The sequence below is a fragment of the Sminthopsis crassicaudata genome, chromosome 4 (assembly GCF_048593235.1).
Source record: "Sminthopsis crassicaudata isolate SCR6 chromosome 4, ASM4859323v1, whole genome shotgun sequence".
Classification (NCBI taxonomy): domain Eukaryota; kingdom Metazoa; phylum Chordata; class Mammalia; order Dasyuromorphia; family Dasyuridae; genus Sminthopsis; species Sminthopsis crassicaudata.
Genome location: NC_133620.1, coordinates 439,873,728 through 439,945,816, shown reverse-complemented (window position 1 = coordinate 439,945,816; position 72,089 = coordinate 439,873,728). Strand labels below are relative to the sequence as shown.

Here is a 72,089-nt window from a genome sequence, read left to right as displayed (position 1 = left end):
TGTTCCAGGCTCTCTCCAAAGAGAGCTTCCTGCTGGTGCAGTTTTCATCCTTCTAATGCATCGATCTAGTGATACCATCACTCTGCTCTGCCATCTACAATAGCAATACATCAGTATTTTGTTGAATTGACTGATATTTTTTTCAATTAAATTAACCAGATGTTTTTACCTTACATAATCCCTGCTGAAAATAAATTTCATGGCCTCATTACTCTTGAGTTTAGCCTATGGTGAGAATATTCTTTTTTAATCAAATTCTTTAGGATAAAGAATTAAATTATTTAGAAAACTCAGAAAAATTAAGAAGTTTCATGAGAAGATGACTTACCTATTTTGCTTTGGAATTTTCTCCTTCAAAAAAAATTGGAAGAAAATAGATGAATGAAATTAGATGTAAAACACAAAGGAGAGACTGGGGTTTCTTGAATGGGGAAGAAAATTAATTTCATGAGCACAACACTGAAAGGCTTCTGTTTTAATCTTGAAAACAGAGATGGAATCAGCACTTGGCAGTGAACTTTGATTGGATTTGGAGGCCCTCTGTTAACTGCTCTAACTTCATCTCCAGGATTGTATGTATGTGAGATGAGGGACATGAGCTTAAAGAGTTCCAAGTTATAAACCAGGTTATTTCCTATTAACCTGGTCAATCCCTAGAGTCCAGAACAGGCTTTAGTCCCTAAGGTTATTTTCCTGAGGCTCTGAACTAGCTCCTCTTGAGTGCCTCAAGAAACAAGGCTTTACTTTTTCCCAGAGGGTTATAGGTTCATAGAATGTTTGAGCACAATGGGACCCTGAAAATTATGTCTTTGAAGCATTTCTGGACTTATCTCCTTATCAACATTTCTGATCTATCCTTACTTTGTTATCCAGCATATTGCTGGACTTCAATTCACTAAATATTTATTAAGTGTTTACTATCTACATCATACTGTATTAAGACACTGACAGAGGTCCCTGCCTTCATGGAGCTTAGTCTAATCAGTATATATACATATAGCACCTTGGGCTCTCCTTTGCCTATGAACACCCAAGACTCTCAGGTTGGAGCCATAGCATGAGTGTGAGCCAACATTCACTCGAAATCGAGTTCATGATCTTTTACTGATATGTTTGTTTTTTGAGCCAATCAGAGGAAATACTAGTTCAAAGCAAATTCAACAGCACAGCAAAATCTCTCTCATAGGTGAGAAAGAAGATGTGAATGGAAGGGCATATAGGTGAAGCACATGCATAGGCAGAGAAGACAAGAGGGGAGTATTCATGGGTGGAAAAGACATGGCAAGGACAAATGGAGCAACTGAAGCTGCTGTTTGCCCTTGTGAAATGTCCCTGATATCCTGTGATGATGTCTCTGGAAAGGATGCTTTATTCTCTGAACTCATCTGCTTGGTTTTAGGAGGCTTCTGCTGCTCTCTGTTAGTTTTCTGGCCTTTTGGAGGGACTATGCTACCCCTTCCTGCTGGGAGAAAGTTCTATTCTTGGAGCCATAGCTCCATAGGCTACAGTCAACAAGGAGCCAGCAGACACCCTCAGGCTGAGATTGTTGGTCTTTTAACTTCGTTGTTTCTGCCTCAGGCAACCTCTCTGTGGGTTCAGTCTACTTTCTGACTTGGAATGAGAAAGTTCCTTTCAACACCTTTCCATTTTTATGATAGCAATTATGCTCCAAGCATATCACATGAAGACAAAGCTGAAAAAGTCTGGATGGAACTGATTTGTTTTATGTCTCCCCTCCCCTAACCAAATTACCACACTCTACACAGATGAATATACATAGAACAACAAATGTTAAGTATATCAGGGAGGTGTAAAATAAAGTGCTATCTGAGGACTAAGGAGGAAAGGTTATCAGTTACTAGAGAGATGAGAGAAGGCTTCCTAGGGGAGATGGTATTTGGATTGAGTTTAAAGTTTGGATAAGAATTGAAATAATTAATGAGATGGAGAAAAAGACAATCTAGTCATGGGGGACAATGTAAACTACTTTTGAGTGATTAGGAACAATCAGAACATTCAGAGTAGTCCTATGAATACAGATGATAATAATGACTAGGATTTCTATAGGACTTTTAAGTTCTATAAAGTGTTTTACAAATATTGTCTCATTTTATCTACAAACAAGTCTGAAGGGCAGATGTTATTACTATCCCTATTTTGCAAACAAGAATAAATGATTTGGCTAATTTTATGCCTTATTGAAGGGACTGTGCTATCTTTTTTTCTTGCAGGGAAAAATCTAGGAAGTGTCTAGTCTCAATTTGAACTCAGGTCTTCTTAATTCAGGTCAACTTTATCTATTGAGCCACTACTTACCTACCTGAGCCACTATCTTCCTTGAAGATAAATAATAAATGGAAGGAAAAATCCAAGGGAGAGGAAAACTTCATTTTCTTTTGTCAGAGAAATTTCTTGTAACTGAACTGAAAAAAAATGAACAGTGGGGAGCTACCAAAAATTGTGTATTGGGAATGTCTGTTTCATAGATAGAGAGATCCAGTAGACTAAATTTCCTTTTGATTAGGAGAATATGATCTTTAAAAAAAAAAAAAAAAAGAAAGAAAGAAAGAAAGAAAAAGTTATAGACATGCACAAGGAAAACTACTTGTTAAAAATAGCTATATAGCAGTACAGTTGGCTGGATAAGAACTTATTGAATGAACAGTTCTTGTGTCTCTTCAAAAGCTTCCTAAAATTTTTTATGATGTGCTCTGGGTGTCCCCTTTAGTCTCATTTGTGAAAACAAGGTCAGGATAGCTTTTAACACTGTCATTCCCCATTTGTGAATTTTACTTTCTTTCCTTCCTACTTTTGGGAAACTATATAAGTTTCAATTGCTTTATCTCTCTTGATTGTGTTTATGTGTATTTATTTTTTCATCTCTTATTCTTTGAATCAATATTCTAGTTTTGAGGCATCCTTATCAAATATGATGTAAGACAGAATGTAGTCCTATATAATACCACACAAATCTACAAAAAAATTCTTTGTGGGGTTCATTGATGAATTTTTCAAAAGCTTTTTTGGGGGAATTATCTGTCTGATCTTTGCAGCACCATATGGGGCAAAACTAACTTATATCCCTTCTTGAAAATTATAAAGCTATGATAAACTGAAAGGGGATTCTGGGAAGAGGATGAATAGGTCAGAAAACTTTCAGTTCTACAAATTTCCTCCACTAAGAAGAAGGAGAAGGAGGAAGAAAAGGAGGAGGAAGAAGAAGAGGAGAAAAGAAAACAAAAAGAAAAAAAATAGAATAATCAAAGCCTTAAGGAAGAAAAATAATTTCTTGGAAATTAGAATTGGAAAAGGGGAAGTTAATAGCACTCTAAATCTTCAAGAAATCATAAAACAAAGTCAAAAAGATGAAAAAAATAGAAGAGAAAGTGAAGCATCTCAAAAACAAAATTTTTGGAGAACAGATTGAAAAGAAATAACATATAGCTTGGACTATCTGAAAATTATGATAAAAATAATTTTTAGATAATAATATAAGAAATTATCAAAGAAAATTGCCTTGGAGTTCTAGAACAAGAAGGCCAAGCAGAAACAGAGAAAATCCACACAACACTATCTGAAAGAGATCTTAGGAGGAAAACTTATAGGAGTATCATAAGCCAAGTTTCAAAGCTTCTAAATTAATGAGAAAATATTAGAAGCAACAAAAAATATCAATTATAAATATCACAGAACTACAATAAGGATTACATATGATTTAGCTACTAAATTGAAGGACTGTTAACATAACAAAGAATATGTTAATTCAATGTCTTGGATTAACATATTCCATAGAGCAAAAGAGCTGGAGTTATAACTAAGTGTAATTTACCCCCCAAAATTAAATATAATCCTGAATGGAAAAAAATAAATAAAAATTTGACAAACTAAAAAGACTTTCAGGATTTTGTGACAAAACTCCCAGAACTTAAGGGAAAATTTGACATGTGACAACCAGGGAAAATTTAAACTAAACATTAAAAATTAATTATAAGGGGCTCAATAAAGTCAAATTATTTACTTCTCATATGTGAAAATAGTAGTAGTACTTTTATGATAATCAGCATTATTTTGATAGTTTTAAAGAAAGGCTTGGGCTGAGCTGTAAGTGTGATGGAGTTATTTTGTTAAAAAAAAACTGTAAAAAGAAGTAATTATCTCATAAATGAGGCATATAAGAAAAAATTGATACAGAAGAAACTAGTGGGTAGAGGTAGTTAATGCTGGAACTTTACTATTATCAGGAATGGATTAAAGAGGGAAAATATATATATATATATATATATGTATGTGTGTATATATGTGTGCATGTACATATATGTGTATCTATATATCTATATCTAGAAGGATATAAAAGTCTTCTAAATTCAGAAAGAAATAAGAGGACAAACAGGTAGAATAGGGGAAGAAGATAAGGAAGGAATTTTTGAGGAATGGTTTAGATGAGGAATGGGAGGATAAAGAAGTAGAAGTAAAGAAGAGGAGTGAGGAGGGATAGGCTAACTAGTAGGATAGTGAGGAAAACTAGAAAGGGGGAAAACACAAGTAATTATAGCTTAGAATGTGAATGGGATGAATAAAACTACAAAGTGGAAATGGAGAATGGATTAAAAATTTGAATTAAGCAACATGTTGCTTTCAGGAACCATAGAAATGAGAGAGATACAAGTCAAGGATAGAATTTATTATATAAAAAATCAGGGATACTAATTATGATCTCAGACAAAGTTAAAGTTAAAATAAATTTAATCAAAAATGAAAAATAAAGAAACTATACTATGTGTCAGCAACATTATTCAATATTGTTTTTAGGCAATTTAAAATAACTAGATAGTATAAAATACTTGTATATCTGTCAAAACCGACACAGATATTATATGAGCATAAACATAAGCCACTTTTTATAAAATAAACTCAGATCTAAATGATTGAAGTAATATTTATTGTTCATGGGTAGGTAAAATTAATATAATTTTTAAATGACAATTTCACCCAATTAATCTATTAATTCAAAGTCATCACAATTAAATTACTAAGAAATTATTTTACTGAGTCAGAGAAAATAACCACAAAGTTAATTTAGAACAACAAAAATTATGGACTTCAAAGAAACCAGGGCAAAAAGATGTAAATAAAGTAGATTTAGCAGTAGCATATCTTAAGCTATATTATGAGATGAGAACATTATTAAATTGTAAAAGGATAATTTTAATTATTTCAAGTTAATATTTTCTTGTATAAATATAACATATGCAGCCAAGAAGAGAAGGAATTCAGGGAAAAAAAGTGTGTGTGGGGGGGTGGAATTTATATACACAGTCTCTCAGTTAGGATGTCATTAGTTTGGAATATTGCTATATTGTGTAAGAAATGATAAGGTAGTTGATTTAGAAAAACAAGGAAATACTTGGATTTATGAAGGAATATGCTATCCATCTTCAGAGAAACATAATAGGAGGAAACCACTCACTCATATATATATATATATATATATATATATATATATATATATATATATATATGTATGAGTGCATCTGTGTGTGTGTATATATATATGTATATATATGTTTATAAATATCTATGTCTATTTGTCTATCTATCTCAATGTTTAATTGTAGCCTTCTTTTGTTTGGGGAGAAGGAGAGAGTAAAATAAAGTAAAAAGTACACAGCAAAGAACAAAAGAAGCAAAGAAAAGCTGCGTAGCTTTGAAAACAATGTAATATTTATTATATGTTTTCTTGAATTAGATATTTATTATTTTATATTGAATTTTCTCTTATACTCTGCATTATATATGGCATTTTTTCTTTTCTCATTTTCTATTTAATTTTAAAATGTACTCCCCAAACTTATGATAACCCTTTGGGTGAGAGGACATCCCATTTGTTGTGCAAGTGTTAACCCAATTTTTCTTTCCATATGCAGACCCTATGGACTATAATAACATCATTGTAACAAATTTTATGGTATTTCCCCCACATATTAAAATCCTGTTTTTTCTCTTTCCAATCTTTTTACATTTTACATACTTCAACACACTTTAGGATCTAGTAACTTTATCCCCTAGAATACACCATCTCCTGTCTCCATGACTTTTCAATGGCTACTCCCTTCATGCCTTCATCTCCACCTTCTGGCTTCCCTGGCTTCTTCAAGATTCACTTCAATTTCTGTCTTCCATATGGCGCTAGATGGATGTTAGATTCTTAGGCAGAAATGGATGCTTAGAGATTAAGATATCTGATGGAATTTTTAAAAATAATAATCTTTGATTTTCAAAACACATGCAAAGATAATTTTCAACATTCACCCTTGCAAAACCCTGTGTTCCAAATCCTTCTCCCACCCCTCCCCCACCCCTAGTGTGCAAGTAATTCAATATATGTTAAACATGTACAATGCTTCTACACATTTATTGCGCTGCACAAGAAAAATCAGCTGAAAAAAAGAAAAAAGTGAGAGAAAAAAAGAAGCAAACACAAACAAAAAGGTGAAAATACTATGTTGTGATCCACATTCAGTTCCAATATTCCTCTTTCTGGATGCAGCTCTCTCTATCACATGGACATGAGAATTAGCATTTGCTTGTAAATTTGGTTATTGCAATGCGATATCCTCTTAGGGAAGGGGACAGAACTGAGATGTTATGACATCTATGGAAATGCTGTAGAAGTAAAAGATAATATGGGGAACATTGGTTGATATAAGCAGTGGCCTTTCCTCCCTTTGTTCCTTTCTTCCTTCCTTCCTCACTCACAAGCCCCTGGTGCAGGACAAGATTACAGCAGGACTCGGCACTCTCACTTGTGGCTTCCACAAATCACAGAGGAGCACATTGAGGTTGGGGGCAAGGCCGGCATCCAGACCTAAGGGAGACCCTTTGAGTGGTACGTCACCTCAAGGAGAGCACAGGTTCCCCATAGCTAACTGGGGTCCAGAATCCCAGTCCCAAAGTCCAAGAACACAATTGAAAAACCCAGATCAAAACATTAGAAGGAGGGGAAAGGAGAGAAGAGGAAGAAGGATAAATTATGGTTAGGATATTAGGATAGAGATGGAAAAGCAGGAGGTACCTTCCTCCTTCTCCTCTTCTTCCTCCTTTCCCTCTTCTTTTTCCCTGAGACTCCAAAACAAAAAGTATAAACAAGCCCTTGACTATTGGGAAGTACACCTGGGTAGGCCTGAAGATGGACTATCTGGTTCAGTGCTGAGAGGAGGCTCCATCCTTCCTGGATCACCTTTGTCCCTGGTAGGTCAAGGCAATTCTTCCCAAAGGCATCCAAAGAGGAACCAAGCCAGCCATTGATCAGAGGTCGAGCAGCAGCAGCAGCAGGAAAGAGCAAGGAGAAGAGAATGATCTGGAATGGGAGAGAAATGTAAGCTCAGAAACTCATTTGAAGGGAGAACAGGTTGGTAGTAGAAGCAGAGGTACTGTTAAGGTTTGAGAGGAATCCCAAAAATGTTGGGCTTCCAACCTTGTGTTTTGAAGTGTCTCAAAAGACTTTACAGGTAATAAATGTGGAAATACATATAGAACTGCACATGTTTAACATATATGCTTACTCTCCAGAGGAGGGGAATGAGGAAAGGGATGGAGAAAACTTGAATTACAGGGTTTTGTAAGAGAATGTTGAAAGCTATCTTTGCATGCTTTTTTGAAAATTAAAAGCTATTATTAAAAATAAAATTTTTTTTAAATAGAAAGAGAATTTGTAGACTTAGATCCATCTCCAATGTCAAGGGGTAAAGTTTATTAAAATTGTAAAGTCAGCTAAAGTGGCTAAATTCAAAGAGAAGTTAGCAAGGAGCAAAGCATCTGGTAAATTTATAGGGAAAAATGAGAGAATCCAGATGCTTCATGTCACTGATATGCTTAATTTTATGACTTTGAGGTAGAGCTGAGGAGTGGTCAATTTACTTGGTTGATAGGCGCCCTAACCATAATTCCCTGGGCAGAGCTCTAGAAGCGTGTTTTTAGGCCTAAAACATCACTAGGTCAAGTGGAGAACATCCAATTTTGCACTGCTCCTTAACTTTAGGCACCTCATTACTGATGCTCACTAGTTTCAGAAGTCCCTTTAGCACTGATGAGCAAATTGTTATCAGACAACCAGCAATCTTTTGGACTCAGTATCCTGGTTATTCAAGGTAAATTAAGTCAAGATAGCCTAAGGGAAGAAATAGAACCTCCCTAACTACTTCATTCCCAAGGCTAGGTAGCCTTGGGATTTTTACTACAGAAGCCACAGACCACATGAGATATTGGCACTCCTGGAATGGGAACCATCCAATTAGGGTGGACCTAGGTCCACTTGACTATGGGGCTTAGCAAGATCTCCTGGCCACCTTGTAAATGAAGATAAAAGAAAAAAAAACCCTTCTCAAGTGAGCTACAATATATTATTCTATAAATAGTTTCTCTGCTACTTGGGGAAAAAGTCTTTTATTATCATATAAATATAGAAAGAGAGAGAGAAAGAAAAGCAAATAGCTTGTTCAGATAACTTCATTTCCTTTTACAGATTCATTATTATCTTTAATTTTGGTAAATTGATTTTTAAAAAAAAAATCATCTTGACTAAAAGTTTATTAATTTTGTGGTCTTCTCAAAGAATCAATCTTCAGTTTTTTTTATCATTTCTATAGCATTTTATTTTCCATTTTATCCCTTTTTTCTCTATGATTTCTCAAAGAATCAGTCTTCAGTTTTTTATCATTTCTACACCATTTTATTTTCCATTTTATCTCTTTTTTCTCTGTGATTTCTTTTGTATTTAGAGTTTATTAATGTCCTAGATGATATATATATATGTGCGTGTATATATATATATACATATATATTTTTTTACATGTTCCCATTTGTTAATTCTCTCCTTTTAAAGTTTCTTGATTTTAGTATATCCTAAAACTTAATGTTATATTGTATAATTGTTACTGTTTTCTTTAATACAATTGTTAATTGTTTCTATGATTTGTGTGTTGTTCTATTCATTTAGGATATCACATTAAATCTGTATTTAGCTTTTGTTCTCTGTATTAAGTATCACTTTTTATTGCATTGTGGTCTAAAAGTATGTGCATGATATTTCTGCTTTTTAATGTTTATTTATAATTTTTCTGTGTCCATTGCCTACTTCTGTAAAGATATCGAGAAATGTTGAGAATATCTATTTTCTTTAGTCTTCTATTTTAAAAAATGACATTCATCTTTCTTTTTAAAAAAAATTTAATTGGTTTTTTATTACATTTTTAATTTAGAGCTGTCTTCCTCCCTTGTTTTCAACCCTGAAGTCTATAAGGCCAACATTTGACACCAATATATATATATATATGAAACTACACAATATATACTTTCATATATTCATTCTTTTTCTCGAGGTGGATAGCATCTTCCTTTAGAGTTGATGTGAATATTCATATAGCTCAGAATAGCTTAATCATTCAGTTACTCTTCGAAAAGGTATTGCTATTTTTAAATACATCAGTCTCTTGGTTTTGCTTGTTTTACTCTTTATTATTTTATCAGTCGTTCCATGTTTTTCTAAAAATCAGTTTATCATTTTTTTTACAGTACAGTAAGTAGTATTTCATCATGATCTCATGCCAAAATTTATCTAGCCATTCAGCAATTGATGGACCTTTTGTGAATTTCAACTTAATATATAAGTTCTTTTCTTTCCCCGCCCCCAATCACCTTAGGAAACAGATCTAATAGTGGTATTATAGATCAAAGGGCATATACAGTTTTATAATTCTTTGGGCATAATTCCAGAATGCTCTGCAAAATGGAGAGCAATACACCAATAGTATTTTTCACAGTTTACTCACACCCCTTCCAATATTTGTCATTTTCCCTTTCATTTTAGCTAATCTGTTAGGTTTGAAATAATATCTCAAAGTTGTTTAAATTTGCATTTCTCTAATCAAAAATGATTTAGAGCATTTTTATATAGTTTTCACTTCTTCTTTCAAAAACTGCCTATTCATATTCTTTGACCATTTATTGGGGAATGACTCATATTCTTATAAATTTGGCAAAGTTCTCCACTTATTTGATATGAGGCCTTTGTCTGAGAAATTATCTATAAATTTTTTCTACTTTTCTGCTTTCTTTCTAAATCTTGGTTACCATTTTAATTTAATGTAATCAAAATTAATCATTTTGCATCTCACAAAGCTCTCCATTGTTTATTCATAAATTGTTGTTCTATCCATTAGTCAGATAGGCAATATATTCCATGGGCAGCTAAATGGCAAAGTGGATAGAGTCCTGGTCTTGGAATTGGGAAGATTCATCTTTTCGAGCTCGAATTCATTTTCAGATATTCACTAACTGTGTGAACTTAGGCAAGTCTCTGCTTCAGTTCCCTCATCTATAAAAAATGAGCTGGAGAAGGAAATGATAGACCACTCCAGTATTTGCCAAGAAACCCCAAAATGTGGAATCAAAGAGTCAGGCATAACTGAAATGACTGAACAACAAGAAATATATTTTATATTCTTTCAAATTTATTTATGATATCTCTTTTTATCTCTAAGCCATGAATATAGTTTGACCTTGTATTTTAAGATATTAATCTATATATTGTTTCTGCCAGATTGCTTTCCAGGTTTCCCAACAAGTTTAACCAAATAGTAAATTGTTATTTCAAAAGCTTAAATTTTTACATTCATCAAATATAAAGTTACTATAATCAGCATTATCTTTCAAATTTATCAGTTTTACATTTTCCTTTTAATTTCTTTTTTCTGCTAGATTTCTGTTGCTCTGTGAGACATATTCATCTTCTGTAACTGTTAAATTACTTTTTTATTTGTTTTCTATTCTGTTCATTTTTATGGCATTATACCATTTTACCATCTACCATTTTGTGCAAAACAATCATGGGTTACAATAGTTTTATCAGAGCATATTAAATTTTGTTCTAGTCTCCCATTTTCATTCAGTGAATGGCTTTATTTTTTAGGTGTGTTATTTATATGCAACAAATTGTTGGCTCTTATTTTCTTATTCATTCTCTCCTTCCTTTCTTTTTATTGGATTTTAAAGTCCAGGTACATTTGTGATTATAACTGTTGCATTTATATCTCCTTCCATTTATTTATTTATTTTGTCTTGATTTTTATATCTTTTCAAATTAATATTTGTCCTGAGATTAATTTTGCTTATAGCAATTTGGTGCTTACCAATTTTCACAAACTTTTCCTCTCACTCCTGATTACCATCTCCTCAAAGTTCTTCGAATTCACTTAAATTGTTTATTTCTCTTTCTTAGTCTATAACTTCACAGATCTTTGACCTTGAAATCTTGCCTTCCCACTTCATCACATCCCAGCTAACATTTTAACTTAAGTGATATTCGTGGTGGTGCTTTGTTCTAAGAAGTTTTTATTATATCTTCTTCAATACTCCTATCCTTTGCTAAATTGTATTATGTCAAATATGGGACATGAATATACACAAAGGCAAGGCTTTAAGGATACAAGGTTTAATGGATATAAAACACTTTGTGAATTTTAAAGTGCTGGCACTAGCTCTCTGCAAATTTATGTGTATGTATGTGTAAGTGTGTATACTTATATACTAGTAAATGTCATCATTATTTTTATTAGCCTATTATTATTATCATTATTATTGCCAGGGTTAAATCTGGTGATGATTTTATTCTTTGAGCCTTCTTCTATTGGAATCCCCCTGAGCTTAAGCAATGTTTAAAGGAGTTTGCCAGTAAATAGTCACAATTGGATTCTCCAGGGGGAAAACTGTGTGCACATACACTTTAAAGTTTAATCTTGCTTGTTTTAACTTTTGACAGCAATGGAAATGTATAAAGCAATTAGACATTGCTTGTGATTCAAACAGTGCTACTTGTCACCAAACACACTTTACTACAGTATAAATTTTTATAAATGATTGCTGTTTTTTTCTTGTAGTTTTATGTTTAATTCATTGTTATTCAGTCATTGCAATTGACATTGATTCTTCATGACCCATTTAGGGTTGTTCTAGCAAAGATACTGGAGCAGTTTGCAATTTTCTTTTCTAGTTCCTTTGACAAATGAGGAAACTGAGGCAAACAGGGTTAAGTGCCTTTCCCAAGTTTACATAAATAGATATTGAGTGTCTAAGACCATATTTGAACACTGAGCCACCTAGCTGCACATGAATGCATTAAGAAACATCAACTGCACAGCAGTTTTTTCAAAACAGAATTTTCAAAACAATTCATTGTTTGATAATAATAGTTGAGGGAAGTTCTGATTCAGAAAATTTTCATTCTTAGCCCTTAGCTCAAAAAAAAATCATAATTTTTTCTTTCTCTTTTTGTTTTGTCATGATGGGTATGGACTAGTTATTTAGCCATTCAATTACCTACTCCAGATCATCTTATCTGCCTGCTGTATGCTTATCTACTAATTTCCCACCTCAATCTCTTTTCATCTCTTCCAAGCTATCACTTGCCCATAAATGTTATCTTCCCTTGTAACAATGTGAACTCCTTGAGAGCTGAAACTGTTTCCCTTTTATATTTGTTTCCAGAACTAAGCAAAATATGGGACACATAGTAAATCTTTGCTAAATGGTTTTTCTGTCATTCCTTCCTTCCTTCTTTCTTTCTTTTCTTCTTTTGTTCCTTCCCTCCTTACTTCCTTTCCATCTTTTCTGCCTCATTCAATTGGTCCAATCATGTTTACCTGGGCCCTTTTGCTGACTTCTCCTATTTAGACCTTTTACATTGTTACAAGTCTTCATCCATCACGGGTACCGGTATATGGTTGATGGAGAGAACTTAGTTGGATAGATGACGTGGATAGATGACGTATTGTCAGCCAAGTGGTAGGAAGGCAATTGTATGGCTTATTTTCTTGCAAATATACTAGGATAAAAAATCATCTAAAAGTGTCATGTAAGAAGTCAAAAGCTTGCAAGCATATTAATAACTTATGTTAATTTCACAGATGAAAGAGGACAGAAATGGTACTTATTAGAAGACATCAATATAAATATTGTAGAAATGTAACAGAGTAAAATGTGTAATGTTTTAAACATATAATCCCCCCAAATGTAAATATTACAGGACAGTGTGTTAGGTATCTATAAGCCCTCAGATAAGGGCTTATAGTAAGAATTTTCCTCCCTCAACCTCAGTACTTTTAAAAATTGAATTTATCTTATGTTTTCTGTGTTATAATTATTTAGTCCATTCTACTTTTAGAAAGTTCAAATTATCAAAAAGCTTCTCTACTCCCCCTCCCAATATATCAATATTTCTATATACCAGGAACTAAGCTAGGGGCTGGAAATATCAAGACAGGCAAAGCAAAATAAATCAAAATCCTTGCTCTCAAGAAGCTTCTAATTGAAGTTCACAGTCATATGTACTATTGCATTACCTTTTAGGTTTGAACTCCTTAAAAGCTTTTCTACTTTTTCCACCACAGAAATCATTTATATAAGAAGAGTCTATATAGTTATATAGTCTAGGTGTTCTTAACCTTTTTATGTCACATGGACTGCTTTGGCAATCTAATGAAGCTCATAGATCCTCTTTTTCTCCAATTTTAGTATATGGACTGCTGAAGTAAGTACCCCATTTATTTCTCAATAAACATTTGATTAAGTACTTAGAATGTGCGCTCTGCTAGGTGTTGAGAATATAAAGAAAGTTTTATCAAGGATACAAAGAAGGACAGTATCTGCTCTCAGGAACCTTCTCATCTGATGAGGGACACAACATGAGAACAACTATGCAGTAAGAAGCTATAAAACAGGATAAATTGCTAATAAAAAATAACAGGAGAAGCACTAGAGTTAAGGAAAATTGGGGAAGGATTCTGGCAGAATGTTAGATTTAAGGTGACCCATGAAAAGATATAGAGAAACCAGGGAGTGGAAACAAAGTGGGAAAGGATTCCAGGTATGAGGTATTTCTGATAAATGAAAATTTCTGGGGTTCCGAGATAGTCTTTCTCAAGGAACAATAAGAAATTCCAAGAAACTGGATCACAGAGTAAATAATATAGTATAAGAAGTCTACTTTAATAGTCTAATTTTTGAAGACTACAGGGGAGAAGAAGCAGGTTATAAAGGGCTTTGAATAACAGAGCATTTTATATGTGAAACTTGAGATGATATAGAGCCATAAGAATATATTGAAAGCAGGATGAGATGGTCAGGACTTGGGCTTTAGGAAGATCACTTGACATTTGAGTGAAGGTTAAACTGGAGTAGGGAAAGACCAATCAGCAGTCTATGTCCAGACAAAAAATTGTGATGATCTGGTGTCAATATGGTGGCAATGTCAGGGGAGAACATATAGAAAAGGTGTTATGCTGAGAACATCTGCAGATTTGGCAACAGATCGAGTATAGAGGGTAAGAGTGAGAAGTCATAGATAACATCTAGAGTATGATCCCAGGTAATGATGAGGATGGGGAGTGCCCTCAATAGAAAAGAGAAATTAGGGAGAAGGGAGCATATAGGACGATAGCTTCTTCAGCCTTGGACAAGTTGAGTTTAAGATGTCTATGAGGCATCCAGTTCACGATATTCTACAAGTATTTGGAGATATGAGACTGGAGGTCAGCAGAGAGGTGTAGTATGAGAAAAATAGATTTGACAATTATCAGCAGAGAGAGAATAATCGAATCCATGGAAGCTGGTGAAATCACCAAGTGAAATAGTGTAAAGAGGAAAGGGAACAGGATCCAAACCCTGTGGTTCTATGGGGCACCCCAGGTATGAGCTAAATAACTATCGGGCTAAGGAGATTGAGAAAGAATGATTACATAGGTGGGAGAAATACTAGGAGAGCATAGTGTTAGGAAAAGATAGTGTCAGAAAAGCTGAAAAGAAGTCTTAAGAAGAGGGTAATCAACAGTGGCAAGGGCTGTAGATGAAGGTTAAGAAAAGGCCATTAGATTCAGCAATTAGGGAATAATGGATAGCTTTGGAGAGAGCAGTTTCAGGTGAATGATGAGATCACAAAGCAGATTATAGAGAATTTAAAGAGAGTGAAAGGAAATAAAATGACTTCTGAAGTAGTTTAACAACAAAGGAGGAAACATGAGATACAGCTATTGGGTGATAGAGGTTGTTTTTTTTTTTTTTTTTTTTTGCAGATGAGCAGAGATGGGGAGTAAAGGCAAGTAAAGAAGTAACCATTAGATAGTTATAGTTTAAAGGTAAAATGAGAGAATGGAGAGAATAGAATGGACAGTATGATAGGGGAGTGAAGGCATAAAATACAATGATTACAGAAGAAATCAATTCCACTGAAAATATAGTTAACAAATAAATATTTTAAAACAAAATTCATGCACCCCACCTAAAGATCTGATTTAAACACTGGAATCGCTGGGTAAAATATGCCCTTCACATAGTTTCTGCAAGGCAAATTTAACTTTCTTGTTTCTCAGGCTGTAGATGGTGGGTTTTAATATGGAAGTAACAATACAGAAGAGCACAGAGACCAGTATATCTATATCCAAAGAGGAGCCTGAGCTGGGCTGATCATAGTTGAAGTTTCCAGTTCCATAGTAGATGACCACCACAGTGAGGTGAGAAGCACAGGTGGAGAAGGCTTTGTGCTGCCCTTGAGCAGACTGGATTTTTAAGACAGCAGAGATGAGGATATAAGAGACAGCAGTGAAGAGGCAGGGGCTCAGACAGATGATGGCACTGGATATATAGAGCGCTATCTCATTAATTGAAGTGTCTGAGCAGGAGAGCTTCAGGAGTAGGGGGATGTCACAGAGAAAATGGTTGATCTGGTTTGGACCACACAAAGTGAGAGTTGCTGTCAGCCCTGTGTGGGTCAGAGAGTTCACTAACCCACACAACCAGGACCCAGCTGCTAAGTAGCCACAGACACTCTTGCTCATGAGAACCGAGTAGCGTAATGGATGGCAAATGGCTATAAATCTGTCATAAGCCATAGCAGCCAACAGGACACACTCAGAGCCTGCAAAAGCAACAAGGAAGAAGATCTGGGACAGGCAGCCGTCATAGGTAATGGTCTTCTCTTGGAGAAAAATTTCACTAACATGATGGGGACAGTGATGGAGATATAGCAGATGTCCAAGAAGGACAAGTTGCTGAGGAAATAGTACATAGGGGTGTGGAGAACAGGATTGATTCTAATTGCTGTTAATATGAGAAGGGTACTCAGAAGAGTTACCAGGTACACAACTAAAAATATCAGGAAGAACAATCCCTGCAGTTCTGGGTGGTTGGAAAACCCCAGGAGGATGAATTCAGTGACAACTGTTTGGTTTCCCCTTTCCTTAATGTCCTTCAGAGATGAAATGAAAATAGAAGATATCATTGTTTGTAGAAGGAGAGAGTTAACCTCTTCCTCTATCTCATCTATCCTCACTACAGTATTGGCTACAGGAATCAATGGGAAGTCCTGAGCCCAGAACACATCACAGGAAGGACAAAAATGGATAAACATGTACTCATATGAATGGTTGTTGTCATAAGATCAAAAATACCCTACCATGTTAGATCCAAGTTACAGTGCATCTGACTCTGCCCAGTCAGACCAAGATGAGCTTAGAATGCTCTTCCACAGGTCAAGCACAAAAATATGGTGTGAAAATTTGGATTCTCTAAGTGTTTGCATCTTATGTTTCTTTTGAACTGCTACCATTCTGCTTTGCTTAGAGAGCATAGTTATAGGCAGTCCTTACCAGCATCTACTATGTCAAGCAATGGATTGCAAAGTTCTTCAGAGAGACCTTGAGAGTGAACAAACTCTCAGGTGAATATCTAAGGACAGCCACAAAAAGGAGGAACCTCAATTTCAACTAAAATCTTCACTCAACTCCTGGATTTGGAGTTCTCTCTTCCTCAATTACTCCTTTGATGTTCACCAGCTTCTCTTCAGTAATGGGCTGACTATTTATTATTTTATACAAAGGCTCTGTGGGTGGGACATCCAGTCATTCAATCAATATACATTTATTAAGTGTCTACTATGTGCCAAGCACTGTGCTAAGCACTGAGGGTATAAATACTAAAAAAGACAGTCCAATCATGCTCCTTTCTTTGTTGATCCCTTTTAGAGAACCCCAGGTCACACAGCTAGTAAGTATCTGAGCTCAGATTCCAGGTAGACTAAATCAGCCTGACTCCGGGCCAGCACTAGACCACCTGAGACAGATCACAAATTCCCAAGCATCACTGGATAAGGCTCCAATGTGACATAGATATTTGGGGAAATATTATGAGGGTATGTAACATATTTGTCATTACATTATCTTGTCCCCCAAAAAATCTCTTCTCAAGATGAAACAATTGCAATCTCTTGAAAACTCCTTTTCATAGTGTGAAGTGTGATAAACACCCTAAGAGATGGGGAAAGGGGAGGCAAAAGTCTGAGGAAAGGTAATCTAGGGTGCAAGAGTCACCAGAGCAGAAAATTGAAGTAGAAAGCAAAGAGTGAATTACAAACTTTGCCTCCTTGTCAAGTTTTGCCTAGAATTGGCTCTTTCATCATGTATAAGGTCATACTTTATAAAGTTCTGATCGTCTCTCAGTTGTAATCCTTCTCTGGGAGGAGGTTTCTTTTCTGTATAATCTTTTCCTCTATGAGCAGGTTTCTTGGGAGGCTTCTGGAGCCTCCAGCCAGCCTCTCTTCTTCCTGAATCCTGGCTCTGAATCTTCTCCAGCTCTTGTCCTTCCCCAATCCAGACTGCTCTCCAGGCTCAATGTTGCCTCTTTTTATCCTCCCAGAGAATGGGTGTGGGATAATGGAAGGGCTTCTGGGAAGAACCACTTCAACCAATGAGCTTGCTCCTCCTAGAATTACTAAGGTGTAAACTCCCTTTAAAGGCCCGAGCCAAAGGTCTGAACCAGAGAATTGTTAAGTCAACCTCAGTTCTCACCTTGTAATTGTCCAGACAACCTGAGTTCTCACCTGGTAATCCTAACAATACTTCATTGGGGCTGGTTTTTCAACAACCATATAAAATGAAGTTCATCTCTTCAAATTATTCACATTGAGAATCATAGGATTATACTTTTTATATAATTCATATTTCAAGGCATTTAGATGGTACAATGAGTAGAATGCTGGGGCTGATATTAGGCAAACCTGAATTCCAACTGGGGTTCAAAAAATTTCTAACTATGTGATACAGGGCAAGTCACTTAAACTTTCTTTAAATCAGTTTGTTCAGCTACCAAAATGGGAATAATAATAGTACTCATTTGGCAGGGTTGTTGTGAAGATCCAATGCAATAAAATTTGTAAAGCCCTTAGTCCCATGGCTGGCACAAAGTAGGCAATAAAAACTCATTCAAAAAAAAACACATTAAAAACTCCCTTCTTTATTCCAAGGATACAACCATTATTTAAAATTTTTAGGAAACTTCTCTTTAGGAATTTCCTCCTGAATCTGAGGGGTACTTTGAAACCTCTTTGATGTAATCATATCTTTATTCTTTGACAGTGAGTTTAGTTTGGGGAAACAACCAAAGATCATTCATAACTTGTAGGTGATTTTGTTGGGTCATCAAAGAATGAGATTGATTTTCTTGTGTAGCTCATGAACTGGTCTTGAAGAGAGAAGACACCAGATATCTTTTTGAACCAAAGGGCCAAATATCCCTCAGATCTCCCTGACTACAGATGTGGATACATTCCTGTGTCCTTCTACTGGTCCAAAGTTCTATCTCCATGATCTCCCTTCACTGGAGTGAATAACTGAATATCAGGAAATTGTACTTACTTTTTAAAAAGAATGTAATTAGATGATATCCTGGAGGATATGGAAAATAAAATGTAAATACTAGCTCACTGCTTATCTCATTCACACCATTTGAGAGGAACCCAGATTTTAGGCAGATCTATCAAAATTGTTAGAGAGGGCTGATCTTTGTCCATTGTTCAGAGTGGATCATCCACTGCTGGAAACAAATTTGTCTTCATCCCACCTGGATCTGAAATGACAGGCAAAGATCAAGCAAAGATGCTTGGGAGGGCAGGTTAGCTCACAGATGAGGCAGGACAGAAGCTGTGCTGTGATTATAAAGTTGGTTCTAATGCATTTTAAGCCACTGACCTTTTTGTACTTCAAGAGAATCTAAGAACATAAGGATGGACCACAACTAATAATCTATTCAGCCCAAATAGTGTTGCCAACAGACACCCTAAATGAAAGTACTATGTGAGAGCATTTTGTCTTCTCTGATTTCCATTTAAGAGTTGGTAGTTAAATATGGGCCATATTCATCTGGTTCTCCTAGAAAGGGAATTAATAGTCCTGATTACATTTGTATGGAGAATGGTATAGGACATTTCCTTTTAGCAATGCTCCTAGAAGCCTATATTTCAAATCTGAAGAGATCTGGAGATCTGCTAGTGTAATTCCTTCATTTTATAGAGGAGGAAATTGGGATCTTTTCCCTTTTTCCAAAATTCCATGCTGCTTTTGCAAGAGTTGCCTTCAGATTACATTCTCTTAGTAATCCTCCTTTTCTAACTACTCCTATGTCCTTTACAGCCTTCTGAAGCCCTCAAAGGTCTGGCTTTGTTCCACTTCTCTTCTTTCTATACTCTCTCTCCTTTGAAAATCTCATTCAATTCTTCAACTTCAATTATTTTTATACTAGTGACTCTTAAACCTATATCTGGATCCTGAATCTACAAAGATGAGTCTCTCCAAAAAAGCAAAATAGAAAACAATAGATTAGGAAAGCAAATATACTTGAGGGAAAAGACAATTTGGAAAAAGAAGCAAAAACTAATAACATTAAGAGATCTTTAGACATGGTACAAGAATTGCATATAAGTAAAACATGTTGATCTTGAAAAGAAGATTTGAAGAGACAACTAAGGAGTATAGGCCACTCTAAATACAAGACAAGTCAAAAACCTGACCATCACTATGAAACAATCAATATTCCCAGAACTTTTGAACACAGAAAAAAGCACCAATTGAAAAAAAAGTCATAGATCATCTCTGGAGCAACAACAGCAATTCTAGGCTTCAAACTCCAAGTAGTGATTAAATTTCACAATCCAATAATAAGCAACAAATCTTGCAAGCCATCAAGAGATATACATATAAATATAAAGAAAAAAACGTTGATAATCCTTAGGATAGGATAGGATAGTCCTTATTCTGCTTCTAAGAATAGTCCTTATTCTCTTCTTTAGGGACATAGATCTTCATTTTCACGACCCTCTCTGAAGGACTTTTTGAGAAGCAGTATCTCTATTGCTTGATCTTTTCCCTCAATCCTATTGAGCTGGCAACAATGGGGCATGTGGTTACCCAAATTCTGATCCATGTAATTATGGTTTGTAACCACACAGTCACCTTGTTTAGTAGAAGGAGAATAAGGAGACAATATTAGGCTCATTGCCATTGCAGAGAGGATAGGGAAGTGACATGATGAAATTTGGCCATAGATCCCAATATTTCTAGAGACTTGAAGCAAAGAGCTAGAATGGAAAAGAAGTTAATGAAGAAAATGGATTATAATGAGGTTACTCATGTCTTGATGGAAGTGGAAGTTAGAAAGTAAAAAAAAAAACATGGCAAGAACTAGAGCCAACTTGAGTTTGTGAATTGGAAATAGAAGGCTTGGGTTCAAATCCTGGATCTCCCCTTGGGCTGAAAAGTGATACAACCTATTTGACCTTGTCTGACCTGGGAAAGTCATTCAACTTTTTTGAGTCTCAACTTCCTCATTTACAAAATTGGAATAATAATGTTGGTAACATGGACTTCCCATGGTTACTGTAAGGATCAATACATACAAAGTGCTATATCAATGTCAGCTATTGTTATTTGCACAGAAAAGACCAAAAGGATGAAGACTATCTACTGTCCAAGATACGATATAAATATGACTGGATCTTTTATAGAATTTTTCAGTAGTACATAAATCTAGGACAGGAATGCAGATGGATCTTGAGATGAGTTGAGGAAGAAGAAAACTCAAGATAAGCATTTCCTTGGGGAAATGGAGAAATACTTGGTAAGTTGACTAAAACATGACACTAATGCAGGACTCTGAAAAAGAATAGTTTGAACAGCATAATCAAAGAACTGTTTAACAGAAAGAAAAGATGGACTGGGCATGTGGGAAGAGTGAGAGATGAGAGGTAGACAATCAGAGTGCCCCAAAGGTAATTGTACTCAGATGTCAGGAGAAAAGAACAGCTTCTAGCACATTGGGTGAACTCAGACTTTCAGGATGACCAGTACAAGAGCAGCCCAGGATGAATAGGCAAGAATCTGGTGCAATCTGTATTCTGGAAGAAACTCCCAAATCTATCGAATTACAAAACCATTAGAGTCTCACATTCTCCCTAATTTTGCTAGCATCTGCCACTTTCAAGGCACTATCTCAAATTCCTCAGTGTTTCTATCAGGATCTTTCTCTCCTTCCTCTTCCCTTCCATCAATCTCAGAGATTTATTCATGACTTCTCTAAGAAACTCACCCTTTCTTTAATATTAGACTTGTAGATTCACAGGTAAGACCTCAACAACTCTGGAACTGTTCCTCATGTAATATCTGGAATTTTAAAATTCTACCATAACAATCTTCCTTTATCTTTTTATTTCCTCTGACACTCACATTGAATCTATTCTTTGCCCTTATTACAATCTAGAGTTGATTTTGTCACTTCTTGGGTATTCTCTAGTAAGACTTTTTTATGTAAGCGATGTCCAAAATCACTATTGAGATCTCTTCTCTCAATTCTTCAATTCTATGTCTTTCTTCACTAAGAATATTAAGGACATCAGACCTCAACTTACCCTTCAGTCGGCTATATTCTTTCTTTCCTTAACACTTCTGAGCATTTCCTTTTCCTTCCCTCCTATCAGAATAAGATATACTTTCTCCAAAGTCTAATTCTTCTCTCTGTACCTTTGAACCCATTCTCTATGTCTTCATTCAGGATCTTCCTACAGCAACAATTTTCTTTCATGCATCATCAATCTTTCTTTTTCCCTCTGTGTGTAGATATGCTCAGAGATTCCCAATTCTAAACTTAAAAACAAGCAAAAAAAGGAACAAGTTTGCTTATTCTCAAGCTGCTATCCTAAAACTCTCTTCTTATTGTTAAGCTTCTTATGGAGGTCATCACCAAATGCCTCCATTTCCTCACAAACCCATTACTTTCCTCAACCCCTAATGTTGGGCCTCTATCCCAATCTCTCTATTGAGAACATCCTCTCAAAAATCATCAGGAAGTCTTATTTTCAGGTGGTCTGGCCTTTTCCCCATCCTTATCCTCTTGAATTCTCCGCTGCTTTTAACTCAATCCTTCCTATTAGATACCATTGGATATATATCTTTGGTTTTATAACCAAGATAGACAGGTGTCACAGTGGGTAGTGTGCCAGGCCTGGAGTCAGAAAGAGGTGAGTTTAAATATAGCCTCAGATACTTACTAGCTATGTGACCCTGGTCAAGTTGATTCTCTTTGTCTCCTCAATTTCTCCAACTGTAACATGGGGATAATAATAGTACCTTGCAGGGTAGTTATGAAGATGAAATGAGATAATGTTTGTGAAATGCTTAGCACAAATCTTGGACCACAGAAGGGTCTAAAGAAATGTTAGCTATTATCATTATTATCATAGTTCTTACATTCTATTCTCCTTTCTTACTTCCTTTATATTCTTCATAGACCTCTGAAGAGGGGTATTCCTAAAGAGTGAGTTTTAATCTAATTGTCTTTTTTCAGTGCTTCCCTTGAAAATATCATTCACTCTTCTGGGTTCAACTATGTCTTTTCAAGGGACTCTGAAGTCTTGATCCCATACTTGAGACATAATTCTAAAAAACCCTTCCTTTGATGATTCCAGTCTTTCTGGCGACCATCTCACCTCTCTCCTCTCTTTCATTGCTTTTATTTCTTGGGAAAAGCTGCTTATGATCATTCCTTCACTTTTACATTTTCTCCAAGACAGCACCAGCTGGATGTCATACCTTCATTTCAGATACTATGTGTCCCAAAACCAAGCCCTTCTAATTTTCAAATAAGGAAACTGAGTCTAAGATTGAGTGCTTTGCCCAAGATCACACAGGGAGTCATTGACCAACCCAAATTCAAGCCCAGGTAGTTTGATTTCTGATCAGAAGAATGTGCAATGTATAAGACGTTTTAGGGTGAATGGAGGCAGGAAATGGAGTGGGAAGAGCACTTGACATTGAAATAGAGGAGACACTTAAAGATCAGATGACCTTGTCTACATTCTCTTTAATTAACTCTTTGGGTCTAAGTTTCCTCCCATAGAAAATGATGTCTAAATTTCTTTCCAATTCAAATATTTCTTGAATCTTTGGGGTTCTCTTGATAAGGGGAACACTCTCTTTTCAAAAATATCCCCATAACACAGGAGGACCCAAGTTCAAATCTGGTCTCAGACACTTAACACTTCCTAGCTGTGTGACCCTGGGCAAGTCACTTAACTCCAGCTTCAAAAAAATATATATAGATAGATAGATAGATATCTATATCTATATCTATATCTATATCTATATCTATAGATATATAGATATATAGATATATATATACCCATAACTAAAATTGTCATCTGGAGATAGTAAATTGCCACCAGGTTAAGAGGGTCTCCTGTTGAGATATGGACCATTGGGGTTGGTATGCAGCCTTGAGTAGAGAAATAGACTAAGATAGTCCTAGACACAAAAAGGATGTTCACTCATGAACACATGGCTGGAGCTTCTGGTGAAATGGAAATCTTGGGGAGATAAATGGGAATTGGAGCCAGTAGCAAGATTTGTTTATTCTTGTACTGTTTCCTAGGTTTGTTGGGAAACAAATTCTGTCCATTCTCATCTGAAACATCTCTCAAATATGTCCTTTCTATTCTCCCTACTGTTCCCATTGCTCCCACTGCCCCTCATCACCAAGTGCATTATTCCAGCAGCCTCAAAGCAGGTCTTCCTCTCCCTGTTCTCAAAGCAGCCTTCATGCTGATGTAGCCTCATTTTCTAATGCATTGAGCTAGTGATATCATCTTTGTACTCAAGCATCTACAATGGCATTTCAACAGTATTTTGCTGAATTGACTGATTTTTTTTTTTTTTCAATTAAATTGACCAAATGTTTTTATCTTACCTAAGTCCTACTGAAAATAAATTTGGTAGCCTCATTACTCCTGGGTTTCACTTGTGGTGGGAACGTTCTTTTTGATCAGATTCCCTAGGATAAAGATTTATATTATTTTAGAAAACTCAGGAAAAAAATTAAGAAGTTTCATTTCAATGAAAGAAATATGACTTACCTCTTTTGCTCTGGAATTTTCTCCTTTAAAAAAAATTTTAAATAGGTGAATGAAACTAGGTATAAAACAAATATAAAGGAGATATTGTTATTTCTTGAATGGGAAGAAAGTTAATTTCATGAGCATAACACTAAAAAGCTCTTTCCTTAATTTTGAGAAGAGAGGTGGAATTGATGAGATCTAGATAAGGAGCACCTAAATGAAATTAGGTTTAATTGAGATCTAGTGGCAGGTTCAGGGTACAGGAGTCAAATAGAGCTCCCTTGCAACTCCTTTGGATTCGGCGAGAGGATTCTGAGTAAAATGAGGTCTAGTAGCAGCGCAAGAGTCCTCTGGAAAGGAATTTACAGACCCAAAACCCTAGATTGATAAAAAAAAAAAAAAGGTTTATTATGGGGTTTGTAAGGTTAAAAGGTAGGAAGACACCAGAGCCAAGGTGGCTCGGGTGAGCAGAAATCCTTGACATGGCCGGCGTAAGGATGCCATGTTCAGGACCTCTGCAAAGAGTAGACTCCAGTTTGGCTCTTTTTATAATAGGGGGGCTTTGGACAATTTGAAGGGGCTCATGGGTGGAGTCCCAGATTGGCTTCCTGCTTGAGTTTCAGCCAGGGTTAGAATTTGAATAGAATTCAATGGATTTTTAGATAAGACGAAACTGTTTGTGCTTGGGGTAGGGTCCCTTCCCTGAGGCAGAGTCCAAGGAGGTTTTAAGAGTTTTGGGGTTTCCTCATCGGAATCAGCACCTGGCCGTGAGCTGCTACCCCAGTGAAAGCAATAAGGAGACTTGGATTTTGAGGTCCTCTGCTAGCTGCTCTAACTATATCTCAGGGCTTGAATATGTGTGAGATGGGGGATATGAACTTGAAGAGTTATAAGTTATAAACCAGGTTATTTCCTATTAATCTGGTCAATCCCTAGAGGCCAGGGTAAGCTTTAATCCCTGAGGTTCTTTTATTGAGGCTCTGGACTAGCTCCTCTCCAGTGCCTCAAACAATGAGGCTTTACTTTCCCCTGAGGGAAATGGTAGGATTTTTAATTGCAAAGAAACCCAGAAAATTATCTTTGAAGCTTTTTGGACTTGCTTTCTTGTGAGCATGTCTGATATTCCTTTGCTATATAATTCTTACATTTTAAACTTCAATTTACAAAAGATTTATTAAGTGTCTACCAAAATATTTTAAAATATTTTCCACTAGTGACTCCTTTTCCCCCAAGAATTTTTTATGTGATCCTGAGTATATAGGTATTACACATATATGCGTGTGTGTGTGTGTGTGTGTGTGTAAACCAAGCATTTACTAATAATAAATCATAATTTCTCAATCCCCACATTGAATTATAAAATGCCATATGGGATAGTGGCTCGAAGTTTAGAAACTGGGGTCTATACTGCATCAAACTCTACACTGATTGAGGTCCCTGCCCTCATGGAGTTTACAATCTAGTTAGAATAAATATGTATAGCACCTAGGGCTCTCCTTTGCCTGTGAACACCCAGGGCTCTCAGGTTGGAGGCATATCTTGAGTATGGGTCAACATTCACTCAAAATTAGAATTTGTGATCCTTTCTCACAGTTTCTTTTACCAAATAATCAAAATCAATATTAATTCAAAGGAAAGACTTTATAATTCAACCGCACCTCAAAATAAGTGACCAGCAATTCTGCCCAAACAGACTAACACTCTCTCACAGGTAACCAGAGTGACTGGCATGATGTAAGAGCATTGTCCATTATCCAGAATTTGGATAGCCATGCTATCATGAAAGTGATATATAATACTGAAGAACTACTCCTGGGAACCAAATTTTGATATTATTTTCCATAAGCTCTCATGATCAATATAGTATCTAAGGTTTTTCCCAGATTGAAAAACACTGTGTATAGACCTTTGTTCTGCTCCTGGCATTTTTCCTGAAATTGTTAAGCAACAAACTCCATATCAATAGGTCCTCAACCCTTTCTGAAGCCATACTAAGTCTCAGGTAGATGACCATCTTCTAAGGGAACAATCTGCCTATTAAGGACTCTGGCAAAAATCTTGCTAGCAATGACTAAAAGAGAGACTTTGTGATTGTCACAGGACAATCCATTTCCTGTAGTATTAATCTATATTAGCGAGATTTAGTAAACAAAGTGCTATTTGAGGTTTAAGAAGAAAGGGTTATCAGTAACTAGAGCAAATTTTAAATAGCAACAAAGTCAGGACATTCAGAACAGACTTAACCACAGAAATGACAACTAATGTTTTTTAGAATCAACTGATTCAAAATAAATTTAGTTCCATTCTCTCATTTACATTCTTTGTATGGCTTTATTTTTTAGATGTTATTTATATGCAACTAATTGCTGGGTCTTGTTTTTTTTTTTTAATCCATTCTCCCATTCTCTTTTTAATGGATTTAAAAATTCATGTATGTTTATAGTCATAATTGTTGAATTTATACCTATTTATTTATTTTTTTCCTGATTTTTATCTCCTTTCAGTTAATATTTTGTTCCTGAAATTAATTTTGCTTATGGTAATTTGATACTTATGAATTTCTACAAGGTTTCCTTGTTCTGATCATCATCTCCTCAAAGTTCCTTAAATTTATTTAAATTGTTGATTTCTCTTTCTTTTTCAATACTGCTCCAGATCTATAACCTTTCTTCATCCAGATAAATGTGTTATTGAAATTTTACCTTTTTACTCCAGCATCCCAGCTATATTTTAGCTTAAATAATATCCTTTTGTGATAATTTATTACAAGATGTTTTCATTTATTATTTCTCCTTTAATAATTTTACCTTCTTTTGAATTGTATTGCATCATGTATTGGAACATGAATACACAAATAAAATATATATGTTATATATATATGTATATATATAGTTTTTACATACATATATATATATATATATATATATATACACACACAAACAAACATGCACACATAAAGAAAAAGAGCAAGGCTTAAATGAGATAATAGATATAAAATACTTCACAAAACTTGAAGTGCTCACATTACCTTGCTTTGCATGTATATGTGTCTTTGTGTGTGTGTGTGATGTGTGTATACTTACATACTAGTAAACATCATCATCATCATCATTATTTGCCTAAAATTACCAGGTTTAAGTCTGGTGGTTTTATTCCCCGAGCCCTTTTCTATTGGAATATCCCTGAGCTCAAGCAATGTTTAAAGGAGTTTGCCAGTAAATAGTCACAATTAGATTCTTCAGGGGAAAAAAATGTATGCATACATACTTTAAAGTTTAATCTTACTTGTTTTAACTTTTGACAGCAATGGAAATGTATAAAGCAGCTAGACATTGATTGTGATTCACACAATGTTACTTGTCACCAAACAGACTTTACTGCAATATAAATTACACAGTATAAATTTTTACAGTATAAATTTCACAAATAATTGCTGTTTTTCCTTGTAGTTTTATGTTTAATTCATTGCTGTTCAGTCATTTCAGCTGTGATTGACTCTTCATGACCCATTTGGGGTTGTTTTGGCAAACATACTGGAGTAGTTTACAATTTCCTTCTCTACCTTATTTGACAGATGAAGAAACTGAGGCAAAGGAGGTTAAATGATTTTCCTGAGGTAACATAGCTAGAAATTGAATGTCTGAGACGAATTTGAATTCAGGGAACATGGGTCTCTTGAATTCATTAAAAAATATCAAGTCTGCACAGGAGTTAATTTTCAAAACAATTCAATATTTGATAATAATCAAGTGCAATTCTGATTCAGAAAATTTTCATTCTTAGCCTGAGCTCAAAAAATCCTAAATTTTTTCTCTCTTTGTTTTGACATAATGAGTATGGACTAGTCTCCCTACTCCAGATCATCTTATCTGCTTGCCACATGTATATCTACTCATTTCCCACTCTAATTCCTTTCCGTCTCTCTCTGGTTACCGCTTTCCTATTAATGTCATCTTCCCTTGTACAAATGTGAACTCCTTGAGAGCAAAAACTGCCTCTCCTTTATATTTGTTCCCAGGACTAAGCAAAATGTGAAATACATAGTAAATTCTTGCTAAATGCTTCCTTCCTTCCTTCCTTCCTTCCTTCCTTCCTTCCTTCCTTCCTTCCTTCCTTCCTTCTTTCCTTCCTTCTTTCCTTCCTTCTTTCCTTCTTTCCTTCCTTTCTTCCTTCCTTCCTTCCTTCCTTCCTTCCTTCCTTCCTTCCTTCCTTCCTTCCTTCCTTCCTTCCTTCTTTCCTTCCTTCCTTCCCACTTTTTTCTGCCTCATTCAATTTGTCCAGTCATGTTTACTTGAGTCCTCTTCTTGGCTTCTCCTATTTAGATCTATTATGTTGTTGCAAGTCTTGACTTATCATTGGTTCTATATATATGGCTCATATATGACTATGGTTGTATAGATAATATATCGTCAGCCAAGTGGTAAGAAGACAATTGTATGGCATATTTTATTGCAAATACACTAGGAAAAAATCATCTGAAAATGTCATGTAAGATGTCAAAAGCTTGCAAGCATATTAACAACTTATGTTAATTTCACAGAAGAAAAAGGACAGAAATAGTGCTCATTAGAAGATGATATTATAGGAACATAACAGTATAAAATGTGTATGTTTTAGACATATAATTTCCCAAAATGTAAATATCACAGAATAATGTGTTAGATATCTACAAGCCCCCAGTTAGTAAGGATATTTTCTCCTCAACCTCATTACTTTTTAAAAATGAATTTAATTTATGTTTTTAGTATTATAATTATTTAGTTCATTCCACATTTAGAAAGTTCAAATTACCATGAAGCTCCTCTACTTTCCCCCAACATATCAATATTAAAATGATTCATTATGTACCAGGACCTAAGCTAGGGATTGGAAATATGAAAAGATAGGCAAAACCAAAACAAATCCTAGCCCTTGCTCTCAAGAAGCTTCTGATTGAAGTTCTTAGTCATATTCTATTGCATTACCCTCTCGGTTTATAACCCTTAAAATCGTCTCTGTTATTCCCACCATAGAAATCATTTATACAGGAAGAGTCCTAGTAATCCAGATTAGGTATTCTCAATATTGGGATGTAGACAACTTTGACAAACTGATGAAACCAATGGACTCCCTTCTTTCTCCAAATTTAGCATATGTGCTGCTGAAGAAAGCATCCCTTCCTTTCTCAATAAGCATCTAATTAAGTTTCTTAGAATTTAACCTCTGTTAGGTGCTGAGAATATAAGCAAAATTTTATCAAGGATACAAAGAAGGACAATACCTGCTCTCAGGAACTTTGCAATCTGATGAGGGACAGAACACGAAAACAAATATGCAGTAGGAAGGTATAAAAAAAATGCTAATAAAAAAAAAAAACACGGAAAGCACTAGAGTTAAAGAAGATTGGGAAAGCATTCTGGCAGAAGGTTAGATTTAAGGGGACCCATGAAAAGATGTAGGGAAACCAGGGAGTGGAAACAAAGAAGGAAAGGATTCCAGCCATGATATATTTATGACCAATGAAAATTTCTGGGGTAGGGAGATGTTGTCTTTCTCAAGGAACAATAAGAAATTCCATGTCACTGGATCACAGAGTAAATAATGCAGTATAAGAACTCGACTTTAATAGACTAATTTGTGAAGAATAAAAGCAGAAGCAGATTATGAAGGCTTTGAATAACAGAGCATTTTATATGTGATCCTTGAGATAATATAGTCACTGGAGTATATTAAGCAGCAAGGTGAGATGGTCAGACCTATTCTTTAGGAAGATCACTTGACATTTGAGTGAATGTTAGACTGAGCAGAGTATGAAGTTGTCCAGACATAAGATAGTAAGGGTGTAGTGACAGTGTCAGAGGAGAAAATGAAGACATGGAAAAGATGTTGTGATGAGAACATCTCCAGATTTGGCAACATATCATATATAGATAACACCTAGATTGTGATTCAGGTAATGAGGAGGATGAAGGCACTCTCAAAAGTAAAAAGAAATTAGGGAGAAAGGAGGGTATGGGAGAAAGATAGTCTAACTTTAGACATGTTGAGTTTAAGAAATCTATGAGACATCCAGTTCATGGTGTCCAACAGGTATCTGGAGACATGAGACTGGAGGTCAGCAAAGAGGTTTGGCGTGAGAAAAATAGATTTGAGCATCATCAACAGAAAGTGAATTGTTGAATCCATGGAAGCTGATGAAATCACCAAGTGAAATAGTGTAAAGAGGAAAGGGAATAGGATCCAGGGCAGAACCCTGTGGAGCATCCAAAGGGTAGTGGGCATGAGCTAAATAATTATCCAGCTAGGGAGATTGAGAAAGAATGACCATATGGAAGAGAGAAGTATTAGGAGAGGATAGTGTCAGGAAAATCTGGAAAGAAAGTCATAAGGAGAAGAAAGTGATCAAAAGTGCCAAAGGCTACAGAGGAGGACTGAGGAAAGGCCATTAGATTCAGCAATTAGGGAATTAGGGAGAGTTTTGGAGAAGGAAGTTTCAGTTGAATGATGAGATTACAAGGCAGATTCAGAATTTAGAGAAATTGAAAGGAAAGAACATGGCTTCTGGTGTAGTTTAGCAAGAAAAGAGGAAAGATATGAGATGTACCTATTGAGCGATAGAGGGGTTTTTGCAGCTGAAGAGAGATGGGGTATGTTTCTCGGCAAATAAGGAAGCAACCAGTAGATAGTTATAGTTTAAAGGTAAAAATGAGAGAATGGAGAAAATAGAATGGACAGTATGATAGGAAAGAATAGATTTTTAAAATGCATAAAAGACAATGATTACAAAGGAAATCAATTCTACTAAAAATATAGTTATAAATATATACTTTTAAACCAAGTTCATGGATCCCCAGTTTAAGATCTGATTTGAATACTGGAATCACTGGATAAAATATGCCCTTCACATAGTTTCCTCAAGGCAAATTTAACTTCCTTGTTTCTCAGGCTGTAGATGATGGGATTTAACATGGGAGTAACAATACAGAAGAGAACAGATACCAACATATCTACATCCAAAGAGGAGCCTGAGCTGGGCTGATCATAGTTGAAGTTTCCAGTTCCATAGTAGATGACCACCACAGTGAGATGAGAAGCACAGGTAGAGAAGGCTTTTTGCCGCCCTTGAGCAGACTGGATTTTTAAGATAGCAGAGATAATGAGAATATAAGAGACAGCAGTGAAGAGGCAGGGGCTCAGACCGATGATGGCACTGGATATATAGAGTGCTATCTCATTAATGGAAGTATCTGAGCAGGAGAGCTTCAGGAGTAGGGGGATGTCACAGAGAAAATGGCTGATCTGGTTGGGACCACATAAAGTAAGAGTTGCTGTAAGTCCTGTGTGGGCCAGAGAGTTCACTAACCCACACAACCAGGACCCAGCTGCTAAGTAGGCACAGACCCTTTTGCTCATGAGAACTGGGTAGCGTAATGGATGGCAAATGGCTATAAATCTGTCATAAGCCATAGCAGCCAACAGGACACACTCAGAGCCTGCAAAAGCAACAAGGAAGAAGAGTTGACTCAGGCAATCGTCATAGGTAATGGTCTTCTTTTCTCGGAAAAAATTCACCAGCATGATGGGGACAGTGGTGGAGGTGTAGCAGATGTCCAGGAAGGACAAGTTGCTGAGGAAATAATACATAGGGGTGTGGAGAACAGGATTGATTCTGATTGCTGTTAGTATGAGAAGGTTTCCCAGGAGAGTTATCAGGTACACAACTAAAAATATCAGGAAGAACAATCCCTGCAGTTCCGGGTGGTTGGAAAACCCCAGGAAGATGAATTCAGTGACAACTGTTTGGTTTCTCCTTTCTTTGATGTCTTTCAGAGCTGAAATGAAAATAGAAGATATCATTGTTTGTAGGAGGAGAGAGTTAATCTCTTCCTTTACCTCATCCATCGCTATGTTATTGGCTACAGGGATCAATGGGAAGTACTTAGCACAAAACATATCACAGGAAGGACAAAAATGGATAAACATGTACTCATATGAATGGTTGTTGTCCATAAGATCAAAATGATCCTACCATGTTAGATGCAAGTTACAGTGCATCTGACTCTGCCCAGTCAGACCAAGATGAGCTTGGAATGCTCTTCCACAAGTCAAGCACAAAAAATTGGTGTGAAAATTTGGATTCTCTAAGTGTTTGCATCTCATGTTTCTTTTGAACTGCTGCCATTCTGCTTTGCTTAGAGAGCATAGTTATAGGCAGTCTTTACCAGCATCTACTATGTCAAGCAATGGATTGCAAAGTTCTTCAGAGAGACCTTGAGAGTGAAAACTCTCAGGTGAATATCTAAGGACAGCCACAAAAAGGAGGAACCTCGATTTCAACTAAAATCTTCACTCAACTTATGGATTTGGAGTTCTCTCTTCCTCAATTACTCCTTTGATGTTCACCAGCTTCTTTTCAGTGATGGGCTGACTATTATTTTATACAATATGGGTGAGACATCCAGTCATTCAGTCAATATACATTTATTAAGTGTCTACTATGTGCCAAGCACTGTGGTAAACACTGAAGGCATAAATACTAAAAAAAAAAAAGACAGTCCAGTCATGCTCCTTTCTTTGTTTATCCCTTTTAGAAAACCCAAAGTCACACACCTAGTAAGTATCTGAGTTCAGATTTGAGATAGACTCAGGTAGCCTGACTCCAGGCCAGCACTAGACTCATTGGTCCATCTTAGACAGATCACAAACTCCCAAGCATCTCTGGATCCAAAGTGACATGGATATTTGGGGAGATATTATGAGAGTATGTGACATATTTGTCATTACATTATCTTGTCCCTCAAAAAAAAATCTTCTCAAGGCAAAATAATTTCAATCTCTTTAAAACTCCTTTTCATAATCTGAAGTGAGATAAACACTCTAGAGGATGAGGAAAGGGAAGGAAAAAGTCTGAGGAAAGGTGATCAAGTGGCAGAATCACCAGAGCAGAAAGTTGAAGAAGGGAGCAAAGAGAGAAGTCAAGGATGTGAATTACAAACTTTGTCTCCTTGGCAACTTTTGTCCAGGATTGGCTCTGTCACCTTGTATAAGGTCAAACTTCAATAAGGCTAGTTTTTCAACAAGCAAATAAGATGAAATTCACCCCTTCAAAGTATTCACATTGAGAATCATAGGGATATACTTTTTTATTTTATTTATATTTCAAGGCATCTAGGTGGTAAAATGGATAGAGTGCTGGGGCTGACATCAGGCAGACCTGAATTCCAACTGGGGTTCAAAAATTTCTATGTGATACAGGGCAAGTCACATGAACTTTCTTCAAATTGATTTATGCAGCTGTAAAATGGGAATAATAATAGTACTCACCTGGCAGGTTTGTTGTGAGGATTCAATAAGATAAAATTTGTAAATCTTTTAGCCCAATAACTAGCACAAAGGAGACACTTAATAAACACTCATTTTTCCCCCTTATTCACAAGATGCAGTCATTATTTAAAATTTTTAGGAAACTTCTCTTTAGGAATTTCCTCCTGAATCTGAGGATTGCTTTGAAACATTCTTGATGGTGATATATCTTTATTCTTTGAGGCTGAGTTTACTTTGGGGAATAACCAAAGATCAATCATAACCTGTAGGTGATTAAGTTGGATTATAAAAAAAGAATGAGAGGAATTTTTTGCATGACTCATAACTGGCCTTGAAGGAAGAAGACATTAGGTATCTTTTTGAATCACAGGGCCAAGTATCCCTCAGATCTCCCTGACTGGGGATGTGAATACATTCCTGTATCCTTCTACTGGTCCAATGTTCTATCCCCATGATCTCCCTTCACTGGAGTGAATAATTGAATGTCAGGAGATTGTACTTGTACTTTTTTTAAAAAACGTGTAATTATATGATATCCTGGAGGATATGGAAAATAAAATGCAAATGCTAACTCACTGCTTATCTCATTCACACCATTTGAGAGGAACCCAGATTTTAGACATATCTATCAAAATTGTTAGAGAGGGCTGACCTTTGTCCATGTTCAGAGTGGATCATCCACTGCTGGAAACAAATTTGTCTTCATCCCACCTGGATCTGAAATGACAGGCAAAGATCAAGCAAAGATGCTTGGGAAGGCAGGTTAGCTCACAGATGAGGTAGGACAAAAGCTATGCTGTGATTATAAAGTTGGTTCTAATGCTTTTTAAGCCATGACTTTTTTGTACTTCAAGAGAATCTAAGAATATATGAATGGACCACACTAGGTCCAATTAATGGCCTATTCAGCCCAACTAGCATTGCCAACAGACACCCTAAATGAAAGTACTATGGAGAGCATTTCGTCCATTCTGATTTCCATTTAAGATTGGTAGTTAAATATGGGCCAGATTCATCTGATTCTCCTCGAAAGAGAAGTTACAATCCTGATCATACTACATATAGAGAATAGTTCAGGACATTTCCTTTTAGCAAGGCTCCTAGAAGCCTATATTTCAAATCTGAAGAGAGCTGAAAATCTGCTAGTGTAATTCCTTCATTTTATGTAGGAGGAATTTGGGACCTTTTCCCTTTTCCAAAACTATATACTGCTTCTCCAAGTCTTGACTTCAGAGCTATCACATTCTTTTAGTTTTCCTCCTTTTCTAATTACTCTTTCTGTATTCTTTTTCAGACTGAAGGAATATATCCCACAAAGATCTGGCTTTGTTCTACTTCTCTTCTTTATTCTCTCTCCTTTGAAAATCTCATTCAATTCTTCAACTATAATTATTTTTATGCAAATGACTCTGAAATCGATCTCTAGATCCTGAATCTACAGAGATGTCTCCAAAAAAAAAGTAAGAGAAAACAATAGATTAGGAAAGCAAATATACTTGAGGGAAAAGAAGCAAAAACCAATAATAGTAAGAGATCTATAAACATGGTACAAGAATTGCATATAGATAAAATACGTTGATTTTGAAAACAAGACTTGAAGAGACAACTTAAGGATTACAGGCCACCCAAAAAAACCATGACAAGTCAAAAACCTGAATATCATTAAAAACAATTAATATCCCCAGAATTTTGAACACAGAAATAAGTGCCAATTGAAAAAGTCATAGATTATCTCCAGGTAATATAACAATAACAATTATAGGCTTCAAACTCCAAGACATGAAGTGATTAAATTGCACAGTTCAATAACAAGCAATACATTTTGCAAGCCACAGAGACATAACCCATAAATATAAGGAAAAGGAAATTTGGATAGCCCTTATGATAAAATCTTATTCTGCTTCTCATTCTGTATACTCTACCATTGATTATATGTGTACTCTTTACTACATGTCCCTTCTTCAGGGATACAGACCTCCATTCCCATAATCCTCTCTGGAGGATCTCTTGAGAAGCAATATTTCTGTTGCTTGATCTTTTTCCTCAATCTTATTGAGTTAGCAGGAATAGAGCTTGTGGTTGCCCAAATTCTGATCCTTATAATTATGGATTGCCTATTGGGCAACAACACAGTCATCTTTTTTTAGATGAAAGAGAATAAAGAGACAGTATTAGAGTCAAAATCATGGCAAAGGGAGCAGGACACAATGAAATTCGGCCATAGATCCCAATATATTTGGAGTCTTGAACCAAAGAGCTAGAATGGAAGAGGTTTAGAGTGAAAGAAATGGATTATATGTGGTTACTCATCTCTTGATGGAAGCAGGAATTAGAAAGTAAGAAAACATGGTAAGAACTAAAGCCAACATGAGTTCTTGAATTGGAACCAGAAGACGTGGGTTCAAGTCCTGGACTTTCCACTTGGGCAGAAAAGTAATACAACCTATGTGACCTTATCTTACCTGGAAAAATCATTTAATTTCTCTGAATCTCAACTTCCTCATTTACAAAATTTGGGATAATAATATTGGTAACATGGACTTCACAGGGTTGCTGTAAGGATCAAGATATATATAGTACTTTGGAAAGCTTAGTGCTATAATACCATATCATATCAGTATCAACTATTGTTATCACAGAAAAGATCAAATGGATAATGACTATCTATTGTCCAAGATATGATGTGAATCTGAATGGATCAGAGTTTTTCAGTAGGACATAAATCTAGGACAGGAAATACAGATGGATGTTGATTTGTGCTGTGGGGTCAACTGCATTTAGGAAATTGTGAAGTATTTCTAATGACCTCAAGTTTCCCATAAAAATAACTCCCATCTTTTCAACCCAAACATTATACAAGTGTTGCTGCATGGAAGGAAGCACTACTTCCAAAAAACTCAAGATAAGCATCACCCTGAAGACAGTGGAGAAGAGCTGTGTAAGTGGGTTACAAGAAACTGATATAGGACAATGGAAAAAACAAATTGCGTGAACAATCTCATCAAAGAACTTTGACAGAAAGAAAACATGGGCTGTGTTTATGGGAAAAGTGAGAGATGAAAGGTGGATGGTAAGAGTGTCTCAAAGGTAACTGCACTCAGATGTTAGGAGAAAAGGAGGAAAGCTTTTAGCACATTTCAGGATAACCTATACAAAAGCAGCCCAGGACAAACAGGAAAAAATGGTTTCAATCTGCACCCTGGGAGAAACTCCCAAATCTATGGAACCAAAAAAAAAAAAAAAAAAAACCATTAGGGTCTCACATTCTCTCTATTCTTTTTGCTTTCTGGTGACCCCTCACCTCTCTCCTCTCTTTCATTGCTAAATTTCTTGGGGAAAGTTGCTAATGACCATGCCTCCACTTTTACATTTTCTCCAAGACAGCAGCACCTGAATGTCATATCTTCATTTCAGATACTATGTATCCCTTCTATTTTTCAAATGAGGCAACTGAGTCTAAGATTGAGTGCTTTGCCCAAGATCACACAGGGAGTCATTGACCAACCCAAATTCAAGCCCAGGTAGTTTGATTCCTGCTCAGAAATACGTGCTGTGGATAAGATGTTTTAAGGTGACTGGAGGCAGGAGGTGGAGTGGGAGGAGCACTTGACCTTAAAACAGAGGAGACACTTAAAGATCAGATGACCTTGTCTACATTATCTTTAATTAACCCTTTGGGACTGAGTTTCCTCCCATAGAAAATGATGTCTAAATTTCTTTCCAATTCAAATATTTCTTTGGATCTTTGGGGTTCTCTTGATAAGAGGAACACTCTCTTTACAAAAATATCCCCATAACTAAAATTATCATCTGGAGATAGTAAATTGCCACCAGGTTATGAAGAGTATCCTGTTGAGATCTGGACCATTGGGGTTGGGGTGCAGCTTTGAGTAGAGAAATAGACCAAGATAGTCCTAGACACAAAAAGGATGTTCACTCATGAACACATGGCTGGAGCTTCTGGTGGAATGGAAATCTTGGGGAGATAGATGGGTATTGGAGCCAGTAGCAAGATTTGTTTATTCTTGTACTGTTTCCTAGGTTTGTTGGGAAACAAATTCAGTCCATTCTCATCTGAAACATCTCTCAAATCTGTCCTTTCTATTCTCCCTACTGTTCCCATTGCTCCCACTGCCCCTCATCACCAAGTGCATTATTCCAGCAGCCTCAAAGCAGGTCTTCTTCTCCCTGTTCTCTACTCTCTCAAAAGCAGCCTTCATACTGATGTAGCCTCATCTTTCTAATGCATTTATAGTGGCAATTCAACAGTATTTTGCTGAATTGACTGGTTTTTTTTTTTCAATTAAATTGACCAAATGTATTTCTGTTACCTAAGTCCTGCTGAAATAAATTTGATGGCCTCATTATTCTTGGGTTTCACTTGTGGTGGGAACATTCTTTTTTGATCAGATTCCCTAGGATAAAGAATTAAATTATTTTAGAAAATCAGAAAAAAAATAAGAAGTTTCATTTCAATTAAAGAAATGTGACTTACCTCTTTTGCTTTGGAATTTTCTCCTTTTAAAAAATCCAAAGAAAATAGGTGAATGAAATTGGGTATAAAACAAATATAAAGTAGATGTGATTTCTTGAATGGGAAGAAAATTAATTTCATGAGCATAATATTAAAAACCTCCTGCCTTAGTCTTGAGGAAAGAGGTGGAATCAGCACCTGGCAGTGAGCTGCTACCCCAGTGACAGCAATAAGGAGACTTGGATTTTGAGGTCCTCTGCTAGCTGCTCTAACTTTACCTCAGGGCTTGAATATGTGTGAGATGGGGGATATGAACTTGAAGAGTTCCAAGTTATAAACTAGATTATTTCCTATTAACCTGGTCAATCCTAGAGGCCAGGGTAGGCTTTAGTCCCTGAGGTTCTTTTATTGAAGCTCTGGACTAGATTCTCTGGAGTGCCTCAAGCAACTAGGCTTTATTTTTCCCTGAGGGTCATAGGATGCCAGACTTTGTAAGTGCAAAGGACCCAGAAAATTATATCATTGAAACCTCTTTGGACTTGCTTCCTTGTCAACATTTCTGGTCTTCCTATATATTTTTTCCTATATAATTCTGGCATTTAAAATCTCTGTTCATTAAAGATTTGTAATTGTGTATCAGGTCTTTTTAAATATTTTCCACAAATGATCCCTTTTTACCTGAGATTTTTTTTTATATGATCCTGGTCTATAGGTATATAAAATATATATATATACAAATCAAGCATTTATTAATAATAAATTATAATTTCTCAAACCCCACATTGAGTTATGAGATCCCATATGGGGTAGTGACACAGTTTGAGAAATTGGGATCTACACTGCATCAAACTATGCACTGATGGAGGTCCCTGCCCTCATGGAGCTTAAAGTCTAATTTGTACAAATACTTATAGTACCTGGGGCTCTCCTTTGCCTGTGTACCCCCAAGACTCTCAGGTTGGAGGCATATTATGAATGTAGGTCAATATTCACTTAAAATCGGAGTTTGTGATCCTTTCTCATTCTATTTCTTTTACTTATAAATTAAAGGAAATGTTAATTCAAAGGAAAGAATATACAATTCAACAGCACAGCAAAATAAATGACCAGTGATTCTTCCCAAACAAACCAACAGACACTCTCTTACAGATAACTAGAGTGATTGGCATAGTGTAAGACGACTGTCCATTATCCAGAATTTGGGCAGCCATGCTATCATGAAAATTATGTATAATACTGATGAACTACACCAGGGAACCAAACTTTGACATAATTTTCCATAAGCTCTAATGACCAATAGAATCTAAGGTTTTTGCCAGATTGAAAAACATTGGGTACAGACCTTTGTTCTGCCATTTTTCCTGAAATTGTTGAAATTTTCTGAAATTGTTGAGCAGGTCCTCAACTCCTTCTGAAGCTACAATGGCTCTCTGGTACATGACCATCTTCTAAGGGAACAATCTGCCTATTAAGGACTCTGGCAAAAATCTTGCCAGCAATGACTAAGAGAGAGACCTCTTGATTGTCACAGAACAATCCATTTCTTGTAGTATTAAACTATATTAGATAGATTTACTAAAACAAAGTACTATCCTGGGTCTAAGAAGAAAGGGTTATCAGTTGCTAGAACAAGTTTTAAGTAGTAATGAAGAGTCAGGATATTCAGAATAGACCTAACAACAGAAATGATATTAACTAGTATTCATTCATTCGGTACATCATTATTATATCTCAGTGTTTGGCTTTTGTTTCCTCATTCTTTGTTGCTTTTTATTGCATTATGGTCTAAAAATGGTATGTTTCTTATTTCTGCTGTTTATGTTTATTAATAATTTTCTGTGCCTCTTTTGTAAAGGTACCAAAAATGCTCAGAATATGTATTTTCTTTACTGTTCCCATTCAGAAGATGACATTTTCTTCTTTCTGTTAGATTTATCCTTCTCCATAAGACATTAAAATCTCACACAATTTTTATAGATTGTTTGCAATTCTTTTCATATTTGTGAATTTAGATGTTGTATAGTATTTTGTGCAAATACTGTTAATGGTGACAATAGTTTTATTGTCTAAGGACCCTTTACACATTTTTTTGGTCATCCTTCTTGACAGTGTCAATTTTTACTTTTGCTTAATCATAGTGTGATGATAACTAATACTTTTTTAGAAAACATTGCAGATTTTGTTGCAGTTTCTCATTTCCACTCTATGTATGGCTTTTTAAAGATATTATTTATAAGCAGTAAATTGCTGGGCTTTGTTTTTTTATCCATTATCCTATTTTCTTTACTTTTAATGGATCTAAAAATCCAGTTGTGTTTCTGATAATAATTGTTGAATTTACATCTATTTATTTCTTTTTTCCTGATTTGTACCTCCTTTCTAGTTAATATTTTGTTCCTGACATTGATTTTGCTTATGGTAATTTGATACTTGTCAGTTTCCACCAGCTTTCCTTCTTCTGATTATCACCTACTTAAAGTTCCTTGAATTTATTTAAATTGTTGATTTCTCTTTCTTTGTCTATACTTCTCCAGATCTTTGACCTTTCTTCAACAAGATAAATGTATTTTTAGAAATCTTGCTTTCCTACTCCAGCACCACAGCCTAAATTTTAGCTTAAATAATATTCTTTTGTAGTCATTTGTTCCAAGAAGTTTTCATTTATTATGTCCTCTTTATTATTCCTACTTTTTTTTGAATTGTATTGTGTCATGAATTGGAACATAAATATACATATATAATATATATTTTATATATAGTTTTTATATAAATACAGAGAAAGAGAATATAAGGGCTAGGTTCAAATGAGATAATGAATATAAAACACTTGGCAAATCTTGAAGTGCTTGCTATATAAATACCAAACTATCATCATCAACATTATCATTACTGTTATAGGACTGCAGTTACTAAAATTAAGTCTAGTGATGTCATTCCCTGAAACTTTTAGTACATTCCTCCTAAGCTCACAGTATATTTAAAAGAGGGGCAGCTAGGTGGCACAATGGATAGAGTATCAGCCCTGAATTCAGGAGGACCCGAGTTCAAATTTGATCTCAGACACCTAACACTTCCTACCTGTGTGACCCTGGGCAAGTCACTTAAACCCAGCCTCATTAAAAAATGTTATTTCATACATAGACACACAGTATATTTAAAAGAGTTTGCTAGTAAATGTTAATAACTGGACTCTCCAGGAAGACAAATTACACATTTATTTATAAGTGCATTATTGGCACTTTTTAAAGCTAGACCAGGATGGAAAAATTTTATTCTCCAAAGAGCCAAATCGTAAATATTTTAGGTTTTATGGGCTAAGAGGCAAAATTGAGGTTATGATGGAGGTACTTATATAACATAGCTAGCTCGGTTGCATAGTAAATAGAGTGCTGGTCCTGGAATCAGGAAGATTTGAGTTCAAATCTGGTCTCAGACACTCTAACTGTGTGTCTCTAAGCAAGTCACTTTACTCTCTTTGCCTCATTTTCCTCATTTGTATAATAAGCTGGAGAAGGAAATGGCAAACTGTATCTTTGCTAAGAAAACCCCAAATTGGGTCACAGAGTCAGATATGACTGAAAAAATATCGAACAGCTTATGTTACAAGAGAAAAAATAAATTTCCACAAATATTTTTATTAAAAACATCAAATTATAAAATTCAAATTGCAGAATTTTGAAAATTCAAAATATAAAAATTATAACTATGTATCTTTTTTTGTAATTACAGGCCTACGAATGATAATGGAATTCTTATGTGTGTGTCTGTGTATGAAATGACATTTTATTTAACTGCAATTCAAATTTAATGTTTCTTATTATCAAAATTGATTACAAATGTTCATTTGATAATGCTAATTTTTAGTGGGATTTTATTATTGCATTTCTGAAAATATCTTTTATATGGGTATTGTCAAATACCAATATCCACCCATGAGCATGTAATTTTAATTGAATATATTCACCATTTGGAAATCATTTAATATCGAACTCTACCAAATTATTTTGACCATTACATTGCAGATTAATTACGTATGGAAATTTCTTTTGTTATTTGCATCAAGGTCTACAAAAGGCTACTGGAACCATAGTTTGAGCTTAGAAAATGTCTGCTGCAAATATGTGTGAGAGTAGAAGTCTTCTACTCTTTTCATTTTACCTTTTGACAGCATGAGAAGTGTATAAAGCACCTTGACATTATCTGTGATTCAAACAATGTTAGTTGTCACTAAATTGATTTTACTGTATGTAAATTTCACAAAGAATGCTATTTTTCATCATAGTTTTATGCTGAATTCATTAACATCAACTCAGCAGAAAAAGCTAATTTTCAAAACTATTTAGTGTTCAAAAGTAATAGTTGAAGGTAGTTCTCATTCAAAAAAATGTCATTCTTGACCTTGAACTCAAAAAAAAAAATCATAAAACTTTCTTTCTCTCTTCTTGTTTTGACATTATAGGTATAAACTACTAAATTACAAAAAATAAATGTCATGGTATGGTGAATGGGATGCTGTTAAGTTCTAACTACATCACTGGTTTGTAGTGTAGTGTAGAGATCTGGAGAGGGTTACATATGGCCTCTGGTGCAACTATCCAATTCTGCCATTATAGAACATAGACAACTATAGACAATAAGCCAATGAAAGAGCTTGACTATGTTCCATTGAAATTTCATTTATTGAATTTTGTATAATTTTCATGTGTCATGAAATAATGAAATAGTCTTCTTTTGATTTTTTCCAACTATTTAAAAATGTAAAACCATTCTTAGCCCTTGGGTCATTAAAAAAACAACACAACAACAGGAAGTGGGAATTGGCTTGGAAGGGAGTTTTGATTTCTGAGGTACAAATGTTCACCCTGAAATTTTTTAAATTGTTCTCATCATTTAGCACATCAGTATATATATCTGAATGTTTATGTCATTTTTTCTGATTCTATGTCACAGAGGAATAGAGCTTGTAAAGTACCAAATTTGAACTCCCTAGTATATCTCATTTTTTTTGTTGTTGTTTAGATGTCCCCATGTTTTATTTTCTCTTTGTTTATTGAATTAATTTTATCTTTTTTTGGTGGGGTCTTCTATTATATATTACCCCCAGAAGTATCAATTCATGAATGAGACATTGAAGTATGATGGATATCATGCCAGTAATATAATAACCTTTCTTAAGACCAGTATATTTCTATCTCTGGATCTCTGTCTTCTTTTTTATGCTAGTGCTAGTTTCCACCTATTTATTCCCAATCCTGGAGTGGGATAAAATCCTGGTAAGTACAATTCTTGTTTAGAGAAAGGGCTCTTCTGTATATATTATCTTCCCTTGTAAGAATATAAGCTCCTTGAGGGCAAGAGCTATCTCTTTATATGTGTTCCCAAGACTAAGAAAAACTAGTAATAAATAGTAAGTTATGCTTTTACTAAATGCTTTTACATTCATCCATTCCTTCCTTCCTTCCCTCCTTCATACCTTTTCTACCTTGTCAATTTATTCAAACATGTTCACCTGTTCTGACTTCTATTTTGACCTTCTTGCCAATCATGACACATCATTGATTCCAGAAAGTAGTATATGGTTCACGGAAAGTTCTGGAGATGATATAGTGCCTGCCAAATTGTAGGAAGGCAATTGTATGGCACATTTTAGAAGATATTTTATTGCATATATGCTAGGATAAAAATTTTCTGAAAGTGTCATGTAAGAAGTCAAAAGCTTGCAAGCATATTAACAACTTATGTTAATTTTATAGATGAAAGAGAAATACAGAAATGGTGCTCATTAAAGGACTTGATATTATAGAAATATAACAGCGTGAAATGTGTGATGTTTTAGACATATAGTTCCCCAAAACGTAAATATCACAGAACAGTATGTTAGGCATCTACAAACCCCAGGAAGTAAGGCTCTTTCCCCTCCAACTGTGATACTTTTTGAAAATGAATTTAACATATGTTTTCTGTATTATAATTATTTAGCCCATTCCACTTTTAGAAACTCCTCCACTTTCCCCCAACATAAAAGATTACATTGATCTCTTCATTAATTACCTACTATATACCAAGGGCAGGAGATATCAAAAGAAAGGTAAAACCAAAACAAATTCCAATCCTTGTTCTCCCAACACCTTTTTTTTTCTTCTCTGAGGCTGGGGTTAAGTGACTTGCCCAGGGTCACACAGCTAGATCAGATTTGAACTTGGGTCCTCCTGAATTCAAGGCTGGTGCTCTATCCACTGCACCACCTAGCTGCCCCCTCCTTGTTCTCAAGAATTTTCTAACTGAAGCTCATAGTCATGTACTCTTGTTTTACTCTCTAGCATTGTACTCCTTCAAACTTTCTCTCTTGTTCCCACCATGGAGATCATTTATATAGGAAGAGTGATATTGACCTTAAAATGAGTGTTCTTAAATGTACAAAATACATAGGTTCACAAAGGAAACCAATTATATTGAAAATACGGTTAACAAATTTTTTTTAAACTAAGTTCATGGACCCCAGGCTAAGATCTGGAATCACTGGATAAAAAAACACCCTTCACATAATTTCCTTAAGGCAACTTTGACTTCCTTATTTCTCAGGCTATAGATAATAGGATTTAACATGGGGGTAACAATACAGAAGAGCACAGAGACCAGTATGTCCACATCTAGGGAGTAGCCTGAGCTGGGCTGATCATAATTGAAATTGGCCGTTCCAAAGAAGATGACCACCACAGTGAGGTGAGAGGCACAGGTGGAGAAGGCTTTTTGACGCCCTTGAGCAGACTGGATTTTCAAGATGGCTGAGATAATGAGGATATAGGAGACAGCAGTGAAGAGGCAGGGGCTCAGACCAATGGTAGCACTGGACACATAGAGGGTGAACTCATTCACTGAAGTGTCTGAGCAGGAGAGCTTCAGGAGTAGGGGGATGTCACAGAGAAAATGGCTGATCTGGTTGGGACCACACAAAGTGAGAGTTGCTGTCAGCCCTGTGTGGGTCAGAGAGTTCACTAACCCACACAACCAGGACCCAGCTGCTAAGTAGGCACAGACCCTCTTGCTCATGAGAACTGGATAATGTAATGGATGACATATGGCTATAAATCTGTCATAAGCCATTGCAGCCAATAGGACACCCTCAGAGCCTGCAAAAGTAACTAGGAAGAAGAGCTGAGACAGGCAACCTTCATAGGTAATTGTCTTCTTCTCTCGGAAAAAATTTACCAGCATATTAGGGATAGTGGTGGAGGTGTAGCAGATGTCCAGGAAGGACAAGTTGCTGAGGAAATAGTACATAGGGGTGTGGAGAACAGGATTGATTCTGATTGCTGTTAGTATGAGAAAGTTACCCAGAAGAGTTACCAGGTACACAATGAAAAATATTGAAAAGAACACTCCTTGAAGTTCTGGGTGGTTGGAAAACCCCAGGAAGATGAATTCAGTGACAACTGTTTCATTTCCCCTTTCTTTAATGTCCTTCATAGCTGAAATGAAAATAGAAGATTGATCATTGTCTGGAGGAGGAGAGAGCAGATCTGAATTCAAAGCCCAACACTTATTAATTTTTGACTCTATGCAAGTTACCCTTTGTTTACCTCAGTTTCCTTAATAGCACTTGCCTTTCAGATGTACTGTGGGATGAAATGAGATAACTTTAAAGGGCTTAGCACAGTACCGACATGTAGAAGCCATATATAAATATTAGCTATTATGATTAGCATAGCTATCACATTCTCTTAGTTCTCCTTGCTTTCCAACCATTCATTCTATATCCTTACAGATCTCTGAAGGAATGTATTCCTGAAGAGTCTAATCTCAGCCACTTCTCTACCTTGTCTCTTGAAAATATCATTCAATTCTCTGGATTCAATTATGTCTATGCAAGTGACTCCGAAATCTTTATCTGCAAGGTATTACCACACCAAAAAGCACTAACAAACATGTTACTGGAACTTCTAGTTTAGTGGAATTATCAACTCAAGGAGTAGAGAGATGGGCACACCAGTCAACAGCAGGACTTGCTTAATCTTTTTATTCCTTATTATTGTTCTGTAAGAAATGACCAGCAAGATGATTTCGAAGAGGACTGAGGAGACTTGCATGAACTGATGCTGAGTGAAATGAGCAAGACCAGGAGATCATTGTATACTTCAACAACAATACTATATGATGATCAATTCTGATGAGTGAGGCCCTCTTCAACAATGAGATGAACCAAATCAGTTCCAGTAGAGCAATGATGAACTGAACCAGCTACACACATCAAAAGAACTCTGGGACATGACTAGGAACCACTACATAGAATTTCCAATCCCTCTATTTTTGTCAACCTGCATTTTTGATTTCCGTTCACAGGCTAATTGTACACTGTTTCAAAGTCCGATTCTTTTTGTACAGCAAAATAACTGTAGGGATATGTATGCATATATATTTAACATATGCTTTAATATATTTAACATGTTTTGGTCTACCTGCCATCTGGGGGAGGGAGTGGGGGAAAGGAGGGGAAAAATTGGAACAAAAGGTTTTACAATTGTCAATGCTGAAAAATTGCTCATGCACATATCTTGTAAATAAAAAGCTGTAAGAAAAAAAAAAGAAAAAAAAAGAAAGAAAAAAATCTTTTTTATTCCCACTCAGTTTTGTTGAGAAACAAATCCTGTCCCCTCTAAAACATCTCTTGTATTTTTCCTTTCCATTCTTCCTAATATTCCTAATGGGCTTTATCACCAAGTGCCTGCCTGCATTACCATAGTAGTCTCAAAGAAGCTCTTCCTTCTGCTCTTCTCCCTTCAGAGCAGCCTTCATGCTGGCACTGATCTATCTGGTGATAACATTAAATAATTCGCCCAAGATCACAGACCTGGTGAATGTCTGAGCCCAGATTTGAATTCACTAAGAGCTCCTGGAATTCTATCCACTATGCCAAAGCTTCTGAAACTGTGGATTATAACTCCATATGGGGTCTCATAACTGAATGTGGGGTCATGAAATTAAGATTTATTATCAGTAAATGTTTGATTTGTATTCCTATTTTATATATCTATATGCCTGGGATCATGTAAAAAATGTTTGGGTGAAAAGGAGTCATGAGTGGAAAAAGTTTAAAAAGTTCTGCACTATGCTACCCAACTGCATATTGTCTGTTCAAGGAAGACAAGTACTTCTGTTGTGAGGGCTTGCCGAGCCCTTTTCAGGATTGCTCGTCTACCTTTGGTGTCCATCTGTCACCCAATTCTCACCTGTGACTCCAAGAAGCTGTAGCACCTACTGGGTAAATCCACTTGACTGACAGATTAAACTAAATTGAAAGTAACCAATTGTCCTCAAATGGAACAAGAACAGTAGGATGCTACTCCAAGCATGTGAAGACTTCACCTGGTGGAATGGGTGGGTGAGAACGCGTTGTTCTAATGGCCATGAAGGCAGTCGAAGCAGGTTCTATGGAGTGCTTGGAGCTGGGTCAGACATGGCAAACACCAAGGTCATCCCTTGCATCCCGGGCCATCTCCAGCCATTCTGTTTTTTGCCTTGTCACTAGATAACAATGACTCTGGAAGAGAGAGTGAAGCTGATGACTTTGTGCAACCTTGCCTTATTCCATCCATTCATAAATAGATCAAGACATCACCCACAATGTTGTTGGTTGACTTCAAACATGAAAGACCAACAACAATAACTCATGTTCTGCTCTATCATCTACAATAGTTCTCTAATATCTACAGAATAAAATTGGGAAAATAGCCTAACACTCAAGGTCCTTGTCTTGCACATTCCTTCCTTTTACAGATTCTATATTTCAACCACAGGAAGTACTCAGATGTCCAAACATGTCCTGCACTTGCCCACATCCATACTTTGCTCACATATGCTTAGAATATTATCTTTACCTATTACATTTCTTCCAATGTTTTAAAGCCTAATTAAAATGCTACCTCCTCCGTCACCCTGATCCACAAGTTACCCTTTGGAATCCTTTTGTGCTTTGATAATACACTTATCTGTACTGTACATAAAGTGTCTTTTCTCTCTTTGAATTATAAACTTCAAGTGGACAAGGATCAGGTAACCTTTGTATCATGCTTTATATGCTCATACTATCTGTTGAATCAAATTGAAAAGTGATATCTTCAGGTGCTAGGGTAAGCACCTCCTATAGGGGCAAAAGAAAAATTCTCCTTTCTTGATATTGGTATAGGGAAGATGCGTTTCACAGGGTATCATTTAATTTAGAAAAATGGGTTCATTGTGTGACTGCTGTACAAACTTAGAGGAAATGTCTTTTCAAAGCAAAATACACAGACTGAGGTTGTAGGTAATTCATGTTTTCCAAAAAACCCAGTAAAGACTGAAGAATCAATTGTGTGGCTGACATTGTACCAAAAGCTGAGGATGACTGGATTAATATATGGCTGAAATGACTGATTTTTTTTTCAATTAAAATGACTTGATGTTTTTACCTTACGTAAACCCTACTGAAAACAAATTTGATTGCCTCTCATTATTCCTGGGTTTCACCTGTGGTGAGAACAGTATTTTTACCCACAATTTCTCCAGGATAAAGAATAAAATTATTTTTGGAAACTCAGAAAATAATAAGAAGTTTCATGTCAATTAAAGAAATGTAACTTACCTCTTGCTTTGGAATTTTCTCCTTTAAAAAAGAAGAAAATGGATGATAGAAACTAGGTGTAAAACACAAAGGAGAGGTTGTGGTTTCTTGAATGGAAAGAAAATTAATTTCATGAACATAATATTGAAAAGCTCCTGTTTTAGCCTTGAGAACAAATGTGGAATCAGTGCTTGGCAGTGAGCTTCTTCGGTGTCTGCAATAAGGTGACTGGGGTTTTGAGATCCTGGGCTTGACTGTTCTAACTTCATGCCTCACCTCTTGGGTTCTAGCTGTGTGAGATGGGGGACAAAGGTTTGAAGATTTCCAGGTTAACCTGGTCAATCCCTAGAGGTCAGAGTAGGCTTTATTCCCAATGATTATTCTCTTGAGTTCTTGGACTAGCTCCTCTTTAGTGCCTTAAGCAAGGAAGCTCTACTTTTTCCCCAGGGTCGAATTTCATGAAACGTTGTAGCTCAAAGGGACCCTGAGAATCATCTCTTTGGAGCCTTTCCAGCATTATTTCTTCATCAACATTTCTGAGCTTTACTTGCTACATACTGAAATTTTATTTGGTTTTTTTTCTGGGGTGTAGGGTATATTCAGGGAAGCCTAGTACTTTTAGTGTGAGAACTGTCTAGCCCTTTTCAGGACTGCTCATCCCACTTTGGTGTCTACTCGATACACCAAATTCTCATCTGTATCTCCAAGAAGCACGTGCAACCTGGTAAACCATTTTGGCAGATAGACTAAATCAAATTGAGGGTAGATCAAGTGAGTTAGGGGGTGTTTGTACCAAGCATGGGAAGACTTCCCTATGTGGAATGGGCAAATGAGAATAATTTGCTCCAAAAGCTATAAAAGCAATTAAAAAGCAGGTGCCATGGAGTGCTTAGAGCTTGGTTAGACATCAGATGCCATGGTTATCCACTGCATCTCAAGCCATCACCCTCTTGACTTTGTCTCATCACTGGATATTGATGACTTTGGAAGAGAGAGTGAAACTGATGACTTTCTCCAACTCAAATTCAATTTATGCCAAGTCAAAAGATATCACTCATCTTATTTTATCATTTTTATCTATTTCCAAGTCCTGTGGTTAAGTGAAAAAGCAGCAAGGGTGCATACCCTGGGAACTATAGTTACAACCCTGCCCACAGGTAGCCCAAGCCAAAAGGTCATCTCATTGGATTCAAAAAGCAGAGGGATTTGGCAGCCCCTTGGGTGTCTAAGCAGCTTTTCTGAAGGACCAAACTATTTACCTCCTCAAGTGAGGAAGAGGCTATAAGATACCCTAAAAATCTTCTCCTTCATCCAATCTTGACTTGCCTACCACAACAGGTATAGACCTTATCCTGCAATAAACACAAAAAAGTACAAAAACTTCTGCAAAGATGATTCTACTTACCATGAGTACATAGGGTGTGTATGCTTATGTAGAACATGAAATCCAGTAGACCTGAAAGACAAACAGCTTTTGTGAGAAAACACAGTAAATGTCACATCCAGATAAAACCCCTAAGTCAAACAAGGCTGGCAAATGAAGGCTAGCTTACCACAGTCAGAGATGGATATACATTTCTTTCTTTCTGGCGTGGCCACAGTGAAGGGAGGTGCTATGAAGCTCATGTAGGTTTTACAATCAAAACTAAAATACTCAACAAGCCTAATAATTAATGAGCAAATGACAGGTTCGTGACAATGTGATCACCATTTCTAAGAAAGTGCCATGTGATCATCATCGGTACATATGATTCCACCATTGTCAAGAGCCACAGATAGTAAAGGGATCCCTGGAAAAGACCGTTTTGTCCTTGGAAAACTTTGCTAATCAAGTCTGGCTCAGCTTCTCCATCCCCTTTGCAAGTGGCAGGCCTTTTGAGGAGTCAGAAGACATGTCTAACCTTGCTGATTACTAGTACCAAGAATCTTTGGAGAAAGGCATGATTACTGACTTCTAAAAGACGTATCTGGAGGATATCTGCCAGATATTCTATTATCTGTTACCTGCTATCTGAATACCTTTGTGTACGCTATTTGACTATTGTTAGAACACAGAGGTAGTAGTAATTTGTAACCGATTACGTGAACCTTAGTACATGTATATTAACCCTGGTGTGATCCTGAATAAATTGGACTCCTGTTTTCACCATCTGCGAGTCCCACCTCCTTACTCCTAGTCTATGAATCAGGGCACGGGGCTGGCTTTCCCATGAGCAAATTTGGACACACAGTAACAAACTCTTATGAGCTGCTAAAAGTGAACAAGTCTGGATGATTTTAATGCAAGAGTTGACAAAGAGTATCAGACATGGCAGGGAGTTCTTAGGAGAAATTGTGTCAGATTCACTTACTACTAAAGATTTGTGCATCTCATGATCTTCTCATCACCAACACTGTCTTTCATTGACCTAAAGGCAATAAAACTTCATGAATGCACCTTCACAGCAAACACTGGCAATTTTTAGATTGGACTTATTATGGACTTATTCTCTCCAAATTAAATATTCTTATTCAGCAAAAGCAGCAGTTCCGAGATAAGACAACTACCAGAAAACTAAGTATCATCATATTAGAGAACTTTTCTGAGTGAGAATAGTTCATTGTTCACTTGGAGAAAAAGCTGAGCCAACATATGGTAGGCAACAGTGGAGCAGAAAAAATGTGGGATTCTGGGAAATAGGCACTGACTGCTCTTATGTTTTCCCAGCCATCAGTGGAGTAAAGCAGGGCTGTATGCTTGCTTCCATGCTTTTTAGCACAATATTTTCAGTAATATAGTCAGGCACTTTGCATGAAGGTAAATATATCTACCACACTGATGGTAAATTATTTAACTTAAAATGACTAGAGCCAAGACTCAAGTGGAGGGATAGTTGGTGCATGATTATTTGTTTACAGATTTGAAGCTGAGATGCAACAAAGAATTCTTTGCTTCAATCTCTAGTCCTTGTACTAATATAGACTAACATTTATCACCAAGAAAATAGAAGTTCTCCACCAGCCAGCACCACCCTATCCATATATGGAGGCACCAATTATACCAAAATGGAGAAATTTCGAATAATGTAGATAAGTTCACTTCTCTTGGCAGTATACTTTCTAGGGATAGATACATAAATGATGGGGTTGATGCACACATTGCCAGAACTAGTTCAGTGTTTGGAATGTCCTGAAGAAAAATGTAGGGGAAAAGAGATCTTCATCTGCCTACCAAACTGAAGATCTAGTGAGTTATTGTGCTGAAATCATTTTTGTATGCTTGTAAAGCCTGGACAGAATACCTGCATGTGCCAGGAAACAGAATTTCTTTCATTTGAATTATCTTAGGAAGATTCTAAAGATCACCTGGCAGCATAAGGTACCAGATACCGAGGTCTTTCCTTGACTCATCTGCCAAAAGAGAGCATAACTCTGATGGGCTGGCCATTTTGTTCAAATACCAAATGTACATTTGCCTAACAGACTATTTTATGGAGAACTCATGCAAGGCAGGTGCTCACATGATGGTCAGAAGAAAAATACAAGAATATTCTCAAAGTCTCAAGAACTTTGGAATCGATTATGTGACATGGGAGACACTGGCACGGGACCACCCAGCACGGTTGGCCTGCTTCAAAGAAGGCATTGTGTCCTATGAGCAAAGCAGAACTGCAGTAATTCAAAAGAAATGGAAGATGCACAAATTTAGCAATATCTCTGCCTAGATATTCATGGATTCTATTTGTGTCCGACCTGTGGAAGAGCCTCCTGAACTCATATTGGTTGATCAATCACAGTAGGACACACTAAACCTTTACTGATGTGTTTGTTTTATGAGCCAGTCAGGGGAAATTCTAATTCAAAGCAAAGGACAAAAAATTCAACAACAGAACAAAATCAGTGACCAATGTAGTGATGTCATTTGGGTCCTCTTCAAGAATGAAGGATAATAAATAACCTCCCAACAAATTCCAGTGTTTAAATTTTAATTCAATAAAGATTTATTAAGTGCCCCCTTAATAGAAATTGCATTAGGCACTAACAGAGATCCCTGTCTTCATGGAGTATAAAATCTAGTCAGAATATATAGATGTCGCACCTGAGACTCTCCTTCACTTATGACCTGCTATAACTGCCACCCCCAGTTTGGAGCCATAGCATGAGTGTGAGCCAACATTCAGTCAAAATCAGAGTTCATGATCCTTTACTGATGTGTTTGTTTTATGAGCCAGTCAGGGGAAATACTAGTTCAAAGCAAAGGCTGTAGATTCAACAACACAGCAAAATCAGTGACCAAAGAGTCTGCCCAGACATATCAGGAGATCCTCTCTCATAGGTAACCAGATAACCTGTGAGAAAGAAGGCATGAATGGAGGGATATAAAGGGGGAATACATGTATGTGCAGAGAAGACACAAGGAGAGCATCAGTGGATAGAACAGACAAGGGCAAATGGAGCGACTGAAGCTGCTGTTTGCTCTTGTGAAATGTCCCTGATATCCTGTGATGATGTCTCTGGAAAGGATGCTTTATTCCCTGAGCTAGGAGACTCATCTGTTTGGTTTTAGGAGGCCTCTGCTGCTCTCTGTTAGTTTTCTGGCCTTTTGGAGGGACTATGCCACCCCTTCCTGCTGGGAGAAAGTTCTATTCTTGGAGCCATAGCTCTATAGGCTACAGTCAACAAGGAGCCAGCAGACACCCTCAGGCTGAGATTGTTGGTCTTTTAACTTCGTTGTTTCTGCCTCAGGCAACCTCTCTGTGAGTTCAGTCTACTTTCTGACTTGGAATGAGAAAGTTCCTTTCAACACCTTTCCACTTTTATGATAGCAATTATGCTCCAAGCATATCACATGAAGACAAAGCTGAAAAGCCTTGGGTGAAACTGGTTTGTTTTATGTCTCCCCTCCCCATTATTCCACACATACCCTGAATAACCAAATTACCACACTCTACACACAGATGAATATACATAGAACAATAAATGTTAAGTATATCAGAGAGGTGTAAAATAAAGTGCTATTTGAGGGCTGAGGAAGAAAGGTTATCAATAACTAGGGAGATGAGAGAAGGCTTCCTAGGGGAGATGGCATTTGGATTGAGTTTAAAGGTTGGGTAAGAATTGAAATAGTTAAAGAGATGGAGAAAAAGACTATCTAGTCATGGGGGACAATGTGAACTAATTCTGAGTGATTAGGAATAGAACATTCAGAATAGTTCTATCTAATAATAATAACTAGCATTTTTATCAGACTTTTAACGTTTCTAAAGTTTTTTACAAATATTATTTAGTTTTATTCTCTGAACAAGTATGAGAGGTAAGTGTTATTACTACTCCCATTTTACAGACAAGAGATTGAGACAGACATTGTTATATGTCTTGTCTGATCTTATGCCTTATTGATGAGATCATACTACCTCTACTCTGCAGAGAGAAAGCTAGGAAGTATCTGAATCTCAGTTTGAACTCAAACCTTGCCAACTCCAGGTCCAGTACTTTGTCCATGGGGTGCCTCCCTCCCCTAATGATAACATCAAATGAGTGGAAGATAATATCCAATAGGGGCTAGGAAGGGAATAATTTTATTCTCTTTTGTCAGAGAAATTTCTTGGAATCACACAAAAAAATTGGAAGGCACTGAGAGTTATATTAGGAACAAGTCGATTTCACACATAGAACCAAAAGACTCAATTTTCTTTGATTATGAGAATATGAACTTTTTTCCAAAGAAAATGTTAAAGACGTGCATAATGAGGAGTGCTATTAAAAATAATTATATATCAGTAAAACTGACTGGACAAGGACTTGCTGACTAAGCAGTTCTTGTATGATGTGCTCTGGATATCCTGTTTAGTTTCATTTGTGAAGTCAAGGACAGGACAACATTTGATACTATCATTCCCTTTTTGAAAAAAAAAAATTCTTCCCTTCTCACTTTTGGTGACCTATAAAATCATAATTGCCTAACCTCTGTTATTTTTTGTTTTTGATTTTTCATCTTCAAGCTCTTAACCATTTTTCATGTTTTAAGGTATCTCAGTCAAATATGATATAAGACAGAATACAATCCTCTAGAATATCATATAAACCCTATAAAAAAAGGAGTTACTAAATACTGTCTTAGTAGCTCTGTTACTAAGATCTGGAAATCAGGAGATAGTCTCGAAGGAGGGAATACAATCAATAGGCTGAAATTTGGAATTCTCAAATTCTTCTTGGTCTTTCTGTATAGAATGAACATGTTCCCCAACTTCTTCACTGTATGAAGATGTAGATGAAACATCCAGAACAGAGTGGGTCAATCATATCATCCCCTTAGAGGCTAGAACAGAATCCAAAGTAATGGGATTTTCAATTTGTTGTGGAACTCGGAATACTGAGGAGATCTTGTAGAATTCTGTGTTAGGTTCATGGATTTTCTTTTTTTATTGAGGAGTTATCTACATGGTCTTTGTGGCATAATATTGGGATAAACTAGTTTATAGCTCCTCTTGGAAATTATCAAGATGGCATATAAATATGGCAACTGTGTGGGTAAGGAGACATCTCTCTTGTGGATGTTACCCAATTTTTCTTCTGCACACACACTCTGGGAACTATAACCCAATTATAACAAATGCTGTATCATTTTATGATATTTCACCCACATATTAAAATTACCTGTTTGGCTTTTAAAGTTCTTCAGAACCTAGCCCCTTCCCATCTTTCCAAGTTTCTTACACTTTAACTCTCTCTGCCCTTCTCTTGTTAAAGCTTTAACTGCCTAGCAGCAGTCATGACCTCTTTGGCCTCTATGATATGGAGTTTGTACCAAATGATTGAAATGGCAGAAGACAAGAGAAGGGCAGCAAATTATTCATTTATCAGAAAACCATGGAAGAGAGCTGTCCCTGTAGATATAAGAAATCCATTGTGTTGCCAGGTTAAAGTGAACACATAACAGATATTAAAGTCATAATACCTGTCAGCATAGATTGGGACATATTGAGCAGGGTACAAGCCAAGTGAATACAAAGAAATTCTAGCAATGAGAATGTGGTAGGAGCCAGAACTCTATGGAGAACATAAACAAAGGCAGTGATCAGGTTCCCAAACAGGTCATGGTTATATAAAGAATAATAATAATAAAGAACTGGTCAAGCAAGGGTTATATCTATAAAATAGGAAGATTGATATCTATAATATCTCTCTGAGTTGTTATAAAACTCAAATGATATAAAGTGCTTTGCCAATCTCAAGTTGCTATATTTATGTTATAATTATTCATGAAAAAATCATTCTCTGTGGTATTCTCTTTCAGATGAAATATGATTAGCTTTATTTAATTGGTTTACTTGTTAAAAGAGACCTCTTATAAGTTAGGAATAATCTATAAATATTTATAATGTAAAAAGAAAAAGCAATACATTTTAAAAGATTTTTAAAAGAAAAAGAATTTTGATCTTGTTTAATGAAATTTAAGTCCTGGGTAGGATTTTCTGGCTTTATCTCTCTAGAGCCAAATATGTGAAGACACACTTTAAAGTTTTAATCTGAATGATAAACATTGTGTCCGATACTTTATTAAGGATGGATAATCAACACAACAATAGAGCAAATTCTAATTTGTAGCATTTGCCAATTTCTGAGATGTAAGTAGACACAGTGAAAATTTAATAATCAGCTCTCACAAGCTATTACAAACTGGCCCTAGCATACTCCTGATCAAAGGGACAAGTCATTATCCTGCTATTATTATTTTATATTAAAGTTCTATGGACTATTGCACAGGTGGGTAAAATAAATACATTTTTGAAGTTGAATAAAACTATGAAGATTTAAGCTTATTTTCTATAGGCCCAGTAAGAGCATTTTCCATATAGTTCCCTACAACAGATAGAATGATGGGGATGCTATGTACCTCATGCTATTCCCACATGAATTTGATTTATTCTTGATATCAGCAGTTTTCAAAGCATTCCCCTCCTTACAGCTAAGAGATTATGAGTATTTGGTATGGAGGCATCAATTTTAAAAATTCTTAAATTTTTATGGATCAGTGTTACGACTGAGAAATTGTAGGCAACAGCTTGGTCTGTGATCAAATGGTTCAGTTCTGGTACAGATTATTGGTTGAGCTCTCCAGGGCATTTTGAGATTTGTATTTGTATATGTAATATGTATATATTTGTATCTGTCAGTTCTTGAAAGACAGAAAGCTTTTAGTGAATAATTCTAGCTACTGGGCTATGTCTTGTAAGATATTCCATATTGTTCGGTCATTTTTCAATCTTGTCTGACTCTGTGACCCCTTTTTGAGTTTTTTTGACAGAGATACTAAAGTAGTTTGCCATTTTCTCCTCCAGCTCATTTGACAGATGAGGAAACTGAGGTAAACAGCACTAAGTGACTTGCCTAGAATCACAGAGCTAGTGGACAAACTCAGAAAGACGAATCTGTGCTCTATCCACTATGCCTTATTGCTGCCCTTACATATTCTGTAGATGCTAAATTTTGTAGCCTTCAGCAATGTGTTGCATTGCTTCTATTTCTTTGTATAGTGATCATTGAATAAAAAATCTGTGCTCCGTCATCTTGGGTGGCCATAATCTGATCCTAAATCAACATTGTAAATTCCTCAGTTTCCACAAATAAATCCATATTAGCTATTTGTTGTATACTTCCCTGCCTAAATATTGTTGACTGAATTCCTGTGAATGAAGCACATGGAGGACATCTTATATTTTTGAAGTTTTTAGCTACAAATTTACATCTTAAATGAACTTTGATGATGCTAAACTACAACACACCAAAGAATTGTAAACATTTCTCACATTTGTCAGTTTTTTCTTTTAGACCAAGTTTTCTTTCCATTACAAATAAATTAATAAATATACAACTAAAGCAAAAAAACTTCCACACAATATAAAAAAGGATTTTCCTTCTCATAAACATTGTTTAAAATGTAGTCTTGTCCCTAGCAGCCTTTCAGAAAGTCTGATTTGACAATACAATGCTATTGTGTGATTGGTAAAAACTATTTGTCTCCAGCATGCCCATGTCTTCGATGCCCCTGTCTCACCTCAAGCCTGCTGGTCTCTGCTTGGTACTCTACTTTGAGTCTATATGTCCCTCATTTTTTCTGATTCATATTTGCATAAATAGTATGACTGCTCTTATTGGATACCTGTCTGCCTATTCACTCTAGTTCCTGTGTTATAATCCACTCAGGCTCTCTTTTCCCCAGTTGCTTTCCATTCCAAGTGTCCCTAAATACAGCTCTGCCCACCGGCCAGACTTAGCACAGCCAATAAGCCTGACTCAGCTGGAGATCTAGCAGCATTTCATCCCCAGAGAAACCCAGCCCTATGAGCCCTGGCTCTTGTGTGAACTTGGAAGATAGTACAGAATTGGAAGAATCAATCAATTTTGTTTTGTGACAAGATCTCTAAACTGATGGATAAAGGGAATGCGGTAGATAACATTTATCTAGATTATAGCAAAGCTTTTGATAAAGTATCTTGTGAAAAAGATGGAAAGATATAGATTAAATAATACAAGTGAACTTAACCTTAAAAGGCCAGGAAGAGATAATGAAGGGCCTTGAGTTCATGACATATGAAGATAGATTATAGGAAATCAACAAATGTAGGCTGCAGAATAGACGACTCAGGAAGAACATGAGAGATATCTTCAAATATTTGTAGTAGCTGTTGCAAGGAGGAGGGTAACTAGATGAAACCTTTTTAAACCTCTATTTCCTTACCTGTTAAATAAAGAGTTTAGACTATATGACTCTGCTCTAAAACTAGGATGGTTTTGGTTTTGGAAGTTTTCCGGTTGGAGTGACAGTGGGACATTCAGAAGAATACAAATTTATGCAAAAGATAGAAAAATGCTTTAAGAAACTGGGTAGAACAGTAGAAAACAGGGTCATCTGCATTATTTTTTTAAAGTCCTAATTGGGTTGACAGTACAAAATGGCCCTATACAAAAAAGGGGAACAGGATACAGAGACCCCCCCACAGTAAATAAGAAGCTTGGAGTTAGAGATTAAACTCAACTCTTTAACATTAAGCACCTACCATGTGCTAGGAAGTATGTATTGTAATTGTTTTGGAGATTGAAATAAGTATTGGAAATATAAAGAAAGACAAAAGATAGAAAAAACCCCAACAGTTCCTTCTTTTAAATTCAAAATTAATTTTAAAATTAAACAATTAAATTTAAATTTAATTTGATTTTAAATTAATAATGAAATAATATTAAATTAATAAAAATCAATAATAAAAATATGTACAAGTAAGATATAAACAGGAGAAAATGGATTTAATCAACAGAGGGAAGATACTAACATTAAGGGGAATGGAAAAAGCTTCTTATAGAAGGTCAGATTTTAACTGGCAAGTAAAGGAAGCCAGAGCTGCCAGGAGATGGAGATGAGGAGGAAGAGAAGTCTAGACATTGGCCAATAGCTAATGTGATAAAATTAGGATTGGCAGGACTTGCAACTGATTGGACATGGGGATGTGAGAATCAATGAGGAGTTGAGGGTAAAGCTTGGGTCTTAAGACTGAATGATTGGAGAGATGGTTATATCCTCAACAGTAGTTGGGAAGTTCAGAAGGGGAGAGAGTTTAGGGGAAAGATAATGAGTTCTATTTATGTTAAATTTAAGATATCTATGGGACATTGAATTTATAGCTATCTAAATCCAACTAAATTTATGACTTTCACTAAGAAGAAGACATGGGAATGCAAGTGGGGGTCTTGCTGTTCAGAGATATGACTGGGGGTCAGGAAAGCTTGTCAGGATAAATCATTTCTGGGAACTCAAAACTTGAAATGGATTGCCCTATCTTGTCAGGGAGTAGGGAAATTGCAAAATAAGAAAGGTCTTCAGTAGATATCTAATTCAATCTGTTCCTAAATCACCTTGAGAAGAGCAAAACCTTCAGGCAAGAAAGGAACTATCTCTCTCTCCCTCTATTAGTACAGATTGCTAATTAATTGCACCACCAACATAGAGAGCTTCCTACTTTAAACAGTTGGGAGGACCACTTGTGGATGCTATTGTGGAGAGAATTCTTCAAATATGAGTTGAGCTGAATGAATCCAATTAAATTTCTAAAAAAATTAAAATGCCTAGTACCAAAATATGCTCAATGGCATTGTTGACTTGAGTTCAATCCCAATTTTTTCAGGCTAGTTTGTGAGCAGTTGGTTAGTTACCGAAAGAAATACATCCAAGGGTTTTCTGGAGCCACTTCCAGTCATATGGAAAGCCAATTTTCAGCATGAGCATTTTCAAACTAGAAACTGGCAAACTACAAATCAAAGTTTTATGTTTTGTTGACTAGAATTAAGAAAGTAGTGGAGAGAGTGTTATTAATACATAATAAACTTAAAAGTGTGTCCCATATACAATTTTTCCTCCAGAGAATTGATTGTTAAATATTTACTTAGTCCATCTCCTCAATACACCTCCTGTATAGCTTTCACTCAAAATTCCATTTCTTACAGTCTCCTGGAACTTAAAGTATTTCAAATTCAATTGAGCTTCTGTAATGAAGTTAGTTAAGAAATAAATATTAAAATAAATAAAAAATATAAATTTAAACTGGAAAGTCAATAGCCTAAAGGTCTTAAGAGAGACAAGAATAATTTGCATTAAGAAAATGGGAAATGTTTTGTTGACTAACCTTAAGGGGTTTCCTTTCTCAAAGGCAATAAAAAATAGGAATAAATCAGCGTAATTGCATTGACTGTGTAAACCCTTGGAGCACAGATGGGGAAAAGATATCTTCCTATCTGATTTTAATAAAATAATTTCACTAAGTATCAAATTTGAACAAAATTTTAAACTGCATCTTTATCTTTCTACTTCAGTGACCTATACCTTTTCCCACCTGTCAGTTACATAGTGATATTTCTATAATTTAGCACACGGACTTTCAAACTTTTTGGTCTCTGGACATCTTTATACTCTTAAAAATTATCAATGGCTCTACCCCAGGAGCTTTTGTTATTGTATTGTAATATATCTATCAACACTTAATGTATTAGAGATTAAAATGTCTTAGTATTATTATGAAAGTAGTTTTGACCTCTGGGTTCTATTAAGAGGATCTTAAAGACCTGTATTCCTGGACCACATTTTGAGAAGCACTGATTTAGCAGATCATTTTAAAGAACTGTCTGAGGTTCATAGAGGCCAAAGGGCATGCCAATAGTCACTCTTTTGTTAAATATTGAAGGGGGGATTCAAATTCAAATTTATTTAACTCCAGATCCAGTATTCTATTCATTATGAATCTTACTAAGGAGTGTCATGAGTTTTTTTTTTCCTTTAAGAATCCCCAAAACTAACACTGTGGACCATTAGTCAAAAGAAAGTACCGAGGACAGTGACAAGGTTAATTAATTATAATTGTATAAGAAAGAAGGATTTTTGCGTTGACCCAGAATTACCAATGTAAATTTCTCAATAGTGTGGAAATATAAACTTGAATCAGATATGAGGGAAAAGCATATTATAAAGGCATAGATTGAAAATATTTAATGAGTAGGAAAGAACTGGGAATAAAACAAAGGCCTATTCACAAAAGAACGGCTAAATCATTTGTGGCATAAGACTGTAATGAAATATTATTGTGCTGTAAGAAATGGCAAATATGATAGAAGATTTATTTGAACTGAAATAGAATGAAATAAGCAGAATCAGGAAACAATGTGTATGATGACAAAAACCAAATGAAGAAAAAAACTTTGAAAGACTTCAAAAATCTGATCAAAGAGCAAACAAAAATAACCTGAAAAACTAATATCTCCTTTTGATAGAGAGTTGATAGACTAGACATCCATTCTCTGATGTGGTCATTTTTTTCCTATCAAAACAAATTTCAAATCTAGCTTCAGGTATTTACTAGTTTCATGTTCCTAGCTAAGACATTTAACTTGCCTACCTCAGTTTTCTCAAATTGTAAAAAGGGAATAACAATAATATCTACCTCCCAGGGTTGTTGTGAAATTTATATTTATAATCTGCTTATCATAAAGCATCATATAAATGCTAGCTATTGTTATTTTTACCATATCTAATAGTCCTAAGAAAGGACATCTCCTAGGGGTGGAACTATGTTTGTTGGTTGTTATAAATAAAGATAATAAAACATTTTAAAATGCATAGAATAAAGCCAAAAAGTACAGAAGGAAGCAAAAACAAAGTTTTTTTTTTACTACTTTGATAAATTTTATATATGATATATATATACATCATATATATTTCCTTAAAAGTACATATAATAAAATTTCAGTTTTTAAATGCACATTTTTTACATTGACATGTTTATTTGTTTATGATTACTAAGTTCGAATCCTTATTTGTAAGAAAAAGGACATATTCTATGATTAGCATTTCAGATCCAATTCTGTGAAACATCCACTAATGCAACTTGTGTATGGTCTCTAAGTGTACACCTTCCCTCATTGAGAGATTCATTTCTATATAAACTTAACAGGATACAGTTCTATTAAATTGTATTCTTATATTTCATACTACAAAAAGATAAGCAGAGAAAACTGAGAAGGGGAAGGTAGTCCAAAACATCATCAACAAGCCACACTGCCTTTTCTATCCAGTTGAAAACTCTTGAACTGCTCTAATCATGTTATACCCCAGCTGAAAAGCCTTTAGTTTATTACTATTATTCTAGTTATTTATATCTACCTAGCACATATGGCAACAAAGAGGCACTAAGGGTTCCTAACATATTATCTTCCCTGACAGGACTGCAGGCTCCTTCTGAGTAGGGACTGAAAATTCTTCCCTCTTTGCATCTCTCAGGAGCTAGTCCAGTGCTTCATACATAATAGAGATAGATGCTTGTTGAGTTGAATCAAAATGCTTAACAGATGCTTGGGTCTAGCTCAGTAAATTCATCCCAGAAGAATTCTCCCTTACAGTTCTTTATGCCTAACTGGTAAATCTCCTATTGAATACACAATTCTGTATTTGCCACTGTTCTTGGGATCTACAAAGACGCAACTTAAAAACTAATAAAGTTGTAGATAGCATCAGACCCACAAAACAAAGTTATTGATATTAACCAATCCAATAATGTTACAGAATTCTATAACTTTCTGAAGGAATCTGGTTATAATGTATTAAAATGTTTTTGTGAAACAAAATTTAAAGTATTTTACCATTTTATTTTTCAAACATCAATGGAGGAGGAGACAGAGAGGCAGAGATGTCAATTTGGGATATTGATAATTGGAAATCCTTGAAATTAGGAATCTAGGGATTCTAGCTTCTGGCTTCAACTGGGCCATGGAACTGTCTATTGCTGGAGTTCCTTGCCCACTTCCACTCCTATTCCTGGCCTCCAAGTTGTTTTGCCAGCATAGTCAAAAGTAGGATGTGCCAGGCATCTAGTTGGCACAGAGGATAGTATGATCCCATTTTTGTGCCTGGCAAATAAAATAATAACAATAATAAATGATAGCATTTACACAAGCAAATGATAAAATAATTTTATTAATATAATTAATAATGTTTGATAATTCAATATTAAATTAAATTAATTGCTAAAATAGAATTAAATAATAAAAATAGCATTTAGATAACATATTAAGGTTTATAAAACATTTACTACATATGATATTGATGACAACCCTGTGACATTTAAAGTTCAAGAAACATAATTTCTGGATAATTTAATGATTTTACTAATAAGACTAGCATGCTTATTAATAAAAAGAAGTCAGTAGCACTTTCAAATACCAGAGATTCCTCATGGTAACAGGCTCACAGTTTATGTGCCTTTGGAAGAGTGAGTGACCCTGAGGATGGAAATCAACTCTTTTCAGTCAACAATGAGAAAATGAATATTTTAATGATATGTGGGCTCTTTTTGATGAGGGTCTTGGGATTATCCAAGCATTGGTTAAAGAGACTCATCAATATGCATATCAGAGAGGGGATCCAATTCTATCCCAGAATTATCTGGCTCAATTCAATGAATAGAATTCACCAATTTTCTCAGCTTTGTTGGGTAAGTCTTTGCTCAAGATTTCTCTGGATTTCTGGATGAGGAAATGAGAAATTGGGAGGGAGTATACAGGGGAGGAATCCTTGGTCCTAATTCGATGATTATTATTAATACAAGAAGGAAGTACTCCTTTCTCTAAATCCTATAAGGTAGGTGCAACTGTAACTAATATCTAATATTTATATAGTGCTTTAAAGTTTGCAAAGCGCTTTACTTTATAATCCGATTTGATCAGCACAACATGCCCCTCTGATTAGGTATTATTACCTTTATTTTGAAGACAGAAAAACTGAGGTTGAGAGATTGATTCACTCAATGTCACACAGTTAGTATCTAAGGGAAAATTGAAAATTGAATTCAGGTCTTCCTCATTCTAGGACCATCCCTCTATTCATTATGGCATCTAAGTGCCATTATAGCTTAAAGAACAGTGGGTTCATAGTAAATACTTGCTAAAGAATTGATTGAAAAAATATTTATTGCATCATAGAAAATCAATTATCACCTTTGTGTGAGCCCTTGGTTTGATATGACAGGATGATTGAGCCAGCTGGATGCCTGGCACATCCTGCTTTTGACTATGTTGGCAAAACAGCTTGGAGCCCAGGAGTAGGGGTGGGAGTGGGCAGGGAATTCCAGCAATAGACAGTTCCAGGGCTCAGTTAAAGCCAGAATTTAGAAGCAAAGAGTATCTCTACATCTATGATTGTATGCATCTAAAAGCCAGAACACATCCAATGAGCCTGTGTCCAGGGAACTTGCATCCATCTGCAACTGTTGGTCTGCATTTGTTGTTATCCTCATTATGATATAAGCTCCTACAAATAGAGATTGTTTCATTTTTTGTATTTCTTTCTTCTGTACCTAGCAAAATATCCAGCACATAGTAGGCACTAAATAAATACTGTTTGATCGGATGAAGGAAGGTGGGGAAGAGATCTGGAAAGAGAAGCACAGTGACATCACTAGGAGACATCAGCACTGATGGGGTGAACATAAGTCTCCCCTCCACCATTATATTCTATCTAGATAAGTTCTATGATCAAATTCATTCCCCATTTGAGTGTGCTTTCCTAGTGATAAATGAAAGACTCAATGTTAGAATCTAATTCTCTGATCCAGTGAGTGCTCCTGCAATCAAACACAATACATTTCTCCTGCCAAACTTTCCTTCCTGGATTAGGGGTCTTTGTTTTTCTTCCTTAATAATTTAGAAATTCTGTGAGGATGTGTACCTGTACCTATGGCATTCCATTTGACTCACTGAAATTAAATAAGCATTTATGTACAATCTCCTATCTCTGATCAGTATATTGTGAAATTCATGTTGAGTTCTTATTCTTGTTCCATTGATAAGTATAAATATTATCACAGATCCTTTGGGAGGATAGCCCTCAAAAACTCAGGATCACATACATAGCACAACAAGATAGTGGAAGAAGATCAATATTCATAGGTCATGTATTGGGCCCTTTAATTTTTAAAATTAATTAATTAAATCTTTTTAAAAATTGAATAATTAAGCACTTCCTGATCTCAAGAAGCTTATATCCTATTAGGCCACTGATGGACAGAAATAAATGTTGAATTGAAGAGGAAATGTAGTCTCATTGATCCAGGTCTTGAACTGGTGCATTTGACTGTACCTTTGCCTAACAGAACTACCATCCTTGAGTACACGAGACTCAGAGAATTTCAGAGTTAGAAGGAACTTCAGAAGCCATGAAGTCTAAGCTATCAGAGCACAGTGACATCATCTAGACTTGAAGATTTCTGTTGAGAGTAAAACTACTCTTTCCTGAGGACACCTATCCCACTTATGACAAGCATTAGGAATATTATCCTCAAATCTAAGCAAAATCTTTTCTAGAATTTCCATCTATTACTCAGTTTTATCAGAACTAGTCTTTCTTGACTCTTATCCCCAGTTCTAGTCTTTTGTTTTTCTAACTGAACATCCTGAATTCCTTCAACTGATCCTTAATGATATAATCCCTAGGTCCTTCACTGTACAGTATACAATTGCTGTTTACAAATCTAATGCTCTTGTGAAGTCATGGACTCATGGAATCTCAGAACTGGAAGGACCCTAAAAGGCAATCTAATCCATGTAAACTAAATTAAAAACCATTTATAGCTAGATATTCTTTTTTTTCTAAATGAAGCTACTTCATCATATCAAGTATGAGACCTATTTAATTGAGTAATAATGACTAGCACTGGATGCTACCTAGGTACTACCTAGAATATTTTTGGACTTAGATGAATTTTACATAAAAAAGCAGTAACAGTAGTAATAAACATAACTTTTACTAAGACACCCTATATGAGTGAATCTAATATTTAGGCAGGATTTTCCTTAATTGGAATGATAAATAAATAAATGCTTGAAATACTTACCACCGCATAATACAACTCTGTAGAGTTGATATTCCCTTTTTGACCACCAGGTCATAAGCATACTAGTACACTGTTGGTAGAACTGGGAATTGGACCATCAATTCTGGAAAGCAATTTGGAACTGTGCCCAGAAAGTAACCAAACTCTACATACCTTGTGGTCTAGTTATACCACTATTATGCCTATTTCCCAAAGGAATAAAAGTACAAAAATAGTCAGGATGGCTTTTTTCTTGGGACTCCAAAATTGGAAATTAAGATGGTATTCTGTCAGGGAAGTAGCTCAACAAATTGTGATATATGAATATCACCATAAAAAAATGACAAAATGGACATTGTCAGAGAAAACTAGAACAACCTTTATTACATGAGGCAGAGCTAAATGAACAGAACTAGGAAACCAATTAATGCAACAATAATATTATAGAAAAGAAAAAAATTTTGAAATACTTCATTATTCTGATTGACTTAATGATAAGCTAAGAGTCCAAAAGAATAAAGATGAAATACACCAATCCCTTCCTGACATAGAGGTAATGAATTTCAAATTCAGAAAAAAAAAAACACACACACACACACACACACACACATAGAGACATGATAATTATGGGAATTTGTTTTCCTAGACTTTGCAGTATATATTGTTTAAAGGATTTGCTTTCAAAGTCTGTTTTTTTAATTGCTCTATTGGGAAGGTAGGTAGTAGAAGGGACAAATTAATTACATATATATACTTGTTACTTGAAAAAACAAAAGTAATAAACAGAGGACTAAAACTGTGTTGGTTTTTCCCCCCACTTTCTGGTTTCACTGTAGGCAGGAATGGATGATCTATGGTGATGTCTTAAAGCTGGGTATCACTAGAATATGAACTCACTGATGATAGAGCCCATATTTTTGCCCTTTCCCTTTCCTTTTCTCTTTCTTTCCTCTCCCTTCTTCCTTTTCTTTTTCCTTCCTTCCTTTCTCTCTTTTTTCTCTCCTCCTTCCCTTCTTTTCTCCCTTCCTCCCTCCCTCTCCCTCTCCCTCTCTCCCCCTTCCCTCTTCCTCTCCCTCTCTCCCCCCTCCCTCTCCCTCTCCCTCTCTTCCTCCTCCCTCTCCCTCTCCCTCTCTCCCCCCTCCCTCTCCCTCTCTCTCCCCTCCCTCTCCCTCTCCCTCTCTCCCCCCTCCCTCTCCCTCTCCCTCTCTCCCCCCTCCCTCTCCCTCTCCCTCTCTCCCCCCTCCCTCTCCCTCTCTCCCCCCTCCCTCTTCCTCTCCCTCTCCTTCTTCCTTCTCCCCCCCATGTCTCTCTTATATATCCAGCCATTAGTACAATGTCTTACACATAGTCATTTTTAATAAATGTTTTTGACTGACTATTAGCACTAAGAGGCAGTCTCTGGCACTCTGACACCTAGGGAGAACATTTTAATTATTCTCAGAGGAAGACAGTGTCCTTAAGTCTAACTGTACATGAGCCATGTTGTTCACTCATTTTTCAGTTGTGCCCTACTCTTTGTAAGCCCTTTGGGGGTTATCTTCGCAACTATCATGGTTGCCATTGCCTTCTCCAACTCATTTTACAGATGAGGAAACTGAAGCAAACGAGGTTAAGTGACTTGTTCAGGATTACACAGCTAGTAAGTTTCTGAGGTCAGATTTGAACTCAGGAAAATAAAATTTCCTAACTTTAAGCTTGACACACCATCCACTGTACCACCTATTTACTCAATGCAATGTTAAATCATATTTTAAAAGGCAAGTATTATAGAAATGGTAGAATCATTGTATTCTGCCTTTGACAGACCACATTTGATATTCTGGATGGATTATTTTAGAAAGATCTTAAACTATATGATATTTAGAAAAGGGCAACTTATATATTTGAATAACCTTAAATTTATGCCACAGAAGGATTGGCCAAAGGAATTAGAGATATTTAGCTTAAAGAAGTGAAGACAGGAGGGACCCAATAACCAATTTCAAAGATATGAAGAGTTACCATGTATTAAAAATGTAGATTTCTTCTGTTTGGCTCTAAAACACAAAACTAGATGTGAAGGATATGGGAAAATAGGTATACTAAGAAACTGATAGTGGAGTTGTAAACTGGCCCAGCTAATCTAGAAATCAATTAGACACCATGATTCAAGAAATTATTAAATTGTGCATATCATATAAACTAGCTATACTACTCCTAGACCTATACCCCACAGAAATCAAAGAAAGTAGAAAAGTTTCTATATGTTAAAAAAATTGCTTAGAGTGCTTGTTTTTGTGACAGCAAGGAACCAGAAATTGAGGAGGGCTTGCCCTTAAATTGGAGAATAGCTGAACAAGTGGCTTATGAATGTGATGGAATACTATTGTACTATAAGAAATGATGAAGGTGATGGTTTCAGAAAAACGTAGGAAGATTTATATGAATTGATGGAAAGTGAAGTAAGTAGAACCAGGAGAACAGTTTATATATAACAATAATGTTATAAAGACAAACAAGATTCAACAATTGTATTCAGTACACTGACCAGCCATAGTCCTAGACAGTTCACAATGACATATGCAAGATCCTAACAATGAAGTGATAGATATAGAGCTCAGATTAAGACATATAAATTTTTAAATTTCAATTGATCATTTAATTATTCCAATTTGATTATTCCAATGCAGGAATTTTTTTTTAGTATTTCTGTTTATTACTAGGGTTTTGTTTTTATTTTTCAATGGAGAAGGAAGAAGAAGTAGGAAAAGGGAAGGTAGATTTTTATTCATTAAAAAAACTAAATTTTAATTTTAAAAAGTACTTATTAAATATTTTAAAACAAAAGTGAATCAAGGGGTGGTTGTGGCAAATGGGCCAACTGAGGAAACATGTTAGGGAAAAGATTCTAACAATTAGAACTATTTCAAAGTAGAATGAGTATCTTTAGGAGCTAATGAGCTCCATTCCACTGAGGATCAATGTAAAACTAAATGATACCTGATCAGATACAATGTGGAGAAGATTCTTACTCAGGTATGAATAACCTTTAAGGCGTCTCTAAGTCTCATCCAATATAGAGGTTCTCTGAGTCTGAATTAAACGAATGAATGAATGAATGAACAATAAAAGATCTCAAACCCATATGAGGTACATATGTAGCCAGTAGTGTGTGAGACGAGAATTTATACATGAGCAGAAACAGGAAGAAAATGCTGTTAGAGACAATTCCTGTTTTATTAGTAGCATCCCTGAAATCCTCTCTTTGTGTACTAAGAGAAAGAAGACAATTAAATTAAGTTATTCTGCAAGTTTATTCTTAAAGCAGACTCTTGATTAATCCCTTGATTAGTTGATTTGACTGGGACAAACTCCTTTCTCTACTTCTCTCCCTCTCTTCCTCTTTTTTCCTCCCCATCTTTCTCCTCCCTCTCTTTCTTCTTCCTCCTCTTCCTTCTTCTCCTCCTTTTCCCTTCTTCTCCCCCCTCCTCCTCTTCTTTCTACTCTTCCTTTTCTTCTTTTTTATTCCTTCTTCTCATCTCTTTTCCTGATCTACTTTCTCATCCATAGCTTCCTTTCATCATTTCACCCTTCATTGTGTATGTGATGCAGCATAGGAACAGTGGGCTAAGAGACAGGAGATCTAACTTTGAAATTCATTCAGATCTGGCAGTAATCTGCAATGTGACCTTAGAAACAAACATTTATTAAGGGTCTGCTATACACTAGGCACTGTGCTAAACACTTGACAAAGATTACCTCACGTGATACAAAAACTTCGAGAGAGAGGTGCTATCATTATCTTCATTTTACAGCTGAGGAAACTGAGGAAAACAGAAGGATTTGTCTCGCATCACATAGCTAGTAAGTATCTGAGGTGGGATTTGAACTCAGATCTCCCTGATACCTGGGTTAGCACCTTATATACTGGGCCAAGCAGCTGCCTGAAGCAGTTCACAGCCTGATACTATTGGATCTTGATATACTGACAAGTTCCTAAGGTCTCTCCAGGTGCTGTCCTTTGCCATTTCCCTTGTGTCTACATTAAACCTGAATTTGCCAACTCTTACCTGTGGGCATTGGATTACAATCTAGGTACCAACTCTAGTTTAGTCCTTTAAGCTTCGTGTCTTGCCAGATTTTAGTTTGGTCTGAAAACCCCACACTCTCATTTGAATCGACCTCCCATATTTATAGTGTCATGTACCATCTTCCATTTCATCTTTATGCATCCTTTTTACATACTTGCTTTCTCCTCCATTAGAATGTAAGATCCTTGAAGACAGGAACTGTTTTTGCCTTCTCTCTATCTCTACTGCCTGGCATATGGTGACCACTTCACCAATGCTTGTTGTTAGTCAAGGGTAATCACATGCAACAACTTTTCACATTTAATGGATTCACTGTTTATAACCTGAAAACTGTATTTTCTGCCTTACTCTTCTAGCCTCTCTCAGTCCTTGCTTCTGAATTCTCTTCCTTTGACCTGTGCACATGTCTTGCTACCCTGGATAATAAAATATTAAGGCTATAAAATATTGGAGTCAATCCATAGACCTAGAGAGTTAATTACAGTGCCTATATGCCAAAGTGGAAAGAAGACAAATGTATGGCATGTTTTCGTGATATTTTATTGCATCTAAACTGGAATAAAAATCATCTGAAAATGTCATGTAAGGAGTCAAAAGTTTGGAAGCCCATTAGCAACTTATGTTAATTTAAAAGACTAAAGAAAAGTACAGAAATAGTGCTCATTAGAAAGATTGGAACAGTAGGACTAGAGGAGTATGAAATGTGTGATATTTTAGACATATTCACAAATTGTAAATATTACAGCAGAGGGAGAATGGAACAGATATTTGTGTGCTTTGTAATATCCTTCCTTCCTTAGACCAGAGGTAGCAATTTTCTTGTGCCTTTTTCATGAACTTAAAATGTATTAAGGATATTATAGTTAGTAGTCTCTACTCCCCACCTACAAATTCTACTGTAAATTCTATGAGAACAACAGGATTTATATCATCTCATCATCTCAAAGTTGGAAGGAACCACAAAAATCACAGTACTACCAACACATATTAGAGTAGGAATCTACAATATCCCAAAGAAATGGCCATTTAACCTTTTCCTGAAGCTCTCCCATGGCAAGGAATTCATGCGGCAGCCCATTCTACTTATTGTCAGTTTTCAATGTTAAGAAAGTTCTCTGTAACTTTCACTCATTACTTCTGGCTCTGTCTTCTGGAACCAAACAGAATAAACCTAATTCTTCTTCCACCTAACAACCCAGAAATACTTGAATAAAGCTATTTGTGCATACCAAAACTCCTCTTCTGTAGACTATCTCCTGTTCCTTTGAACCATGTTCCCAAGTCCATTTCCAGTGTTCTGGTTGTCTTTCTTTTAGAATTGTTCAAGTTCGTCAATGTGCTTCCAAAAATACAGGACAAAAAAAAGAAAAAAAAAAAAGAAAAAGGAAGAAGAAAATAATATTTGGGTTGTCATGTGATCAACAGAACCATTACCTCTCTTGTTCTGGAAACCAGGCTTTTTGTTATTATAGCCTCAGATTGCTTTTGGTTTTATGTCTCCCCCACCCCCATCACATTGTGGACTCACATTGAGCTTGCTTAATTATCTCTTCCTATGTCAAGTACGATGCTTTGCCTAAAATAGACTTTCAATAAATGTATTGCATTTAATTGAACTAAATCAGCATTCTTTTACTTAATATGACCAAAGAAACAACTAGGTAAATACTAGTCATTTCAATGAGTGAAGTAATCTCTGTGTGTCAATGCTTCTATAAGAATACTTAGTCAAACTTCTAGTTCAAGAATCTGTCCCATTTTCTGACTCTGAGAACTTCCTCACTCCTAGGTCAGTCATAACTGTGGGAGTGGGATTTCTGAGAAGAAGAAAAATGAAAAGTCAGAAGTTACTATTGGCACCAGGGGGATCTAATTATCCACTGCAATTAAGAAAATGTGCAGGCACACTAACTATCCCTAGAAACTTCATGGGAAAGGAGAGTGCAGGAATCAAGGTAGAGCTACTTAGTCCAGATGTGGAGTAATTGTCAGATGG

General features: G+C 35.9%; 2 protein-coding genes and 1 pseudogene across 2 annotated transcripts; all 3 read right to left on the bottom strand.

Moving 5' to 3' along the window:
• Positions 1-15,341: 15,341 nt before the first annotated feature.
• On the bottom strand, positions 15,342-16,327 carry LOC141540936 (olfactory receptor 5V1-like; annotated as a pseudogene).
• A 14,769-nt stretch (positions 16,328-31,096) lies between these two features.
• On the bottom strand, positions 31,097-32,143 carry LOC141540934 (olfactory receptor 5V1-like). Its single transcript, XM_074264898.1, has one exon. The coding sequence runs from the start codon at positions 32,141-32,143 to the stop codon at positions 31,097-31,099; it is 1,047 nt and encodes a 348-aa protein (XP_074120999.1).
• A 12,412-nt stretch (positions 32,144-44,555) lies between these two features.
• On the bottom strand, positions 44,556-45,506 carry LOC141540933 (olfactory receptor 5V1-like). The gene has a single exon (XM_074264897.1). The coding sequence runs from the start codon at positions 45,504-45,506 to the stop codon at positions 44,556-44,558; it is 951 nt and encodes a 316-aa protein (XP_074120998.1).
• Between the last annotated feature and the right edge of the window lie 26,583 nt (positions 45,507-72,089).

Coding starts and splice junctions, on each gene's coding strand:
- LOC141540934 (XM_074264898.1), bottom strand. CDS start 32,143: ATGGATGAGGTAAAGGAAGAGATTAACTCTCTCCTCCTACAAACAATG.
- LOC141540933 (XM_074264897.1), bottom strand. CDS start 45,506: ATGAAGGACATTAAAGAAAGGGGAAATGAAACAGTTGTCACTGAATTC.